Source organism: Solanum dulcamara, chromosome 9 (genome assembly GCF_947179165.1).
Source record: "Solanum dulcamara chromosome 9, daSolDulc1.2, whole genome shotgun sequence".
Taxonomy (NCBI): Eukaryota; Viridiplantae; Streptophyta; class Magnoliopsida; order Solanales; family Solanaceae; genus Solanum; species Solanum dulcamara.
Genome location: NC_077245.1, coordinates 3,389,681 through 3,452,997, shown reverse-complemented (window position 1 = coordinate 3,452,997; position 63,317 = coordinate 3,389,681). Strand labels below are relative to the sequence as shown.

The window sequence follows — 63,317 nt, the reverse complement described above, 5'->3', positions numbered from 1 at the left end:
GTTAGAAATAATCAAAATGGTAATAGTTGAAAATAATATTTAATTTATGTTTTAACATATTTTTTTTGAAGAAATTTGTCCTTAAATAATCAAAACGATGATATATATATTTTTTTGTTTTAATTGTTAATATATTTTTTGTTTTAATTTTTTCCCTGTATTTTTTTAAATAATAATTAGAAATTAGGTAAACAATACTACAAATTATAATATTTAACAATTTAAAATATTTAAATGACATATAAAAAATTCGTTTGACTCTCGAAATTCTAATGCCACATAAATTGAGAAAGAAGAATTAACATATATTATTTGAAGTGACATAAAAAGTATTATAAATACACAGTTTCAAAAGTCAGAAAAAATAACACTTATTATGGCCTGGAATACGTTATCTTTGTATATATTGTTTTGTGTTGTTTCTGTTCAAACTACAACAGTAGTCTGAGGTGAATGTATTCACATGAATTAAAATGAAGAGAAACAAAATGAGTGTTCAAAGTTATATTACAATTTTGCTCTTATATTTAACGGAAAAGGGCCAAATATACCTATTATTGAAAATAGTTTAAACCCTTGTTATACTTTTGAGTTAAATATACTCCTCCTATTATACCGTGGCTCAAATTTACCTTTATACACGTTAAGCATTACCTGTACCAGACGGGTTATATTATTGGGGCAGGGCGAATTATATTTGAATTAGGTCTATTTTAAATTAGAATGGTTCTTTTAATTATAGGGGTAAATTTGAGTCAAAGTATAGTGAGAGGGGTATATTTAGTTCGAAAATATAATGAAGGGTATATTTAAACTATTTTCAATAGTACATGAGTAAATTTGGCCCTTTTCCGTATATTTAATTATGTAAAACAAAATAAATAAAACACCCAATCTAATTAAATAATAGTAATATTTAAATTTCATGAAGACAATTATGTATTTTCAACCTTGCATTGAATCAAATTCTAATTAAATAGTTAATATTTAAATTTACATAAAGATTTGTGAATATGCAGATATTCAAACGTCCAACTTAAATGTAGCCCTTTATAATTTACCCCATTAATCAAGTTTAAATGAATACATTGCTAAATAGTTAGGAGAATCGGAAGAGTTGCATTGAGCAATTAAGTGTAGATTAATTAACTAGGAGAAATAAATACATGAAAGGAAAGGTTCAAGGAATGCAAATTAAAAGAGAGCTATAAATAGGCAAGAAAAGATTAATCTTGATTTCTTACTCACCATTTTTATGGGCTCTTGCATCAGTTTAATCTATCAATTTCATCTTCTTTTTTTATTTTTGAAAGAGAAACCAACAATTTGAGAGGATGGGAAGTACCTAGAGCTATTGACGTCTAGAATTCGATTAGCCAGGAATATCCTCTTTTTATTAGATTTTAATAACAAAGTTCAACACATTTATTTTAATGCACAATTTTTATATATCATTGTATAGGAAAGTTTAGACACATATATTATTATCCCAAACATGAAATATTTTAGTTTTAGCATCAAATATTCTTGTTATACTTTTAGTAGTTGTTTCTACTTTATATATAAAGAGAGAATTGGTATGTGTTTTAACTTCTTTATATTAGTAGCATTCTAAGTATAAGCTTGCATTTTTTTAAAACCAATATATTTTACTATTATATACTCCTTCCATCTCAATAAAAAAGTTTGAACTAATTAACATGTAATACACCTTCCAAAGCACGAATTCAGATACTAATTTTTTAAATTGATATGATAAAGATTTCAGAACATTATATTTGTGAGATAATTTTATTTATTTATTGTCATTGCTCTTACACATTTTATCATTTTTCTTTGAAATTGATAAACAAAAATCAATGCAAACGTTAGTTAAGGGTGAAAAAGACTAGTAAATAGAGATCAATGATGAATTGGATGATAATTCATTTTAAAAATTATCTCAACTATTATATATCCCACCTGGAAGCCAATTGGACCAACGAAATATAGAAAACAACTTGATGACTATAATAATAAAAAAACCAAACTAACATGAGTAGGATTGTTCATGATTATGGTTAAAAAATCAAATTGAATAGCAATCTAAACCAAATTGACTAAAAAATTAATAATTGGTTTGATTTGGTTTTAAATTTTGAAAATTGATATTATTTTGATTTGGTTTTGATTTTACTAAGAAAATTGCAAAAATAACCAAACCGAATCGAGAATTATATATATAAATTTTATAATTATTTATATATTATTCACAAATAAAATATAAATATTTTATTAAATTTAAATTAGCTGAAGTCTTTTAACTTTACTATTTTTCAATCCCAATATTTAAATTTTGGTAAATAATTTTCTTGCCCCTCCCCGAATAGATCCTCAATTGTTGAGTTTGGAATTATTTTTTTGCTATAAAGATTTGACCTTTTAATCTTTGGTGTGTAATGACTTTAGCATTGCTTAAGTAAATTACTTTCTTAGTGTAATAATAATTTTAGTATTACTTAATTGAATCCACGAGAGTTATGCCCTCAACAAATTTATTATTTTTAAATTAAAAAAACCAAGAAAACCGAACCAAATTGATAATAACCAAACCAACAATTATTTTTTTGATTTGATTTAAGAAATTTAAAAATCAACTGAATTGATTTAATTTTAATTTTAACCGATAACCGGTTCAACCCCAACAACAAGAAGGATAGTTGACAACTCCCAAGTCAACCCTCCTTCTTCTTCTTTGCAAGTAAATATGGATCTTCGGAAGTCAATCACCAATCAGACTGACATGTCTTTCATGCTTGCTAAGCACATTTTCTCGAAAGAGGTTAAAGACGATACCAACCTGGTGCTCTCTCCTCTCTCAATTCAAATAGCACTTGGCCTCATTGTTGCAGGCTCTAAGGGACCAACTCAGGATCAGCTGCTCTCTTTCCTCAATTCAAAATCAATTAATGAACTCAACACTTTTTATTCTTATCTTGTCAATGTTGTCTTTGTTGATGGCACCCCCAACGGAAGTCCGTGTTTGTCCGTTGCTAATGGTGTTTGGATCGACCAATCACTTCCTTTCAAGCATTCTTTCAAACAGGTTGTGGATAATGTTTACCAGGCAGTTTCCAAGTCTGTTGATTTTCGGAACAAGGTATGCCTTTATTCATATTTTGTTTTACTGAAAGTCCTTTTGTCTTTAAGGGAGAAAATATTTGTATATAATTTAGACAATGCATGTGGGGTGGAGGGGATGGAGTGGAGGTGTGTTGGAAGGCGAGCGGGGTATTTCCACCCCACAAATGTCCTGTTTCCTGAGGGTACATATCAGGTGAAGCCTGATACCGTGTCAAATTAGGCTTTGGACCTAACTCACGTCCCAAAAACAGGAACTAGGATTGTAAGCCTTATATAGAGTTCAGTATTTCGTTCATTTACCAATGTGGGACATTTCATTCATCAGAAATCATTTTTCTCATTCTTAAGGAAATTGTTTTCCAAATCAACAGAACATGGGAAAATTTTTGGAGAACATTTTCCAAATTAAAGTTTTCCTCCATACCAAACACACCCTATAGCCTCCAAATATTATCATATGAAATAGACATGAATGAACAATGTTACCAACCACTAATTCATTTGAGATTGAGATGCAGTTGATTGATTGAAGGATCAATCTAACTTTGAAAGAGTGAAAGGAGCAAAATTAGAACACAGCTTATATTGCTTAGCATCAAGTAGTATAATCTTCCTTTGTTGGCTTAAATCAGCAAAAGTATCACATACTCCTGGCTAATTACTAGTACTGTCATTTTTTTTAGAACCATAATCTTCGTTTGTTAGCTTTATTGAAAAGGAAATTGTAGGGTAAAACATATACTATGTGCTGATTCTATCATTCTGTGTTTGTCTTACTAATTGGTTAGCCTGCTGAGGTTGCCAATCAAGTCAATCAGTGGGCTAAAATGAAGACAAATGATCTCATAAAAGAGATTCTTCCTCCAGACGCAGTTAACGACATGACGAGGCTCATCTTTGCCAATGCACAATATTTTAAAGGAGCATGGGATGAGAAGTTCTATGCTTTCGAAACGAAAGACCATGAATTCCATCTTCTCAATGAAGGATCTGTTCGAGCACCCTTCATGACTAGCCAGAAGAAGCAGTACATAACAGCCTTTGATGGCTTTAAAGTGTTGAGGCTTCCTATAAACAGGGCATGGACACTCGTAGCTTCTGCATGTATATCATTCTGCCTGATGCCCGTGATGGATTACCTGCTTTACTGGACAAAATCAGTTCAGAACCTGGATTTTTAAATCGACATGTTCCATATGAAAAAGTTAAAGCACACAAATTTCTCATCCCTAAATTCAAAATAACTTTCAGGTTTGAAGCTACTAAAGTTCTATGGGGGCTTGGCCTCAAGTTGCCTTTCTCTCCGGGTGGTCTCACTGAGATGGTTGATTCCCATATATCTAAGAAACTGTTTGTTTCAGATTTTTATCACAAGTCCTTCATTGAGGTAAATGAGAAAGGAACTGAAGCTGCAGCTGTTACCGCTGTCATATTGATGCAACAATGCATGAGCATTGACAAGGAAATAGACTTTGCCGCGGACCCTCTCGCTGGTTAGCCCATGTGGAAAGTAACAAAAAATGAGTAATTGGAAGGAATGAGAATTGTTGAACTCGCTATATTATATGGATAAGCTTTTGATTATGTAACATTGATGATTAGGACAAAACTGAGTGGTGTTATATTTCTGAATAACAAGTTTTCTAATATATGTTTGTAACTGTGTTGATGCACTTTAATGATGAGACCTTGTTACCTTTTATCTCTGGCATCTTACATAATTGACTCTGGTTTATGCTTAAGTACTGCATGGACGGACAAAGTGTTTACACCAAATCAATGTTTGTACATACACTTATCTTACTTAATCATGGTTAATTAATGAATATTTACCCTCATTAACTCACTTAACCATCGTAAGTTGAATTGATTTGGTATAAATACCCTGTGCGGGTATGTATTTACCTAGCTATAATGAGCCAAAACGGCTTTTATAAGGAAAACAGAAAATAACTGACGACTTTGATTCATCTGTTTCACCAAACTCTGAGGTACTTCAGTTTTAGTTAAAACGTTTCTGTCTAATACAGTAATGCTTCAGCTTAATGTATCTTTTTATATGAATACTGCGGTCAACTTTTGATATTTATTGTTAAAAAATTATCAAGCTAATCTTAATTCTTGGATATTCCAGTGGACCTCCAAGAGTTTATGCCTTTGGTAGATGCCAAAGCCGGCGATATACTGTTAACTATCAACAAAAAAATTTAAAATTATTTTTATCTTTTTTTTTTTTTTTTTTTTTTTTACATTTGTGTGCTCAAATCTAGTGTGTAAATAATCGTCAAATAGGAGTTTTTTTTTAGTATAGAGTTGCTTCTATGTATCTCTAGCATAATAATGTTAGTCTTTGTCCTAAAGTGAGTGTCAAAATGCTAAGTTACAATTCAGCATCAGAGCCCAGTGACATAATAATTTGCTTACACTGAATTTAATTCCTTTTTAAATCAATAATAATAAGGGATTATCACCTGCACATGCTCATTTCAACCAACAAAGTCAGAGTATAACACATCGTTTCTAGGAGTTAGAATTTGAAGTTTATGAGCTTTGAACTTGCCACCGAATCAATAGTTGTTTTTTAATTACTGAATTCACAATTTAAAATATTTATACATATTTAATAAATTTCTTGACATAAATACATGATCTCACCAAAAGCTATTAAGTCGTCCAGATCCATACTTAATATTGTAGCTCCGCCCCCGAATTTAATTGTAAGGAACAAAAAGACCCTCCCCCACTCATAAATTTTCAAATATGAAGATGCAGTTTGATACCTTTTATCTTTACTTGTCCCTATGTGAAAGATTATATCTTTTCATTATACTATATAAACAAAGGGTTATGATTCTAATATACTCAAGCATTTATAGAAAGTTTTCTAACTAGCAATATCCATATTTAACATTTTGGTGTTTGAAGAAAAACTCCAACATCAAAATGGTAAGCTCTCCTAGAGAAAATGTCCAAAAGAAATATCTTTCAATGACTCAAAATCAAGCATGGAATTTATGGCTAATTAGGTTCTTTGTGTTTACTTATATGCAGGGAATGTGCAGAGATATCAAGACTAAACCCAAACAACCAACAAGGCTAGGGGGAAATAGAGCAGCTTTATTTGCATATGGTCAGAATAAAGACATAAACTTAATGTAATATGAACAACTGGCTTTCAGAGTGTTAATAATATATGGTAATCTTTAACCATGCAGCTATGGCGGGAATCGATGTTATGGCTTTCATGGCAACTGGTGTAAGCTTGGTGACTTACTTTCTTGGATTTATGAACTTCAGCATAACAAAATCAGTTACTGCTGTTACAAACTTCATGGGAACAGCATTCTTGCTATCATTATTTGGTGCTTTCCTTTCAGACACTTACTTGTCCAGATTAAAGACTTGTGTTCTGTTTGGTTGCTTTGAAGTCCTTGTAAGTTAATCCTCCCCTCCCCCCACCCCCTTGTTTATCATCAGTTTCAACACTTCTATCCAAGTACGTAACTATTTATTTATTGAATCAACTTGAAAAGTCAAACGGACTCTTATGTGGATGTTTCACTCTCAGGGGTATGCACTTCTAGCAGTGCAAGCACATTTCAGGCAACTAAGACCATTTCCTTGTAAGGATGTACCCTTGAGCCAAATGAACCAATGTGAGTCTGCAAATAAAGGTCAATTGGCAATCTTATACGCGGGACTTTATCTAGTTGCAATTGGGACTAGTGGAGTCAAAGCAGCAGCGCCGCCTTTAGGAGCTGATCAGTATGATGAGAAGGATCCTAAAGAGGCTGCTAAACTATCAAGCTACTTCAATTGGCTTATGTTTTTTCTCACCACTGGTGCCTTGTTTGGTGTCACATTTGTAGTTTGGATAAGTGAGAATCAAGGATGGGATTGGTCTTTTGCTGTCTGCAGTATTGTAGTAGGATTGGCAATTCTGTTCCTAACATTGGGAAAATCATTGTACAGAAACAATGTCACGAATGGAAGCCCCCTTACGCGCATTATGCAGGTGTTTGTTGCAGCGCTTAGAAACAGAAATCTCCCTTTGCCAGAGAATGAACACGAGTTACACGAGATTCAGGATAAGGAAGCTAAATATGAAACTGAGATTCTTCGAAAAACTGAACAATTCAAGTAAGTTAAACACATTTTACAATCTCTCAGTTTACGTTCTAGTTGATATTTGATAAAGCATAAATGATAAATCCCTGAAATCTTTGCAGGTTTTTGGACCGGGCAGCAATAAACAGGACTGATCAGGAGGCATCCACATCAAATGCACATGGACCATGGAAACTTTGTACTGTCACACAAGTTGAAGAGACAAAAATTGTAGTCAGAATGTTGCCAATTATATTAAGTACTGTCTTCATGAACACATGTTTGGCTCAGCTCCAAACTTTCACAATCCAACAAAGCATAACAATGGACAGAAAAATCCACAAATTTGAAGTTCCAGGGGCTTCAATTCCTGCAATTCCCCTGCTTTTTATGATCATCCTAATCCCTATCTATGAACGCGTTTTCATTCCAATAGCAAGGAAATTCACAGGGATTCCAACCGGGATTCGACAGCTGCAACGTATAGGTGTTGGTCTAGTACTTTCATCTGTGTCAATGGCAGTAGCTGCGATTGTAGAAAAACACCGAAAATCAATTGCTATTAAACACAACATGGTTGAATCCGCCACTCCATTGCCAATGAGTGTCTTCTGGCTAGGCTACCAATACGCGATCTTTGGTCTAGCAGATATGTTCACATTAGTGGGGTTACTTGATTTCTTCTATTCAGAGAGCTCATCCAGCATGAAAGCGCTAAGTACCGCGATTTCTTGGTCTTCACTGGCAATTGGATTCTACACAAGTTCAATAGTAGTGAGTATAGTCAACAAAGTAAGTGGTGGCTGGTTGGCTAACAACAACTTGAACAAAGACAAGCTTGATTACTTTTATTGGTTGCTAGCAGGATTAAGTGTGCTCAACTTTGGCTTTTATTTACTCTGTGCTTCTTGGTATAAATACAAGAAGGTAGATGTGAATACAGAAGATAATGTCCCTAGTAATAACGAGGCCAAGGGAAAGATTGACATGAGCATAGTTTAGGAATTTTACAAAATTTGTGAAGAGTAAAAGTGTTTTCCTATGCGTAACTGGTTGTAAAGGTATTATATCATTTTCAACTTCATCATAAATATTATTTTTTCCGATGGTATCCATAATTTCTTCTATGCTTTGGAACTCTGAATATGTATCATTTTCACTTGAGTAATCTAATAGGCTATTGACATCCATTTTATTATAATAACGAGATTATTAATCATGATCTCAAATTTATGAATGTCGTTTCACAAGAGGGTTCATTTAAATTCTTGAGGTTTTTTAAAATTAACTTTCACTGAATCTAACAAACACTTTTTAAATTAATAAATGTTAATTTATTAATTAAATAATACCTCAACAAAATAATAACAATATTTCATGGTCTCAACAATAATAATTTAAATTTCTTTTGAAAAATCACTAAATCCATAAAACTTAAATCATGAATTCCTCCTGTGTTTGATCATACTCTTCTTCAAAGACGATAAGACACAAAAGGAAAAAAGAAAACAAAGAAGTGAAAGGTATTGTTAACCAAAAATCAATTGAGAAGTCATAAATGATACTCATTTTTTATTTTTTATGTATATATTGTAGATGATAAATCTTTGTTAGATTCATGTATCGTGTTAGGTTCTTCATGCGTTCATTTCTTTTATTAAAAATCATGGCTCTATTCTGGTCAAACTTCCAATAGGTTGTGACATCAACTATGAACAATCATTATTTGACCCATTGCTAAGGACAATAATATTTAAATCTTTCTTAATGGTTCTGAGTTAATTAGTGTCCTTTTTAATATCAAAATTGCGTCGCAATTAAGCACACTTTGTGCCCTAAAACAAGGATTAGGAGGGTAAAAAATAAGTCACATCATTGTCCACTAATTGCCACAATAACATAGATATAAAATCATTACTATTACATTCAATAAACTTTCTAAGTAAATAGTGATCATTTGATTTGAAGATAAGTTATGTTATAATTAGTAATATTAGAATTGATTATTTTGAGACTATTATTTATTAACTATTTGATTTTGTTGTATTAAAAATAACATACGTATATAATTTCTAAATGAAGTAGTTTGTTTACAAAATACTTTCAACTTATCCTAGTAGAAAAAAGGTTAAAGGAACCTACTGAATGTTTTTGTCATTTTTATTATTTTATTCCGGAATAACTAAATACTGTTACTCTATCACTATAAGAATTACTATTTTCTCATTGAAATTTTTCATTGAAAAAATATTTAGTAACTATTCCCACATATATTTTGATTGAATCGGTGAGAGAAGAAAAAAAGTGGTGTTTTCACATGAAAAAATTAGAAAACTTCCACTATTTCAGCGATAATTTGTTTCCCATCATGCATATTCCTAATGAGCTGGTTCAGTAGAAAATAGATGGAAAAATTATATTTTATAATATAAATTTTTCATTGCTCTGGAATACAGTAGCGCATGCTCTGACAAAGATAACTTATCTTGATACATTAGTAACTTGACAAGGATTTAAAATCTTGTTTCAGAACTGCCTGTCCAGCGTACCAAAACACCCCGTATCATTTAGATTAGAAAACTGATTAATTTTAAATTTTTATCTTTTTGTGTTTTGCATTTCTTTATTCGTTTCTTCCACGTCTTTTTTTTTATTACTACTTTTTTTTTGTTGAGTACGTGGAATTGATTCGTAAAAGTTACATAACAATGATTTTTGCACGGAATATTAATATCTACTAGTACTTCTTAATTATAAAGTTGTTTTGAGTGATAGCACCACAAAAACAACTCACAAATAATTAATATAATTTTCTGACATGGGGAGGACACAACGGTGATATTATGAAAGACCAACCTCGGTTGTGGTGAAGTGGTGGGATTATTTTACTCTTAATCAAAGGTTTCAAGTTCGAACCTTAAATATGAAGAAAAATTATGTTGAGATTCGGGATGCAGTGCGCGATCCGAATTTAGGTGGAGCTCCAATGTGGGCTCCGAACACCGGGTGAGAACCCCAAAAAAGTAACATTATGAAAATTTTAAGAACTTTATTAAGTATTTTCCGATGTACCAAAATAAATTTAACATTATTAGTAGTCTATTTATTACAGACAGAAGCTAAAACAAACTATTTGGCTTAGCAAAAGAGAAGCTACAATCTAAATGGTAAGTTGCCTTTGAAATTGTGTTTTTAGCGTATGAATATAAGAATGGTACTTTCCAAAACTAAGAAATGTTTTAAATGGTAGTTTTATTTTGATAATTGTTGCAGGGAATTTGCAAAAATGTCAAGACTGAAGAAAACCAACTTCAAAGGAAGGGTGGCACTAGAGCAGCTATTTTTGTCTATGGTAAGAACATTTCAAGTATCTAATTGTTTAACTCTCTTGACACGGAACGGAATTCAATTGAAGCCCCTTCATCGAAAAATAATATTATGCATATATATGTAATAGTGGTTAGGAGTTATATCACAAAATTCTCTTGACACAGGGGAAACATTTATTCTAGTGGTCAAGGTAGCTCAAATTTTGCTTTGAGTTGTAGGTTTTGATATTCTGATTATGCAGTTGTGGCGGGGATCGATACCATGGCTTTTATTTCAAAGGGTGTGAGCCTGGTGACTTACTTCTATGGGTATATGAACTTCAGCTTGACAAAATCTGCTAATACTGTGACAAACTTCATGGGAACAGCATTCTTGCTCTCATTATTTGGAGCCTTTCTCTCAGATACTTACTTCTCCAGATTCAAGACTTGTGTTCTCTTTGGCATCATTCAAGTTTTGGTAATGGTTTATTTTTACATCTTGGCTATGCAAGAAAACCAAAATACAGATATTTCATATGTCCATGCAGGATCAAGAATTGACTTTGATCATTCTTTCATTCTTAGGGATACGCACTTCTAGCAGTTCAAGCACATTTCAGTCAACTGAGACCATTTCCGTGCAAGAACGTACCTTTAAGCCAAAACAATCTATGTGAATCTGCAGATGGAGGTCAATTGGCAATCTTGTATGGAGGTGTTTATCTGATAGCACTTGGAAACAGTGGAGTTAAAGCGGCTTTGCCATCTTTGGGTGCTGATCAATTTGATGAAAAGGATCCCAAAGGGGCTGCTAAGCTATCAAGTTACTTCAATTGGCTACTGTTCTACATCACCATTGGAGCCATGCTTGGAGTTACATTGTTAGTTTGGATAAGTGACAATCAGGGATGGGATTGGTCATTTGGTGTCTCTTCTGCAGCAGTTGGTTTGGCAATACTGCTCTTGACCATGGGAAAACAGTTTTACAGATACAATGTTCCTAAAGGAAGCCCTCTGACGCGCATTTCACAGGTTCTTGTTGCAGCTTGTAGAAACAGAAATCTCCCGCTACCACAGAACAAAGAAGATTTACATCAGATGAGAGAGCCTGAAAATGGAATAGAGATTCTTCAAAGGACTGATCAATTCAAGTACTTAATAACACCTTTTTAGTTTCAATTTTTTTGTTACTATATTGCTTCACTTAACCAAATTCCCATAAAATATGTACAGATTTTTGGACAGGGCAGCCATACCGAGGACCAACCAAGAAGCATCCACATCAAGTGCTCTTGGGCCATGGAACCTCTGTACTATCTCACAAGTTGAAGAAACAAAGATTGTAGTCAGAATGCTCCCTATCATACTGAGCACTGTCTTCATGAACACTTGTATGGCTCAACTCCAGACCTTCACGATCCAACAAAGCATGACAATGAACAGAAAAATAAAAAACTTTGAAATCCCAGGGCCTTCCATGCCTGTAATTCCTCAATTATTCCAACTCGTCCTGATCCCAGTCTATGATCGTATCTTTGTTCCAATAGCAAGAAAATTCACGGGGATCCCTTCTGGGATTCGACAACTGCAACGTATAGGTATTGGACTAGTAATTTCAGCAGTTTCTATGGCAGTGGCTGCAGTTGTAGAAAGACACCGGAAATCAGTTGCCATTGAGCATAACATGGTTGACTCAGCCAGTCCATTACCTATGAGTGTGTTCTGGCTTGGATACCAATTTGTGATATTTGCAATAGCTGAAATACTTACATTGATAGGGTTGATGGATTTCTTCTATGCAGAGAGCACATCAGGCATGAAATCACTGAGTATGGCCATTACTTGGTCTTCACTGGCATTTGGGTACTTCACAAGTTCAGTAGTGGTGAGTGTAATTAACAAGGTGAGTGGTGGTTGGTTAGCTAATAACAACTTGAACAGAGACAAGCTCGACTACTTCTATTGGTTGCTAGCAGGAGTCAGTGTGCTCAACTTTGGCTTCTACTTACTATGCGCTTCTTGGTACAAGTATAAGAAGCCAGAACTGAACCAACAAGATCCTATCACTGATGAGAAGGCCAAGGGAAAATCTGAAATGTGTGTTGTTTAGAATATACCCATCCTCATGATATTTGACCCTAATTATCTCATATAATATTATTGTATTGTGAACATACTACATAGGGTCCAAATAATCCTGCATCACTGGTTTTAGTTGATCAAATATTCAAAGGTGCAAATATCTTAGCATCTAAATTCTACTGTACCCAAACCATATCTAAGAGAATGGAAGTTTGAGACTTGAATTGTTAATCGATCTAAGTACCCTGTTACAACAGAATGTAAAATCTCACTATCAATGCTAGAATAGAACACATAAGGCATCGACTCATGGCGAATCACATTGAAGCAACAAGAAGAGATCAAAGCACGAATCTATATCCATTTCAAGAGAATAATCTAAATGATTAAAGAATATTTCAAACATCAACATCCAAACAGGCCATGTCAACCATGTCCAGGCACAGAGAAAACATTTTCTCTGTGATACAACATGATAATATTCATATACACGAATAAACATAATGACTAGAAGATCATTCATGGAGAACACACGCTAGTTTGTCACTACACAGTCAATACATTGAACAAATATATATACGGCATGCATTCACAAAATTGGATGTTCTCTCTCAGTGAAAGAATCGAAGTTCTAGAAAAGCTGCATCTAAAGAAGTTCCGTGTATATGCAGCAGCTCTATTTTGGACTAAACTATATCAGTCTATAACAACTTCTGCCAATATAATTGAAGCTTTCTTTCTAGAGATCTGATAAGTCAACTGAAACATCAAGTGAGTTAGCACTCCATAAATATGCTGAACCTAAGTAGTACTGCGAAGTTTTGGCCTGTAATACCTTGATACACAAAGATTCTTGAAAACTAAATGGTGGATTTGATTTAGCAAATGCAGATAATAAGCCTAGTGGACTAGTGTCATGGGTGAAGATTTCCTTACTTCACCAGGCACTCCAACATAAGGATCAACAACTAAATATTACATCATTAACCGAGTTCTACAGTTCAATTACAACACAATCAAAATTTTGCAACCAATCTGAGGTGGATCTACGATTTCAAGTCAGCGACTGTTAAGTACCACTACTCCTTTGTAACAGTGGGTGCAAGTTCACATTTTTATACTATACATATAGCACTACAGCTGAACTGGGTGCTACGCGTTACTCCTTTGTGACGAAGGATGAAGCCTTGGTATGTGTACACATTTAAACAACAAGAACAACCCCAGTAAAATCCCACTACGTAGGATTTTGAGAGGATATAGTGTACGCAGACCTTATCACTACCTCGAGGAGATAGAGAGGTTGCTAACTACTTCTCTTTGTAACAACTAATGCTGTCTTTGTTTGGATAGACCAAACACTTCTTTTCAAGCATTCTTTCAAAAAGGTTGTGGAGAATGTAGTACAATATATGTTTCCAATCGACTCTGCAGTTTTTCTATAAAAAAAAAATTCAAAAAATTTATCTAACCAAATATCGAAAATAAGATAATATTTTAGATATAATACATAAATGTGCTTTTAGTGATTTCTGAGTTTGTTAATGTCCTTTTTCATATCAAAATTATGTCGCAAATTGCACCATTTGGGCCCTAAAGACAAGGATGAGGGCAGAGAAAAAAGTAAGTCACATCATCATCCACTAATTGCGACAATAATATAGTTATAAAATCATTGTTATTACATGGTGGTTTCTAAAGCCTTTTTAGGGACGAATCACGGAATGGAGCGTATTAAATACGTTCTAAGGTGCAAATAAAAAATGTAGATTCTAGGGCGTAAATTTTGAGCGTAAAAGTGTAAGTCTCTCACGCGTTAAATTTAAATTTTAGTATTTTAAAATTGTTTTTACTATAAATCATATTTTATTATTATTAGTGCAACAATATTTGTACTTTCTACTATCATATTTTTATGTTGTAGTAATGTTTTCTAAAAAAAAAAAAATCTTACAAAAAATGGCATTGTCATAAATAATTTTTTAGATAATCATGTTTGAAATTGATAGAATAGAAATTTCATAACACTGTGTTCTGAGATAACCTTATCCATTTTTTGACACGGCTTACCTTTTATCCTTTTCCTTTGAAATAGATAAATCATAATCAATGCAACTATTAGTTGGGGGTGGAAAGGACTAGTAGATGTTGAGATTGATGATGAAAGGAATGATGATTTTATTTTAAATATTAACTCGGTTATTATCATTTTTTGTGTTGTTATCTTTCTTAAATAATAATTATAATGTTTTTTCTATATTATTGGTGATTTATTTGTAGAATCATTAAAAATTTTACTTTTGCTTATATTCTTAGTAATAAAATTATAAAATTAAAAATACATGAAATATACACCCCGTAGACCTATAGGACTTATGCTCCATGTTTCGGGGCTTACGCCTCACCCCTTGATGCATAAAATATCTCGTCTCGCGCTTCCAACTTTTAAAACACTACTATTACATTTACTAAACTTTCTGAGAATTACTATTTGGGGTCGTTTGGTTCGAAGACAAGCTATTTTGGGATTAATTATTTTGAAATTATTTTGTGTTGGTTATATGATTTGTTGTATTAAAAATAATATGCATAGTATAATTTCTAATAACAAATTGTTTGTATACAAAAATAATCTCTGATGCGCATTTCACAGGTTGTTGTTGCAACTTTTAGAAACAGAAATCTCCCACTACCACAGAACAAAAAAGATTTACATCAGATCAGAAGTGGAGAACCTGAAAATGGAAATGAGATTCTTCAAAGGACTGATCAATTCAAGTATTTAATAACTCTTTTTTAGTTTCAGTTTCTTGTTGACATATTGTTTTACTTGACCAAATTCCCATAATATGTGCAGATATTTGGACAGGGCAGCCATACTGAGGAACAACCAAGAAGCATCCAAACAAATGCTCTTGGGCCATGGAGCCTCTGTACTATCTCACAAGTTGAAGAAACAAAGATTGTAGTCAGAATGCTCCCAATTATACTGAACACTGTCTTCATGAACACTTGTATGGCTCAATTCCAGACCTTCACTATCCAACAAAACATGACAATGAACAGGAAAATCCAAAACTTTGAAATCCCAGGGCCTTCCATACCTGTAATTCCTAAAGTGTTCAAACTCTTCCTGATCCCAGTCTATGACCGTATCTTTGTTCCAATAGCAAGAAAATTCACAGGGATCCCTTCTGGGATTCGACAACTGCAACGAATAGGTGTTGGACAAGTACTTTCAGCAGTTTCAATGGCAGTGGATGCAGTTGTAGAAAGTCACAGGAAATCAGTTTCCATTAAGCATAACATGTTTGACTCATCCAGTCCATTACCTATGAGTGTGTTCTGGCTTGGATACCAATTTGTAATATCTGCAATGGCTCAAATATTTACATTGGTGGGATTGATGGATTTCTTCTATGCAGAGAGCACATCAGGCTTAAAGTCACTGAGTATGGCCATTTCTTGGTCTTCACTGGCATTTGGGTACTTCACAAGCTCAGTAGTGGTGAGTGTAATTAAAAAGGCGAGTGGTGGCTGGTTAGCTAATAACAACAAGGTGAGTGGTGGCTGGTTAGCTAATAACAACTTGAACAGAGACAAGCTCAACTACTTCTATTGGTTGCTAGCAGGAGTCAGTGTACTGAACTTTGGTTTCTATTTACTATGCGCTTCTTGGAACAAGTATAAGAAGCCAGAACAGAACCAAGAAGATGCTATCTCTTATAAGAAGGCCAAGGGAAAAAGTTGAAATGTGTGTTGTTTAGGGAATATGCATCCTCATGATGTTTGACCCAAATTATGTCATATAATAATATTGTGGTTGTGAACATATTACATAGAGTCCAAGTAATCCTGCATCAGTGGTTTTAGTTGATCAAATATTCCAAGGTGCAAACCATATCTAGGAGAAGAAATCCTGGCATGAAAGTTTGAGGCTTCAATTGCTTATTTCTCCATTGCTAAAACCACTCCTTGCTATATTTAGTTTTGAATGTCTTATTATTTAGTTGTCATTGGCACTGACAGAGCTTGGTCTTGCAATGCATTTCTTCCTTCTTTTGTTTCCCCTTTCTTAAATACCAGAGCTAGGACAAAGTAGCTAAGATAAACTTTTAAGTTATTAACGGGTCGTAAAAGAATATATACTGTGACAAAGTGGATTGTAACAAAGCAAATGTGTTAGAAACCAAGGGTACTTGGACAATTAACATCCTGGAATTGCATACTTTAAAATCTGGGTTTTCTACTAAGAGAAATTAAGCTCTCGCACATAAATGAGCAGCATCTTTTCTTCATCCGCTAGTAACCCAGGATGAATGGAGCAAGCACAAGACCATGATGCAAGACCCTGTTAACTGGCCCACAAGCCAATTGCAGACTCTCAAAGACGTGTCGACTCTATCCTAAGGAACAATCTCTCCCTCTTAACATTACCCTCAAAAGATAGGTTAGAGAGCACAATTTAGAAAGGCTAGTAGAGAAAGAATCATCTAATGTGAACTTGGGCATAGGTAAAGAGGAGATCTACCATTTTAGAGATTCCTTTAGCTAGTTCATGTAATTAGGGAAATTCACATGAACCTCTTAAACCAAGCTTTCACTTAGAGCATCTGGAGAGCAAGTGATAAACTTCCATAAAGCAGGGTAACTCATCTTCAATCTCGAAAAATTAGCTTCTTCAGATTTATAAAACAGTGCAACTCATTCCTTTTCAACCACTGTTTTTCTATAATTCCTTTCCAATGACTTTCAATATACAAAGGATATGATGTACAAATCAGGCAACCATTTTCAATTTTTACAGTAAGGAAGATAAGAATCTAAATTACAGCATGCCAGGACTGGATATAAATTTCCCTACAATCTAACATCCAATGTTAAGGGCTCTGGTGGGACTAGAAAAGAAGAAATTTTGGTAAAGGACATATTTGACATCAAATTACTCCACGAAGATGAATCTACTTCAATAAAAGGTCTGACCTTCTTAATCAAATGTGGCTTCAAGACCTCTGCCTCAAACCTTGCTGTTACTTCAAACCATGAATGTTCAACTGCTGGCCTTGTTCTCCACTCCCCCATAGTAGTCCAATATGTGTCGTTGTTTTGGATACCTCTTTCAAGCTCTAGCTGGAAGCGGAAAAGGGTCAAGTCTTCAACTTTCACTTTTAAGAGATTGAAACGTGCAATTTGACTGGTTTTTCCACCAAGAAACCTCCTTAGAAATTTTTCCAGTAATGTTATCTTCTGGCTCAGAAAATCATTGTACAAGTTCCACTTTCTGTAGATATGCCTTGTATAACATTTTTCAGAAAGCAACTTGATAGATATTCTGGATACAAATGCAGTTTCAATTCTTAAGTAGGGGTTTCTGGTTATATAGGCAAGTACTGAAGCAGGTCCCCTTACATGTATGGGAAGTAATGGTATGCAGGAAGATCGCGACATATATCTAAATTTACCGTTTCCTGACTTGGTCAAAATACTTCCATTTACTAATTTAAGCAAATCGGAGATGTTGAACACTGATATTTCATCAGCACCTTTAACTTCTACAGTGATTCCCTCACCAATAAGGATCTTTTTCAATCCCGTATAGGAAGAGTTCAGCTGTTAAAAAGGTAAATAACAAAATGTTGTTAGCCCACCATGAAAACACATAACGATCTGTAAAATCTCACTTTCAGTGCTCGAATAGAACACATAAGGCATCAACTCATGACGAATCACATTAAAGCAACTAGCTGCAAATTAGCAAGAAGAGATCAAAGCACAATCTATATCCATTTCAAGAGAATATGTCAAACATCACATCCAAACAGGCTAGATATGTCAACATGTCCAGGCACAGAGAAAAGATTTTCTCCGTGATACAACATGATAATATTCATATACACGAATAAACATAATAAATAGAAGATCATTCATGGAGAACATACGCTAGTTTGACATTTTCTCCCTACTGCACGGTCAATACATTGAACAAGTATACAATGCAAACACAAATTTGATGTTCTCTCCTGTGAAAGAGTTAAGTTCTAGAAAAGCTGCATCTAAAGAAGTTCTGTGCATATGCAGCAGCTCTATTCGGACTAAACTAGATCAGTCTATAAGAACTTCTGCTGATATAATATGCTGGACCTAAATACTTCTGAAGTTTTGGCCGGTAATACCTTGATACGCAAAGAATCTTGAAAACTACATGGTGGATTTGATTTTTAAAATGCAGAAAATAAGCCCGGTGGACTAGTGTCATGGGAGAAGATTTGCTTCATCTAACTGTCTACTTCACCAGGCACTCCAACATAAGGATCAACAACCAAATATTACATCTTTAAGATAGTCCACAGTTCAATTACAACACAATCAAAATTTTTGCAACCAATCTGAAGTGGATCTACGATTTCAAGTCAGCAAGTGTTAAGTACCACTACTCCTTTGTAACAGTGGGTGCAAGTTCACATTTTTATACTATACATATAGAATTACAGCTGAACTGGGTGCTACCCACTACTCCATTGTGACGACGGGGTGAAGCCTTGGTGTGTGTATACACTTAAAAATTCAACCATATAGATAAAGCTGCTACCCACTACTCTTTGTCACAGTGGATGCTGCCTTATTGTGCCTACGTATTTAAAAATTTTCAATTATATGCATAAAAATCGAGCTGAAGTGGGTGCAACAGCACCTCCTTCTACGTGTATGCAGCCAATTATATCCAAATACAAGACTTAAATGAAGCTCAGGAAACAACATTAGATAGGAAGCAAACGATCATCTACAGAAAAGCCATCTAGTGTAACTTGCAAAATGTAGTGCTACAAACAAAGGCAATATTAAAGGATTTGGGGAACATACGGGTAAGGTCAAGGAGAGGTAATCATCTCCAGTAGCGTACAATTCGAATGGCCCTTGGATTTTTAGGACATCAAGAGTGGCCTTAGAACCAATCTCTTTAACCAAAGACTCGAAGTCGGACTCATTCTTGTTAGGAAAGTGAAAGCTTTTCCACTGAGATATTTCATCTGCCATCATGAATACGAATTCCGTCTTCCCAATTCGGACCCGAAATTCATACTTCCTTAAAGTCCCAAACTTCGATTTCTTCACATCCAATTTGGAAACTCTCAAGTCCTGCAAATCCCATTTCTCTCGCTCAGCAATCCCCTTTAACACGTCCTGAATAGCATATACAAATAGAACCATAAAACCCATTAGAGAATCAGAACAAACAACAGTAATTAGGCAAACCCCATTAGAGAAACAGAACAAAAAACAGTAATTAGGCAAAACCCATTAGAGAAACAGAATAATAACAGTAATTAGACAAAACCCAGTTGGGTAATTGAACAAAACCTCGAGAAATGAAGGAGGGTTGGGTGAAGATTGAGGATATTCCTCGTAGCTGATTCTTGGATAAAGGAAGTGAGAAATGTTGAAGGGTATGGGGGATGAAGTGGCAATTGAAATTGGAAATGGGGATAGAGAGGAAAGGACCAAAAAGAGTATGAGAAAAGTGGTAGAAGAAGAAGAAGGGATATGGATCATCGTCGGTCTTTGAGTTTGCTCTGCAATGGCCATGGGATTAACAATCTTTGCTTTCTGTAGAGAACAATTAGATCTGCATAGCGACAAGCAAAATGACTATTTGGGAAAACGCAGTACGGTATTGTACATCATGAATTATGTGTAGTGCCAACTGCCAAGTCTATTAAGTTTGCGATACTATAAAATGTACTATTCCACCGAATATTAGATGTGCCTCATAATTTTTTTACATATTATTTGATTTTATTAAATTAGGATAGAATTAATTAAAAAAAATATTTTATTCTATTATTAATATATTTTTTTAAAATATAAAGAATTCCAATGCTAGCTATTCTTATATTTTATGTAAAAAAAAATTAACTTATTTTTATATGCATTAATATAAATAAAAAGCAAAATAAAAAAATTAATTAATCTATTAATAATTTCAATCACCATATAAAACAGAAATTGTTTTATTTAATACGAGACGAAGAAATTAGTATATGATTTCTTTATATGACTGATGTGGCTTCATTTAAGGTCATTTTAATAGTAGTACTTATTACTGCATAAAACAAATTTCAAATGGCTTTACGATTTTTAAATTTTTTTAGTGTTATAATCTATTATGAAATATCTTCATTTTTACATCTAAACGACTTTTAAAATGCTATTTCTTAATAAAGCAATTCATTATATAACCAAACGTTGGTTGTATCCTATTTTTCATTAATCCATTACACATTCTATCAAATATAGTCATTTTAAATTTGGGAAAAAAACATCAAATGCATCTTGAACTTATCTCAAAAAATCGATTATACACTCGAACTATTAAGGAAGCATTGGAGCACCACAATAGTTTGAGTGTATAATCAACTTTTCGTCACAAGTGCAGGATGCATTTGAGGTCTACACAACCATTTTAGCATTCATATACTTGTTTGAATTTTTGCATGACATTCTTTCACATATAAGTTAATACATTACTGGCTTACAATAATTTTATAGAACTTTTCTTTCACTCAATTGCACACCAAAATTTACCATATAAGTTATTATAACATTACTGCCTTACACTAATTTTATAGAACTTTTCTTTCACTCAATCACACCCCAAAAATTACCGCATGTCGATATTAAACAAAACACATAACTCATCGAGAAAGACTTCTCCAGTTTAGCCATCCTATTTCCATTTATATGTAACCTCTTGATTAGTGTATCTCATTCCTCCATATCATCAAGCCTAGATAGACTATCTAAACAAATTTATGATTTGAAGTAAGACTAGCTTTTCAAATTAAAATTTTAACTACTTGTTTTGAAAAAAGTTCAACCAAATTTTGTAGTATACGGAGCAAACTAATGTTCTGAACTGCTTGATATCACATAAAATGGATCAAATGAGGTACACTTTTGATAATGCCTCACTGTGAAGTTCAATGTGTGTCAGCTTTAGTAACAGAGTTTTCTGAATAGAGATGGAGCAGCTTCCCTTAAAATTTCATTTCACCTAAGCAAGCATACTGCATCAATTTCAACAGAAACTGCAGATATATTCACACCATAAAAAACATAAGCAATTAAGCATTACACGGTTTCTTTTCAGCAGTAGCATTACACAGTTGAAGGTTGATGTAATGATAGTAACTCTTAATTTTCTCAACACACAAGATGTAAGATATCAGAAATATTACTATATTATAGTTCATAGATATTGGAATAGCCAAAAAGATACAAGGGTAGCGCTAAGAAGCCAAGAAAAACTCATCTCAAAAGATGGCCAATCTTGAGGCTAATTGCCCTCCCAATTCAAACCAATATATGCCACAATCTTACGGCTGTGCACTTGTAAGTTCATAAACACTCGACAACACAGCAGAGAATTGTTACATGGAGACCATACTTCAAAATTCACTACATTCAGCGGGAATACAAGCAAATATTAAACAGGTTGAGCCTCAAAATATTGTGTCACGATTTACAGCTGAAACTTTGATGGGTCGATATAGACACCAACGTGTCTGCCCTAGTCTGGAAAGGGAAAACGTTCCAGTTCTTCAGATCACGACAACTGAGTCGCTAATTCCAATGATCAGCTTGATCTCTGAGACTTTCCACTACATAAAATTGCAGAAACACCCAATATAGGGCCCTTGACAAAAACAATCACACAGGCTGATTAAGATAACACATCCTCAAAGTAGTTCAAAGTGTGCATCGAACAACAGCTAGTGGGATGGGAAAGATTATACAGCTGATTCAATGAGCCAAAAGGCAGAAAATGATCAGTAAAGAATAAAGAGATGAAAGAAGTCAGTAGAACACCTCCATTTTAGAAAGGGTCAAGAAACTGCAACTACTCTCTTCTCCATTACTGAACCATGCAGGGTGTCCGACACCCTGGATGGGGGCCAATATCTGAATACTGACCTACCAACAATGTTTTCAATGGAAAGTGGACCCCTGAAAAATTAGACAGTACAGATGAGATCAAAATTTTGCATAGAGATAAACAAATAAAAACACCAAATGCTTTAAAGGGTTCTTTTTTGCTATTCCAACTATGAAGGGTTCACATGGAGAACCTGATACACCACTGCTTCTTGATTCTAAGTGTTTCAACTTCCTAACCCACAATGGACAAGCGACCCCTATGGGACTATCACACTCACAAACAAGGGAATTTTTATATGTATTTAATGGAATGCTTGGTTTTAGGGGAGGGGAGGGACAGAAGACAAGGTTGAACATTACTACAGCAGCTATTTCTCGGAAGTGAATTGTTGCTTCTCTATTTACAGAATAAATTAAATCGTTCAATGCTCACCAGTTATGAGAATCAAAGCTATTATTGCGATTGTCCCCCAACACGAACACATAGCCTTCAGGAACAAGCTGTAAAATGACCAGTTAGTGTGTTAGATCTTTGAAGAAATTACATCATATAGACACCATTGAATATAGACAAAATATATGCATTACCACTGGTTCCATTTCATAGGCAAGGGGCTCTAAAATGAAATCTTCATCTTGAGCAACACCATTCAAAAACAGTTTACCCTCACGCACCTGCATAAAGTGTTATTCTTGTATAAGACAGCAGACTTAACAAAGCTACTTGTAAAACATGGTAAGAGCAGAAGAACTTACTTCAACATAATCTCCAGCTAACGCGACAACTCTTTTAATGAAGACGTCTCCAGCACTACAACCAAAAAAATGCTGCAAGATACAGAAAACTGCCAGTTGATGAATGCATGTGCAGAGTAAAAATCTCACACTACAAGCAATCCAGACAACTCTGGCGTACCTGAAGGATTGGTGGCGCCTTAAATATCACTATGTCTGAAACTTCAGGGTTCCGAAAAATATATGAAACCTGAAATGCAACAGGAAGCATAATCAGTGAGGAGTGTAAACAATCAGGACATAAAAATCTTTATTTGCATAGAATCCCAACATGTCAAAGTTTCACTAACGATTGCAGTAGACAAATCTGTTGTATGAAAAGGAGTCTAAGATATAAAGTTTGAACTAATCATAAGCATAATGAGCAGTTTTCCAATCAGGACGATTGGTTGCTTGGCACTACTAGAACAACCCTCAACAAAGTTGGATGCGAGGCAGACTTTTTAATAAAAGAAAGCAGCTCAATGAAAGATTGAATTTGTCACAACATAATGGGCATTCATTCAACATTTCTGAAGTCTAGACAAAATCATTGATAACATAAATGGAGAAGGCAGACATCAACCGTCTTAACACAATTATTTTTATTTTTTTATTATAATTTTTTTTTATGACAAGGGAAAATCCACAGCCGCTGGGACCGCTACCCTTTGGGTGTGCAAACCGCTTCTAGGCAATAGCTCGCAAGCCACATAACCCACACACCATCTAACACAGTTATTATGGTGCAAGGAAACTAAACCAGGCTTTTGCAAAACATTGAAAGACCAAATAAACTAGTAGACATTAGGCAATAAGGATCGTGGTTAGCCAATATATTCAATCAATCAATTGGCTATGCCTGATATATCAGTTGAAAAGTACCATCAGATCAAATAATTCTAGTGAGACTGCAAAAACTGCACAGGAAAATACTAGATTTTCCAGGCACGGAGTATCATGATAACCACAAATCACATATTCAGGCCAGCTTTTTGCCAATGAAAAAGAATCAAACAGTAATAAACTCAAGCTATTTGCCAAAAATGCACATAACACGGTACTTTGAAGTATCTCTACGTCTTCAACCTATATCAACAAATTCAGCAAGAAGAAAGAATTAATTGTACCTTTTCAGCCATTATACGGTCACCCTTATCCAGAGTAGGGGACATGGAAGCAGATGGAATTGATCTTGGCTCAGCCAAAGATGACTTAAACATTATGCTAACGCTCAAAGCTGTAAAAGCAGCCTTTGCATCATCAGAACAGATGTTCAACAACTTTGACACCCAACGGGTCTTGGAAACCTTCAATTCAGTGGACAAAGGCTCCGATCGAACAAACCTTTCACCACATTTAGTGTCAGTCCCACCTTTATCAACCTCGATATTCGCAGAGGACCCAATACCGGACTCATTGCAAGGAAGCCATTTCGAGCCCTGCAGAAACGGAAGAAACGAAGACGCTTTCAAAGGCGAAATCCCCAAAACATTCATCGTAGAACACCCAGAAGAAGACCTCATCAGCGAAATCAATCCAACAACCAAAGGTGATTTCGAACTTTCGCCAAGAAGCTCAGCAGCAAACGACGAACACACTGAACTAGACGAAAACGACCGGGAAGAGTGAGTGTTACTCACCGGCCGGGGTTTCGCTTTGGCCCGGCGGAAATCGGAGCAATTGGATTCGGATTTTTGAGCTGGTGGATGGAAAATTCGAGATCGGACAGTACATTCGTGAAAGAACCTGCAACCCACCACTTTCGAAGAAGCCGAAGAAGCTAGGTTTTGGGCTAGGTAGCCGGAATAGGTGACGGTGAACCGGATCGCCATAACTACAAATTGTAATAAACCAAGCAAGATGTAGAGAATTGTGGCTTCGGAAACTAACGGAGAAAGTTGTAAAAACCTTACAAGGAGCGAAGAAATGCCATCGGAATTGATGAAATCAGTGAATTGGAGAAGAAATCGCTGAATTGAAAAGTTAGGTCAACGATATTAGTATAAGAATTGAACGGGGATCTGAAAGAATCGGATCAAAATTAGGGTTTTCCAAAAGGGTATGAAGTGAACGGAAAAGGGAAAGGATTTTGCTCTCGACGACGGCCGGCGACAGATCGCCGGAGAAAAAGGAGAGAATTTTCAGATGTCAGAAAAGTGAGAAGTCGAAAATTTTGTGAAGGGTTTTGGGTCTAATAGTGGGCGGCTATTTGTTATGTGGAATTCTGCCATTATTTGTTACAATAACTACGACAATACCACTCCCTCACCTGCGGGATTCTTATCCATTCCTGTTTGGTTTTATCCGGCTTTCTGCTACCAGAATTTGGTTTTGAAAATACAGGTAAAAATTATTTATTAACTATTCGAAATAGAATATATATATTTTTAAATTATATTTTGATTTAAAAATATTTTTCACATCATATTATTGGTTCAAAAATATCTGTTATGTCATACTATTGGCTTATTTCTACCCTTTTATTTGACGGAATAAAATGATGCATCTCATATATATTAATTTACGCTAATCTTCACATAAGCACATCTTTTAAAAGATCCAAACTCATCCTTAACTACAGTAGTTATGATTTTCTTGACTCTCATAGTTATGGATGTCACAATTAATTTACAGCAGTTTTTAAAAAATTTAAAAGAAAAAGAAAAATAAAGAAATTTAAAAGAAAAAGAAAATCATCGGTTAAACTCCAATCATGTACGTGTTTTCATTATTGTTTTTCCTTTTGTTGATCATCTTTTTCTTTCTTGTCCATTCCCTAATCCCTAATCTCTCTTCAACGTATCTTTACTTTTTCTCTCTATTCCAACCTTTTACTTCCTCAGATGGAATATAAATTTTAATTTTAAGTTATTTGTATACACTTAAAATTAAAAAAAGAGAAAATATTAAAATTGTTAAATACCTTTGTAAAATTCAGGTAAATATAAGAATTCCTTCGCCATATTTTTTACTTTGCAAAAAAAATTAAAACGCTATATCAAGCGATTTTTATTGCAACACCAATAATCCATATACAATATACACAAAAAAAAAACAAAAAAAATGACTTGAAAGTAAACATTGTAGATGAGCTATAAAGTACTATTGAATCAATTTTAAGGTTGCAAAACTTTTCCGCCAACTTGTGTAACATTTTATATTTACTCTAATTTCAACACATAGTATGAAAAGAATTTAAAAACCATTAAAATTTAGTTGGAATTCAATCACAGATCACATATATATAGTTAGATGAAAATTGGGTGGGCAAGTAAAGTATTGAAAAGAAACAAAAACAAGGAATAAATTATATATAATTTAACACTCATAATGGTATAATTATTTCTAATAACGGTTTGGAAAAATAATATAAAGAGCTTTTATTGAATTTGTGAAGAAAAATAAAAGTGAGAATATTCATCAAAACAGTTGTTTATGATTTAAAATGATAATGCTCCCTTACAACTTTATTTTATACATTGTTTCTTTAAGTCATTAAAATTGTTTTATTTATTCAATTAAATTGAATCTATCTTCCTCTCCCTTATTAATTAAATAAGGTTGTAAGATTATACTAATAAAAGATAGGAATCTCAAGAGATTTGAAATATTATTATGTAGTTTTTAGTGTTATTAAAAGTTTTTAATGAAAAATTTCCAGTTAAAAATTCATGGTGAATTTGCATTAAGATATTTTTAAGAAGGAAAGTGTCAAAAAAGATAATTATTTTTCTTGATCATAGAAAGGTGTTAAATCATTTTGACTATGCTTAGATTTTTATTATATGTAGGTATAGATTAATAATAAAGAAAAAAAATACTAAGAATATTAAAATATATTATAAATTTTATAATTTATAATTGAAAGAAGGTAAAAAGGGAGAAAAAAATAAATTTATTAAGAGTAAAAATTAGAGAGGTATGAGTAATGGATAGTTGCTCTATGTAAATTGGCATGTGAAGAGTTTTTATTGTAAATGTTCCTCCATTAATTTTATTTGTAATAAATTCGGTAATTCCCTTTTACAATAAAATAATTAAGTTAAATAAAAAAAAATATGAATGAAGATCATAAAGAGGTGTCACATCACCTTATTTGTATTTCTCCTTTATATTATATATAGATTATTGTTATTGTAAAAGTCGCTCATTAATTCAAATGTCAATCTAGAATTTAAAATACGGAGTAATAACAGAAAAATAGACAATTGACTATATTTTTCTTATTCGATATTCATACTCGCTTTGAATCCAATTAACCCGAATTCTCACTGAAATTTTCACTTTAAAATAAATCCTCCTGTCAAAAGTTATTGTTATTCAAGCCATTTGAAGAGAATTGCAACCTTAAATTAGTGAAAAAATTACAAGTCACAAAAGGCGATTAAAGACAGATAAATGGCATATTGGCAAATATGTTTCAAAAAGTGGGGCAATTTCTTAATGAAATAGCAATCATTTTTTACTTTGATTTAGTTAGTAACCTTTATTCTGCAGGTGGCAGGTAGCTGCGGTGTAGGAGTTTCTTGTAAGTTTCTCCTCTTATATTTAATTGTATACACCATAACTTTGGAATATGCAGATTTTGGGAAGAAAAAATTAGCCATTTGCTATTTATTAGATACTACTTTGTTTTTGTGGTTTTATTAATTTTGGTGCTTATAAATGACATTATTTATTAAGATTGTGAGTATAATTTTGTGTATTTTTTATTTTTTTAATTATTTTTTTTGATTTGAAAGTTGTTAGTAGTATATTCTCAAATGTAGAATAACTTGGACAATTGGACTTCCGTCCAGTGAATCTTTCGTAAAGAAGCATTAATTTGAGATGTGTTTGATTTCTAAAAACTTTAATGATACATTGATATTTTGAGTTGATCTTGAAGAATGACATTTCTTGATCACTTTGAAGAATGACCTTTTTTGATCACTTTCTCTTCAAAAAAGACAATATTTAATATTTTGATCGTTTTATAAGAATTTAAGAGTTGAATATTCGAGATAAATTAGCGAACTTCTCTTGCAAATAAAAAATGGTAGAAAAATAAAAATGTTTCAATTTGTATGATTCTACATTTATTTGTGAAATGAGAATAAAATTCTAATTTGAACTTTAAACCTTTTTTATTTTTAAGGTATATATATATATATATATATATGCATTTCCAATGAAATTTTCAAAAGTTCCAATTTCAACTCACGGAAAAATTAAAATTATCCAAATATAACACTTCAATGAATATTTTTAGGAGATAAAAATGTTTCCTTATACATGTGTCTTTATCTAAAGAGACACGAATTCAAGACCTTAATTAAAAATAAAAAAATATTTAATAGGTGTAATGAATTTGTACTCCCTCTCTGAGTTATCTCTGAGTTATTAATTGTCTAACTTTCTTGATTCACTTTACTACTAGAGCAAAAAAAAAAAAAATCTTATTCTTGTTCGGAAATACAATTTCAGAAAAAAATAATCTTAGAACTCTTCAAAGTCAACTTTATCTCCACTTTTGAATACTTTTTTAGGCAATTAAAATAAGTATAGTTTCTGTTTTTGACAAATATGAATGATATTGCCAGTATTGTATCGATGCTTGAGTTGGCAGACACCAAATTATTTATTTCCTTTTGGTGAGTAGTTGATAAATTTATTTCTTTTGTTAACATATGTTTGACTTATTAAAAGTACTTACAAAAAAAATATGAATATCTCTAGTTTTTACCAACTATAGATGGTCAACTCCTTTTCATTGACTTCATTACACGTGGTACTAACTTCTTCATTTTAGAAAATTTAAGATAAAAAAAATATTACTGATTCACGTAAATAAAAATTCTAGGAACCTAAACAAAAATAATGCTAATAAAGCGAAAATAAATAAAGAAGATATACAAGAAAAACAACTTTAGATGATCTATACCAACCTAAGAGATAACCACTTATTAATCTTCTATCGGAATTTGAATGATCTATTTTATAATTTAGTCAATCTTTAAAATGTTTTTTTTTAAAATAAATAAAATAAATAATATTATACTATATTTTTTAAAGTTAATGTAGAATTGAAAAAGATTCTAATAGTTGGTGGATTGGATTTGAATTGTTATGTCATTAGACAAATCAATTATCAAAAGTTAATTTATATAAATCAAAATATATTCTTCAACATTTCATTTTATGTGAATTTATTCGATTGCATATAGAAAATAAATAAAAGTTAAAATTTATAATTTGAAATATATTATGATATTTATATTTCATTTTAGAATAAAAATATAAAGAAGAATTAGTTTTATATAAAATGGATAAGATAAAATAGTATTTTGCTGTGAGTAGTATGAGTGCTTAATAATGAAGGAAGTAGTGATGGAAGCGCACACATCAGCCAGTGATTTTATAATGAATAAAGCCAAAATATTCTCAGAGTCAAACATTATTTTTGACTTTTTATTGTCTTATTATTGGGCTATCAACGTTATTTCCTCCGCTTTTAAATTATTTATCATGATTCTCAATATATATTTAAAAGGATTTTTTGATTATTTTGTTTTTATTGATGTCCTAAGATATAAATTTCTTATTATTCATTTTATTTATATGTCATTTATTCATAAATAAGATATTTATAATTATTATTATTATTAATTGATCATTTTCGAGTAATTCCATTTGGTGGACAAATACAATGTATCTGTCAATTAATTGAAGAGGGCCCTTTCGTTTGCTTTGCTTGTTTTCTGGTGACATGTTGGTGGTCAATGCAGCTTCCATGCTGGAGTAGCAAGTTAACTTTGTTGTTATACTCACAGCATTTCATATTAACTTAATTTTGAAGATAATTTTTATTGTTTAAAATAATTTAATCCTTTAAAGTTTAAGATAAATGTTTGAATTTTTTTCATATTTAACCTTTCATTTATTGAAGTTTTATATTTCCTATTAGATGAATCACACTACTTTCAAAGTTATATTTATGATTTTACAAAGGGCAATAATGAAAAATATGATTCAAACTATGTCCTTGAATGTTTTTCTTAATATGTGTGCATTGCCTCACAAATTCACTTAATATGAAATAGAGGGAGTATTATTTTATTTTATTTCGTGTTATGATGGTTATAAGTTTATCATCACTTGCTTTTTACGAGCTAATTTGATTTATTTGATCAGAAAAAATTGACAAATAACTATTGTTGATTGATGTCGAAATTAATTTTATAATTAAGTAATTGAATAAAGTTGAAAATAATGTATTTTTGACAAATAGAAATAGTCATAAGGATTTCTTTTAAAAGGCGTGGACTACTCTTAAGTATAAGAAAGTTTAGATAAATTAATCTTTAATGGGAGGATGAAGAAAAGAAATAACATGAAAATTGTGTTAGGGGTTTTGTCTCAAAGAGGGTATTTTTGTTGATTTAATAAAAGATATTAAGGATTACAAAATACCTTAAAACCTTTTCTGACTTAAACTTATTATGTATTAAAGATTTCTGATTTTTAGTAAGAGTGTGTTTGGGCTAGCTGACTAAAGCAATGTGAAGATAAACATTTGGATGAAAATATTGAAAGATAATTATAATTTAGCACTTGACATATTTTTAATCGACTATGTCAAATATCATATCACATGTCTTTTCTTTAAATAACCAGTTATCACAAATTAGAGCCAGTAAATATATATTTTTGTATATTAATGCAAGATATACCTAGAATATAATTTTTTGATGCGAAATAATATATATTTAAAATAACGAATGTAATTATTTTTACGCAAGTTAATAGATTTTTGAGCGAATACAAATATTTGTAGGGAAAATGACACGGACTAACAAACATATATTAGTTAATTAATATATATAGCTATAATTTAAGTTAATTCCTATTCTCCATTAACTTTTTTGAGTAATTAATATATATAACTATAGTTATCCAAAATTTGTATAACTAACCTCTTAATTGTCTAAATTCAGAATTTGTTTGTATAAATTCAGAATTTCCTAATTGAATAAATTTTGAATTTGTATATGCTTGCCCTAGCATGTATATAATTATAATATTGATACATTTGATTTGTATTAGTTCTAAAAAAATTCTTAAAATGTATAAATATAGAATTTGTATATACTTACCATGTTTGTATATTGCAAGAGAATTATACAAACGGATTTGTATATTTACAGAAAATTATACAAACGGGTATGCGAATTATACAAACAACTGTTATAGCTACAGTTACAAAATATAATTATCTAAACTGTAGCTATTCGGCTTATTAAATTTTAGGACTAAGATATTTATGAAAATTCCACATATTAGTATCCGTTTCATCTAGTAGAAGCCCATCCTTATACGTGGGCCGAGCTTTATCCTCCTCTCTTCTGTTTAGCCCAACGGGTAGGGCTTTTCTTTGTTGTGACTATTAGTGGCTTACCCTTTCATGGATGGAGCAAGTCAAGGATTCAAGATACTGTGACTTGTCCAAACATTCAAAAGGTTTTCATTTAATTTGTGTCTGCTTATTTTATTTTTCCTTTCTATGTATCCACTTTGAGACAACTTCAGAAATTTTCTATGACTCAATTATTTTGCGTGACTTCAATCATTTATGTCCGAAGTGTATGCACATATAATTGCAGTTCAAACAAAAAATAGCCGAAGTCAGACAAAAATAATTAACTGTCAATCATATATGGCTGAAGTTCAAGCAAAAATGACTGAAACATAACCATTTTTGCTTACATCCAGACATAAATTCATGAATTTAACTCATATGTTACTTTATACATGTTATCAAAAGTTTGATTTTATCAAGCCTAACTTTAAACATGGCAGGTCTAAAGTGGATATACATATAGTATTAGAGCCCGTTTGGATGGGCTTATAAGTTGGTCAAACCAACTTATAAGCCATTTTTAGCTTATTATGATATTTGCATAATGCTAATTTTAAACCATAAAATTTTTAAAGTCAGCCAAAAATGAAAAGTTAGGATTCCTAATTTTTTTTCTAAGTGCTTAAAGCCATTTTCTTTGACCATGAAAATTACTTTTATATCCCTTATATTTTAACTAAATTCCCAAACTACCCTTTTTATTCTTTTAACCCTAAAATTCACATTATTTTCCTTATTTTTTTGGCATAAGCATTTTTATCCAAACACTCAACTGCTTATTTATAAAAATAACTTTCAGCTAGGGGTGTACATGGACCGGGTTGGTTCGAATTTTTTACAAACCAAACCAAACCATTTGTGTCGGGTTATTAAATTTATAAACCAAACCAAACCAATAAAAGTCGGATTTTTCGATATCAATTTTTTTCGGGTTTTTCGGGTTTTTTCGGGTTTTTTGGATTTCTCGAATTTTTTTGGGTTTTTTGGATTTTTTTGGGTTTCTCGGATTTTTCATAGTATCTAATAAAAAGCACAGAGCAGTGCTTCTTAAAAAGAGTTCCAGTACAAAATATCAACATAAAAGATAGAGGCAGAATATTGTTTGAAGTTTTAACTTTATAATATAACTTTATAAGATGGTTTTTTTTTTGTATATTATTTAGATGGGCTTCTCAACTCCAAATCTAAATGTAAGAAAGAAAACAAAAATTATGAAAAAAATTTAAAAAATATTTATAAATTACATTTTAATAAATATTATTATGTGTAACATAATTTAAAAGTAGTATATCTATAATCGGGTCGATTTGGGTTCGGTTTGACTTTTTTTAGTTAAAACCAAACCAACCCTATAATGGTGAGGTTTTTTTTCCAAACACCAAACCAAGTCAAACCAAACCACTAGTCGGGTTTTTTTTTCGATTTGGTTCGGTTTGTCGGTTTGATACGGTTTATCGGTTTGCCCTGTACAATCCTACTTTCAGTACTTCAAAGTTCTAAAAACACTTCATACATAAAAGTTATGTTTTTTAAGCTCATCCAAACGGGCTGTTAGTCTTCTCAACTTGGTTGTTAACTTATTAAATATTTTTTTTTTAAAAAAAAAAAACATAGTAGTCTTTCCAAAATGCAAGCTTGTCCCAAAAATCTAGTCATATCATTTGATATGATAGCTATTTGTCTGCTCTATTTTTACAGCATTTGAAAATCGAAACCTTCTAAAGTAGTAACTTTTATTGAAGGAACTTTCATAGTGGGGTTACGTTGCAGCATAAATCATAATTCAAAATTCATTATGTAGAGTTCACTTTTATGTTTCATGGCGTGAGAGAAATGAGGGCTCCATAGATATCACTTTATCTCAATTTTACCTTTATTTCAAGTGTATGATAGAAATATAATCCAATGTTTGAATTGCATTAGCCGTACGAGAGGAAATCAAATCCCATCCAGTCTTGTCTCAAACTATTTCCTCACAATTACTTGCTTATGGACTCTTCTAAATCCTAGAGATGTGACAACTTCTAATCTTTATATATATATATATATATATATATATATATATATATATATATATATATATATATATATATTGCGAAAATAACTCACTAAGTCACATGCTATATGTAGTGATCAAAATCAAGAGTACATAGTCGTGGAAATATTCGTACTTCTTGAGGTGTTGTTTTTACTTGTACTCTGTTAACGTGGATGTTTTGTGTATCGAACTGTACATTTGACCTGTCACAAACTTAAATATACTTTCTTAAAATGGATTAATTACTTTAGAATGCCTTTTAATTGAATACTCGATCTTGAACTATACCCATAGCTAGCGTTACGCTTGGGAAGTTAGACACATGGCCTCCCGGGACATGAGCTATGGTCTCTCCCATATGACCTTGTCCATGACACACATCTTGATTGAATCCAAAAGTAGCCTAATTGTCACGATCTAATTCACTGGGTCGTGCAGACATATGCTCTAACACCTAGGTAGGACAACCTCAATCTCCTAAACGGAAATAACATGCGAAAGTGTAATAAAATATAAATAATAGGCTAAAAGAGTTATGAAATCACTTTATATTAACTTAAAAACTACAAGGTTTATTACAAGGAACATTCTAACACCTCCAAGGATACTAGTTTAAACAGATACAAAAGCTTCTAAAGATATAGAGTATAAATAAAGTAATGACACAGCTCCAACCATAAGAAAAAAAAGTAGAAGTTGTTAAACATCACTGACTCTGCAATCAGACTATGACAGGCGGCATAGCAAGAGTTGAATTTTTATAAGAGATTAATTTGTTGGTATCTCTGGGATTTTTCACAATAATTATATAGTGGCAGAGTATTTTTTTTAATTATTATTAAAGAAAGTGAAAAGAACATAAGAAACAATGAGATCAAATGTAGATTCACACTGTTGCCAGTGTTGTCGGGACCATTTTTTTTGGGTAACAATTAATTAAGACACACAAAATCATTGTGAGTCCACTAACGAACGTATTCTGTAATTTGGGTCATTTGCACTTTTGCCCAATTTTGTACAAATCTTTATCTCTCATAATAAAATAAAATTTTCTTATTGCAATTTAATGGTTAAAAAACAAAAATTAAATTAACTCATTTAGAGAGCAAAACGTATAATTATATAGTGTAATTTTTCTAGGCAAAGTAATCTTCTTATGACATGACATAAGATGATATTTCTTGATAGTCACAATATTACTTAATTTTGGTAGGCAAATTAATTTTGTAATGACATAATATATGATGACATTTCTTGAAAGTCACTGTATATCATATTGGACCTAGGGAATTGGAGCTAATACCTAAAAGATTATGCAATATTTTAAAGATGTATATATTTATTTATTTATTTATTAGTATTTTAAATGGATGAATAACGCATCTTAACAACAATGAGTGTTATCCTAGTCTTCAGACTTCAAGAAACTTGTAGGTTGTAATACTGCAATTTGAATTGTGTTATTTTGACCAAATGTTCATTAATAAGATTAATTATAAATTTTAATTTTTTTTATTTCTGAAAATATATTTGTCACGATTCAAAATTGGGTTATGATGACGCCTACTACAACCCACCAAGCAGACAAGCCTAAACCCAAGAACACAAATTCGTGGAAGACAACAATTTAAGTATAATGATAATAATAAATGATGCCAAGAATAATATATAAGAAACGGGTCATATCATAAATTTGTAGTTCGACACAAAATATACAAAAGAGGCTCGAAGTGACCAGAAAGACAAACTAATACAAGACCAAATCCCCAGTCCTGATGTCACCTATACAGAAGCTACTAAGTATAGAAAGGTTATATATATAGGAGAACTGATAAAGAAAAATACAAAACACAAGTCAGTACAAAAGAGGGAAAACAGCAAGTCTCTGGATGCCAAAAGCTTACCACGATCCAAGTCGGTGACAACCAAGGAAGATCCAATGCTCACGGAGGGTGGCTCGTACTGGGAGCTGCATCAGAAAAAACGCAGAAATGTAGTATAAGTATCAAAAACACGGGGTACTAGTAGGTATCATAGGTCGACCGAGCTCAAAAAGATTATATATATAAATAAGCAGCATGATGTAAATAACAAAGTCTAATTAAAGCTAAAGGCAACCCAAACTAACAACAAACATAATCAAGAACACAAGCTACCACAACAACTATCACTCAATCCATAACTCACACAAACACAGGAGCAACACATATATGACCAATGAAGAATGAATGAAAAAAGTTTTGGAGTTGTCTCACCGATTTTCCCGTGGAACCTCTAAGACAACTGTGGAATCCTGCCTCAGCTTATCAGCAAAGTAAAACTCGAAATTTAGTCTACGGGCCGTCGGATCTTATCAACATATGCATTATCAAGTTAAAAATTGGTGCATTTCCTCCGAAACCAAGTTTCCATTGGTAAAATCAGTCAACAATCAATGTCCCGCTCCCCTCGAGCTCAAATCCATAGAAAAATATAGTATAGCCCAAAATAGCTAAAGAATCTCTTTACTTTCAGAAATTAGATGCAAATATGCCATAAACATGCTTATACAGCAATGCAATTGAATCAATATCTCAAAATAATCCAACTCATGCAAATAACCGTGTAAAACACTCATCACAGCCCAAGGGTACTAACCTAGAACTCCGCTAGTCCAAGCTCACGACCTTAGGCCCAACAGTTCAATCAAAATAGAGAAGTAAACTTAGACACAACAAAAAAGTGGCACACAACTCTACTGAGCAAACAAAACGTACACAAGCTAAGTTTCACACCACCTAAGGGCGGTCTAAGGATCTAAGCAACAATCAAGTCAAGAATCAACCTAAACTAAGGTTTAGAGATAAAACGTTAAGTTGAATAACCCGAAATGGCCAATGAATCTCACTAAGGATTGAGCATACCTATCACCAAGTTCTAACACCAACCTAGCTATCAAACTACTCAAATATATAGACGATCAAACTAAGCCAAGTCTAAAAAAGGGAAATCATAACCTAACTCAGGGCCAAAATCGCACTCGAACCTTTAATCGAGTGTTTTTCCTTTTCAAAGAGCTTCGAATTGTTGCCAAGCTATCAAGAATGGAACGAGCAAGTCAAAGCGAATCTAACGATACCCATATTATAATTATAAAATTTGAATCGAACACAGGTCAAAAATTGATCCCGCAAATCGATTTTATAGAATTACGAAATAAAATCGTCATAATGTGCTCCTTGAGGTAAGGATCACATGCTTAAAAGTTGGGCGGAAATGGAATTCAATTCAGACCTCAAATGGTCCAAATACCATTCTTTGAACAGTAGAATTTGAGGAATTTAAGGTCAAGCATGGAAATAAAACATGAAATTGAAGCTAGGATCAAGTTAAGAAAAGGAAATGGGAGAGAATTACCTTTGACCCACTTAAATTGGTTAAGAAATGAGGGGAAAAGCCTTGGTCAGAGTTCTCATAGTGTGGGTCTTTGTCTTTGAAGAATAAAGAAAGAACAGGGATTAAATCCATGTGTGGGTGTCGTTAAAACGACATCCAGACAGCAAAAGCGAACCCCATCAGCAATAGCCTAATCGCAAAAGTGTCCATCGCTTAAGAAACCAAGGGTCGCAAAACGACTGCACCAGTGGCCTGCAACTTCAGTTTTGACTCTTAGGCTCAAGACTTCAAACAGAACCTCGAAAACATTTGGAGGCCAAATTACGCAAATTAAAAGTGCAAACCATTTGTAAAAGACATTCCGGACTCAATGGAATCATCGAACCACCCAACGAAAGTCGTCTTGTCCTAATGTTGATCAAAGTCAACACTAATCCAAGAAAACACATAAAACACACAAACGATCAAAAACTCATTTCGAAGGCCTTGAAAACCGAACCAAAGGTGTTTTTAGACCAAACATGGTGTTTTGGAGCTAACTGTATTGTCAGAATTTCAATCCGAGACGTTTTCCAAAAATATTGACCGAAGTCAAAGTTTGGCCAAAACTCTAAATTTAAAACGCCTAATAGCACAAACTCGAAACGAAAGCCCTAAAACCTATACCAACACTCATTGTAAACCAAAATAACCCTTTCGGAGCTGATGGAACCGATATAATCATCATCCGACATTAGAATCTCCTAATGTTGACTAAAGTCAACTCTTTCAAGCCTTAAGCCTCAAAAAATGGCCAAAACACATCTAAACTCAATCGAACACCTTGGGAGCGTGCCACCCATTCCAACACCGCACAAATGCTACAAGAAAGCTATGGGAAGGGGTAAAAATGGTAAAACACGCAAAAACGCAGAAATGATCCCGAGGGTCATTACAACATTCTCAATAAGTATTTCTCATAAATATCTTCATGTAAACCTGAGAAATAATCTTTTGATGTGAACCCAAAAATACGCATAAGGAAAAATTAAACAATTACACACCGAATGATTATACCAACTTAATAAATATATTACAATGTCTTCACAAAAAAATTATCACAAAATTATATTTTTTAATAGAGAACAATTTATCCTCCAAAGTAAAATTTTATGATAGAAATCCGAATTAATTAGATTCTAAAACGGATATCAAATGTTAAATTTAAAAAATAAAATAAAAAATATCCACACGCATGCAATTCCGTCTCTGAATGCTACATAGTTTAATCTCCGGTAATTATTTTTTCATTTTAAATAGTTTTACAGATTAAAGTGGACGACGTAATTTTTACATTATTGGAGTCAAACTTGAGAAAATCTGTTCTTGTCACACCAATAATATCTATATTCAAAGTTCCGAAAGGTTTAAAGAATTGATAAGAAAGTACTATAACGGTAAACATATAGTAGTAAAATTTTGCATATGATTGATAGTATTATTATATTTCTCAAGTTTTAATAATATTGAAAATAATCTTTTTTATTTTTACAAAATAGAAATAAAATCTGAATATAGGTTTCTTTCATATTTCCTTGTGAAATTGCTGAATTTATTGTTATTTGCATTCACTTTTAGCATTGGATTGATCTGTCTAACCATTTGACCAAATTCAACAGTTACTACCATGCTAGCAATTATTTCATTTCATCATTGTTACTCCATCTCTTGAGAGCAGGAGTGGAGCCACATGATGTCTAGGGGTTCATCTAAATCTCATTCGACGAAAAATTATATTATTTATACATGGTTAAAATAATTTTTTATATATAAATAATGAATGTCGAATCCCCTTCGATAAGTTCGTATATCTATTTTTTCTGATTTTGAACCCCTTATTAAAAATTCTGGATCCGCACTTGAAAGATATTTAACTCACACTTCCACTTCCACTTCTACATGTATAATATATACTATAATATAAAGTTGTAATAAAAAATTGAATTATGAAAACCTGAGTCTATTACAGCTTTAAATATTTGTTAAGTATTTGTTCAGTCTCACTCCCAAAACTCACTCACCCCCCCCCCCCCCCCCTTTCTCTGTTCTCAAACTGTCACCAAAAATCAAATCTTTATTTATTCACATCATCACCACCCCCAAACAACCATCCCTGAGTAGCCAAGCTCCTCGAGATTGCTTCTCCATCAACGGCCAAGATTCAAACTTCACCTTGACTGTTTGCACAACCCCACACACATTGCATGTGCAGCTCAGTCTCATTCTATATATTCTTGAAACACCTTTTTTCTTGCTTCCTTACTCTGACAAGAAGAGGCGAAAACCGGAGCCCCCAATAGCTAAAAACACAAACTAAACAACAAAAAGTAAAGGTCCCATAACCCCCCATTAGTCCATTTTCATTTTTCCCCAACAAAAAATAATTTGCCATTGATGGAGGAAAGACCAGAGACAGAGCTTATTTCAATACCAGCAACACCGCGTGCATCGACACCTGAGATTCTAACGCCATCAGGTCAAAGGTCACCAAGGGGTGGTGGAGGACATACATCTACTGGTGCATCTAAAGATGCTAAGTCATGGACACCAACTTCATTTATTTCACCTAGGTTCTTGAGCCCTATTGGGACTCCTATGAAAAGGGTGTTGGTTAATATGAAGGGTTACTTGGAAGAAGTTGGACATTTGACTAAGCTTAATCCTCAAGATGCTTGGCTTCCAATTACTGAATCTCGTAATGGCAATGCTCATTATGCTGCTTTTCATAATCTCAATGCTGGTATTGGGTTTCAAGCTTTGGTCTTGCCTGTTGCCTTCTCTTTTCTTGGATGGTATTATTACTAAACCTTTCTTTTTCTTTCTTGGTATTGTTAATGAATGCTTATATGAATTGCCCCTTTACTCTGTACCATTTACTTGGGTGCTTGTTATTGCTATTCTTGATGTTGTTATGGTTAAAGATTGTATCTTTTTTACATTTTCTTGTGGAATTTATTGTAGCGTAATCGATATGTAAGAGTTATATTCAAATTTGCTTGCAAAGCTGCTTGGTTTTGACTGTTTTTTCAAAAATAATTTTTGGGTTTATTCTGATTTGTTTATAAAGTTTCTGCTTTGTTGGTTTGAAGAGCTATCTCTGGTTCATCTGCTTGGTGCTTGTTTTTGCTATTGTTGATTGTGTTATGGTTAAAGATTGAATCTTTTTTTACATTTCTTTGTGGAATTTATTGTTGTATGATCTATGTGTAAGAGTTATATTCAAATTTGATTGCAAAGCTGCCTGCTTTTGACTGCTTTTTCAGAACAGTTTTTGGGCTTATTCTGGTGTGTCTATAAAGATTCTGCTTTGTTGGTTTAAAGTTTTGATCTTTTTTACTTTTCTTTGTGAAATTTATTGTTTTATGATCAATATGTAAGAATTCCATTAGAATTTGCTTGCAAAGCTGCCTTGCTTTCAGCAAATTTTGGGCTTATTCTGGTTTGTCTATGAATCTTTGTTTATCTTGGTTTGAAGAACTCTCTTTGCTAATTGGGGATTTACTTTAGTTGGGAAAACCATTATTGCTTCATAAACTTTCTCAAAGCCAACCGTCAGTCTCGAAAGTCTTGATCTTTCAGCTCTCTTTTGACTTCTAAGTACGGCTTTTTTAAAAATGCACATCAGTTGTATTTGAAAATGGGGACTTTGATTGACTATACTGCACTCATCTAAACGGACCCCTCCATCTATTGATATATTATTTAAGAAAATTATCGCGCTTTGTGGACCAACAAGAAATCTTCTAAATCTGTCTCGGTGGACTTACTTTTCTTGCTTTTCTCATCTTTCATCATTGATTTCAAATGAAATCAGTAAAGATAGTTGCACTAATTGTTGGCATTCATACTACTTTGCCTTTTCATAAAAATACATCTCCAGTTGGGTCCTCTCTCATTTTTTTGTCATCATATTTTGAGAAATAAGACTGCTATAGTATGCTGAAGGTACTCATTTGGTTTGTGGCTTTTACCTTTTGGTCCATCTTCCTTTTGCATTTCCACATCATTTAAGAAAGATGGTCCCATGGTACATCAAAGGATTTAAGTTCTGTACATTTACCTAAAGATATTTTTACCTTAAAAATCAACAACAGTACATGTCTGAATAAATCTTGAAGTGATAATGTATGAAAGGAATTAATGTAGTTTCGAGGTTATTTTGTATGACAACAACAATATACTCAGCGTAATTTTACAAGTGAATCTGGGGAGGTAGTGTGTGCACAAATCTTACCATTAACTTGGGAGTTAGAGACACTGTTTTTGATAGAGCCTCAACACACCATTGATATTTTTGAAAGGCAATGTCATTCATTCCATAAAATATAAGGATTATAAGGATTTTCCTCATCTATTTGGTGGAGATATCTATTTTTTGTTCTCTGTTGGCTATCTGAATTTACTTTTGGTATGGCCCCAGTATGATTGCTTTGGATGATTATGAGATACCACTTTGACTTTAAGATCTAATATCTCTAAATGCTTCTGGAACTTCCAAGTTTCAAGTGGACTAATGTGCCCCTACGACAGTATGTTCCATCTTAAGTTAATAGGAGAGAAATATTTTACTGTTGAAACTTACACCAAATCCGATCACTGTTCTATGTCCTTAAGTTTCCATTTTATTAATCTTTTGCCAGCATTTACCAGATACTCTTTTATTTTAGTCTTCTGAAAGGTACGTAGAGCATTTAAATGTCCTTTTGAATGCAGGAGCTGGGGAATAATTTCCTTAACTATAGCTTATTTCTGGCAACTCTATACTTTATGGATCCTTGTTCAGCTGCATGAAGCAGTTCCTGGGAAGAGATACAATAGATATGTGGAACTCGCACAAGCAGCATTTGGTAAAAAATTCAGGACTACTTTATTTTCTGTTCCCCATAACCTGCTCAAAAGCTTACTTATCTGATATGTATGATCCCCTTTTTCAATTTATATGACACACCTTCCATTTCAAGACGTTATTGAATGTGTCACACCATTCTATTTTCTGCTAAATTTTAAGTTGATGTTATGTTTGTTCTATCAACCTAACTTTAACCATTATTTTACTATTAAGTACTCTCCGTTCGTTTCACTTTGTTCGTCTTACTTTATTTTTTAGTCTGTTTTAGAAAGAATTCTAACTTTCCACATGGGTTTAAAACCACACGATTAAAGGACATTTTGTTACATTCTACGTATCTTTAGTTTAAGATCACAAAATTCAAACGTTTCTTTACTTTGTTAAATTCCGTGCCAAGTCAAAATCTGACAAACAAATTGTAACGGAGAGAGTATTTATTCCACTACCACTAATATACTACTTAAGTCACAATGAACATCTTAAACTTCGTGTTCGGTCAACCACCGTCATATAAATTTAAACAGAGGGAGTGCTTGATTATTGATAATGAGTAAGATCCATGTAAAGCTGATAGAGTTGTATAACTGCTATTTTTCATTGAAGGAAAAGGAAATGAACATAGTTCTCCTTGCTTGCTATAACATTATTGTATTCATTTACATTTTCAGGTGAAAGATTGGGTGTCTGGCTTGCTCTCTTCCCTACTGTTTACCTATCTGCAGGAACCGCAACAGCATTGATTCTTGTAGGCGGAGAAACCATGAAGCTGTTCTTTCAGATTGTTTGTGGTCCACTCTGTTCATCAAATCCTTTAACAACTGTTGAGTGGTATTTGGTTTTCACTTCCCTCTGCATTGTTCTATCCCAGCTCCCAAACCTGAACTCCATCGCTGGACTCTCCCTTGTTGGAGCAGTGACAGCCATCACATACGCCACTATGGCATGGGTTCTCTCTGTAAGCCAACCAAGACCACCTTCGATTTCATATGAACCCATTACACTGCCTTCCTACTCAGCTTCTCTCTTTTCGGTCTTGAACGCCATGGGCATTATAGCATTTACCTTTAGAGGACACAATTTAGTCCTTGAAATTCAGGTAATATTTTTCTTACCCTTTTTTCTGGCATGTGCAAACACAAACTGTTTCTGTGACTGGTCTCAAGAAACATTTCAATTTTGCGATTGTAAAGACATCAACTAATATCTTCTCTGTCATTTTGCAGGCAACAATGCCGTCAACCTTCAAGCACCCAGCTCATGTGCCAATGTGGAAGGGAGCAAAAGTTGCTTATTTCTTCATAGCCATGTGCCTGTTCCCTATTGCCATTGGAGGCTTCTGGGCATATGGAAGCCTTGTAAGTATAGCTATCTTTCTGTTATTTCCGCCAATCCAATTGGAATTGGTCGTCATATTTGATACTACTTGCCCTCGCACTTCATATATCTAAATGTCATGAGCTCATAGCATTTGCATTATGCCTTTTGAGTATTTGTACTGTACCATACGGCCATTCTTATCTTCACTTGAAACTCATAAATTTCACTTGGTATATGTGTCACGCGTCTTTAAATGAGGATCACTTGTTAGTCTGACCGGACCATTCAAGTTCTTGGGGATATGCTAGGGGCATGTGTGATTGACTTTGGAGGTCATTGCGATAATTATTTAGCAGTCTAACATTATTTTGATAGTATAAAATATTTTTCATTTTTGCCTTTGAGAAAGCTTTGCCAAATTATGATACGTGTATTGGTAGTACTCTTGCTACTTTACTATCCACACAGACTCTTTTCTTGTTGTATTTGTTTCCATGGGCCATATATACTTGTAGATCGGTGTACTCCTCTGCACGGACTATAGTTTTCCTTATTATTTCTGATTTAATCACTTACTTGATTCCTTACAGATGCCATCGGGAGGAATGCTAAGTGCACTATACGCCTTCCACATTCACGATATTCCAAGAGGACTTCTTGCCATGACATTTCTCTTAGTCGTGTTCAACTGCTTGAGTAGTTTCCAAATATACTCAATGCCAGCATTTGACAGTTTTGAAGCTGGATACACTAGTCGTACCAACAAACCATGCTCAATTTGGGTCCGTTCCGGTTTCAGAATATTTTTCGGATTCGTTTCATTCTTTATTGGAGTGGCACTTCCGTTCCTGTCAAGTCTTGCAGGGTTGTTAGGAGGACTCACACTTCCGGTAACGTTTGCTTATCCTTGCTTCATGTGGGTCCTTATAAAGAAACCTACAAAGTACAGCTTTAACTGGTATTTCAACTGGATCCTTGGATGGTTAGGAGTTGCTTTTAGCTTGGCTTTTTCGATCGGAGGAATTTGGAGTATGGTCAATAATGGACTTAAACTCAGGTTCTTTAAGCCCAGCTAAAAGATGAATAATAAAGCGCGCTTGATATGGAAACTTGTATTTGCTAGTAGTAGTTTGTAATGTGTGTTGCTATTCTAGGTTTGAGAAAAAGGTGAAGTGGAGAAACAACGCGTGCGTGTGTGTTGGTTGGTTCGGGGGAAGAGGAAGGAAAGGAATATGTATAAAGCCATAGGTACAAACATGTTCTTGTTTTCTACCTTTGGAATTTGGTGTTGTGTCAACTTGTTTCACAGCTCCAATTTGAAGAATATATAGAACCAATTGGCTTATAATTGAAATCCATTCGAGTTATACGCTTTGTGAAATCGCTCAAAAGCCACATTTTACAGCTACTAAAATGTTTGCAATATGAATAAGTTTTCATCAATTGCTGCTTTGCATACATGCAGCTACGTATATATGGTGCCTAGAGGATTTTATTCAAAATTTTGAATTCTTCATTTTCATGGAATAAAGACACCATCGGAGCACATGACTGAATATAATGTTGGGATTCAAATAGTCGTGAATTATATTTATATGTAGACTATCAAAGAATTTTCAAATTGTAGTAAATCAAACGACAAAAAGAAAAATGTATATTATACGTAGGCTAACAAAGCAGGAGGTAGAATTTGAAGTGTTGTCAGTTTTTCTTATTCGAAAAAGGCAGTTTATTGAATAATTTATTTATACATAATAAATGAATTTTTTTAATACAGAAATTTGGACTAATGTATTGGGTTGTGTTAAATTGGAAGCCAAAATTTTATGGGCGAATCATAGGTTCTAGCTACTGTTTCGACAGAATTCAATAGTTCTAGTCAAAATTTTATACTTATATTCAAAAATCACGAATTTTGGTTAGAACTATTGAATCTGCGTCATGCAAAATTCATCAATTCAAAATTTTGAATGCGTCTCTTAATTAGTTGGAGATTTGTTTAAGTCTTTAATTTCTAAAATTCAGAACTCTTAGCTCAAAAATTTAATTTGCTTCTCAGTAATCAATTAGTTTCGTGGTTTTGTTCAATGTGAGTTGATGGAGAGGTTATGAACATGGACAAACTCATGCATGCATAAAGTTTGGACGCAAATCAATATGGATTGAGGTGAAATGATTAAAATTCGTATCTCTTTTAATTAGAAATCTTGAAATTGAAGTCATCAATCTAAATTTAATGAAGCTACTCATGTTACTCATGTTGGTTGGTCGAATCAAACTACAAAGTCGAGTATTATAGTGGAAATTAGAAAGAAGAAAGGATGGAAAAGTTTAGATGCAAGAGGTATAAATTCGTTTGGGATTGGGAATCATATTCCATAATATCGGCTAGGGTCGGTGGTGCATATCAACCTCGCGCTGACACTTCATTTAAAGCTAATACGCCGTCCCTTGCGCCTTTAACAGGATATTTACTTTTTATCACCAAATAATTTTATGTTATCAAAGATTTGAACAAAATTCTACCAAGTCTCCGCTCAAACATTTAATACTCTTATCAAATAGATAATGTCATGTAATCAGGGGCTTTAAAAGTTCGCTTTAGACAATTACGTGACAGGCGTCGAAGGAAAGGGAAAGGGGTCCCCTTTAAAACTGGGAAAAAGAGAGGCTTTTTGAAATTCCAGGACCCCTTTCTCCCTAACAAAACTACAAATATTTTATAGATTAATAGGAACATTTTTTTTTTGGTAAACTGGAGGACCCCCCCATCAAAGCTAACGGAAGAAGAAAGAAAAACTAAAATCCCCAAAAGTACCGCACCTTTTGCAACATAATAGACCATGGAGGAAGGCAAAGGAAACAACAAAACAATATGGACAATAATAACACTCATGTCAAACAACAAGTACACTCAACGCATACTTGTTGCCGACTATATAAATTTCAAGTAATTTGAGTAATTAAGTTAAATCGACTGATCACGCTACTCTATTTAATCGCAGTGTAGAACCATATACTGTACAAACAAAATTCATGAAAACAACAAAGAAAATGTATTGTTCATTTCATGAAATTAGTTGGGACCTATTTCTGTCAAAAAGAAAAAGGAAGACCCCCAAATACATTTACAAACAACAACAAAAAAGTCTAAAAAAAAAAAAAAAAACACTTGCCCACCAAGCAAAAATAGCTTTGCCTACAGCCAAACCAATCCATGCACCCCAAAAACTTGCAAAAAGACAGACCATTTTTAATAAAGAGAAAAAAAAACATAAAAAACAAACACCTTTTTTTCGATTTCTTCCATGAAACTATTAAAGTATATAATATAGTAATTATTTCTACTTCATTTAAGACTTGTCCCTGGTGCTGAAATAGCAAGATCAGGCCACCCAAAACAATCACCATCACCACCACCTACGCCGCCGCCGCCGCCGCCGCCGTTTTCAATCTCACCGCCACTCAGCTGCCACTTGTAATTTTCACCGCCATCGCCGCCATTTCCTCCGCCGCTGACTTGCTCCATGGGCCAATCAAGATTCCCAAGCCCAAACCCGCCTAGCCCAAGCCCAAATCCACCTAAGGGCACAAACCCACCCACCCCCACTGGAGCTGTCAACAACGAAGTAAAAGACGACGTTCCATTTCCACCTTCCTGCACTGATTCATTCAAGTTCACCTCACAACCCATCAACGACATCGAACCCGAACCGGATATATGACCGGACCCGGAACCCGAACCCATCATTGAGGAAATCGAGTTGGCCTGTACGTGCTGTTGTTCTTGAACGGCGCCAGTACCGGAGTTGATGCGGGGGCGTTTATGGGAGGAGTTCTTCCTTGTACCGCCGCCTACGGGGACGTTCCGTAAGGTGCCTCCACGTGTCCAATACCGGCGACAAGACTTACAGAAATGACGAGGCTGAGAAAGATTATAGTTGTTGTAGTAACAGAACTTTGTGTTTGTAGAATCACAACGTGGACACGGCAAGTTCTCTGGTTCCGACGGCCGTGTTCCGTTTACCGACGCCGGCAGTCTTGCCGGACGTCTGTCGCCGATTTCTGAAGACATATTTTTGTTTTTGAGCTTGTTTTGTTCAGGTGAATAAAGGGGGTGTTATTTTAAGGAAGACAGTACGTTGAAAGAGGACAAAGATTTGATTTTTTAAGAGAGAGAGAACTAAAAGAGTAAAGAGAGAAGAGAAATCTTTGTTTTGGCGTGAAATAGTGGGATTTTCCTATATATATATGGATAGTGAAGCTTTTGAAATTACAAAATGGGTGTTTTTCCATTTTGTCTTTTCTGTTGTTACCATAAACATTTGTAGTATCTAGTCATAATTAACAAGCACTTGGACTTTATTTTTGGGTAAACATAATCAACTCGAGTAGACAATTTACTGATAAGGAAATCACCTTTAAATTTTTATGAGTTTCAAATTTTATATATTATCGGTATAAATATTTAACTGTTCTAATATATAAAAATAATCAATTACAGGATATTCAGTATAATTTTATAAATAGAATCAAAAAAGTGATTTGTATAAAATTTTACTACTATCTCTTATTGAAATATAAAAGTTATTTCAAAACTCTCAATTCAAATAAAACATATCAATTTAGACATAAAAAAAATATACAAAAAAATAGTAACAAGGATAAATAATACAATAAGTCGAAGCAAAAGAAAATAACAAGTCATATCCTTAATAAGCTACTAGGCATAAGGTAAAGATGGTCGAATGATGTAAAACTTATGCATATTATATAAACTCAAACTTAATATAGGAAAATTTGCCAGTAGATAATTTAGTGATCAAGACGTCCTCAATTAAAACTACAAAAGTATTTACATCGAAACTTTCATCACTCTATATGTGCGCAGAAGAAATTTATCTAAAATTAAAATTATTCACAAATTACAAGCACGTTCTAGTTTACCATCTTAAGTACTCCCTCCCCCTCTCTTTTACTTGTCAATTTTTGACTTGATATATCTATTAAGAAATTAATTATTGATATGATGAGTTTACCATTTTTACTTTTATAATCACTAAAGTCATAATTCAAATTTCAAAACATTTTGATATCAAAAATATTAACTCTCACAACAAATTGAGGATATAATAGTTAAAAAAAATTAAACTTTCTTGATTTATCAAATTTGACAAGTAAAATGAAAAATTAAATTAAAAATTTTTTAACGAGTAAAAAGGAACAGAAGAAATACTAAAAGACAAGGAAAACATGAGTCATGTTAAATCAATTTCATGCAAGTATTATATGCACGTACTTATTATTCTTAATATTCATACCCTTAGTGTACGTACACACATATATACACGCCTACAATTTAATGTGAAAGTCGGCCGGTGAACTTTATTTTTAATGGACTTATTTGCCATTAACTAAGTCAATAAATTTGAAATACTGGACGATTAATAAGTATGAAGAAATTACATTAAGTCTAATTTTTTTTTCATTCTAATGTTTCGTTTCCCTTTTAACAGTACTTGGTTGGCTTTGCTGGTCATTATGGGGTCACACAAAGAATGGAAAATTATGGCATGAGCCACGAGCTACTGTTATTTAGCCATCTATCAGTTGTAAAGATGTTTCGAAATCATAACAAAGATTATCATTAGAACTTTTAGAACATGCTGAAATTAGTTGACTGATTTCCAAAATCACCGGTGCGAAGCCTACTTATTTCACTTCTACTCATACTTCATCCTTTATCATAAATCTCAAATTTACACTATAAATATAAAAATAATCATGTTGGAGAGCGTTTTTCACTTAAAATAAGCCTTTACACGATGCCTATAAATCTTAATTAATCGAATTCTTAATATGAATACTAAACAGTAAACCAACAAAAAATAATAAACCCAATCACAATCTAGTAGGAGCAAAGCTAGGGGCGTAAGTTAATTATATTCATCCGAATTTCTTTCATGGAAAATTATTTTATAGATATATAAAGTTAAAATTATTTTTATGTATATGAAGGGAAGCTTGGTGTGCTAAGTTTTCGCGATACTCGGGGTTCAAAAAAGGACCACACCGTACGTAGTCTTATCCTATATTCTTTTAAGAGGTCATTTTACAGATTAAAATTGTGATCTGATCATATGACAACAACTTTACCAATTACGTCAAAACTTTCATTCAGTATATATTATAATTCTTAGAAGCGCTTATTAGAGTATATGTTTCGAATTTTTTTAAGTTAAAATTCTACCTCCGTCACTAGCAATCTAGTATTTAAACTTTTGAGTCTGTATGATGACTTGATGCATGAGTACTATATATAGTGGTAAAAGCTTTTCATGATAGTTGTAAATATAGTAAATAGTGGTGCGTATATTTTGTATAGCGCGCATCATTGGTTAATGCTCTCATGACTTGTGATTGTTTTGATGTTAGCGGCGCATTTTTTATGCACATATCTTCCACCATTTAATCCCACATGCAACTTTTCACAAGGTTTACTTGACAAACTCTTGGGTTCTCCTTATCTTGTTTGGACAAAATTACTTGCAAAGAGAATAAAAACGTGTGGTTTTATATATGGCATCTACAAAGAATTTAATTATATGTGCAAATAATGTAAATATGTACAATATAATATTCTAGCTATAGCATGTTTTTGTTTAATGTTCTAAATTATCATATCAGACTTATTATGGAGAGTTGCATATTATTGTACAGTAAATTTTAGCTTATGATGCATATATCTTTTACAAGCAAAATAGTGGTATTAATTTTAAAGTCAATTTGGTTTAGTTTATCAAAACAGTTCGATTATTTAGAAAAATAATTATTAGAGCATTAATAAACAGTTTGGATTTACTGAATGCACACCTCTGTACTAGTCACTTCCTTGCTCGTGGTTTAGTACGAGCAAGGAACCGATCACCTGGAACCTATTTGACAAGATGATCATGACTTCATTTTGAACAGTTAACAAACAATCAATTTTGAAAATAAGTGTATTAAAACGAGTTTATATTTAGCCCCCTAAAAGTCTATAAATTTACAAAGTCAACATTGGCCCTTACATTTCTAAATAAATTTCATTTAGATATTTAAATTACTATTTGTTCAGATTACATATTTTAATATATGATAAAATATTTTTATTAGAAATATTTATTCAAAAATTTCATTTTTTTAGTGTGTAATTATACTCATTACACAAATAAACTAATTACCACTAAAAACATATCGTTTCCTTCATTTATAACTCAATAAGACAATCAATTGCAAAATCTTGTACTTATTCTTTTTAAGATATATATATATATATATATGATATGAACAAAAATTAATGATTTATTCGAACATAGCTACACTCACCCTCCTAGGTAAAAAATCAAATCAATTCAATCAATTAAATTAATATTTAATTTAGTTTTTATTAAAATTCAATCTAAATTCAAATCAAATAATGAACCACCTAAAATTACAGGTTAATGGATAAACAAAAATATTAATTTGTTTATAGTGTGGTAAAATAAAATAGCGGTAAAGGGAAAAGGAGAAGGTAGAGAGAGTCCTTCGCACCAAGAAAGGACGTGCAATAGTAGATGAGGCTACTTTTTCTTTTAACTAAAAATTTTGAATTTGAAAGATTTTTTTTTTTTTTTTTAATGAAGCCTTATACGATATAAATTTAAAATAATAAAATGTTAATACGAATATTCAACGGAACAAAGGGAAAAAAAAACAAAACGCATGGGGAGAAGTGGGAATAATGGAAGTTTTATGTTTTAGGGATTTGAGAAGCCGACAGAATAATTGAGGTTGTCGGGTTAGCGTGGGAAGCAATTAGTGGGTCCCTCCTTTCACCTCCACTCATCCTTTTTTTTTTTTTATCAAATCGGTGCTCACTACAATTGAGCAAAATATATTCCAAACATGAAAAATAACACAATTTCTAATACCGGAATTATAAACTGTTAATCCAACTCTATATTTAATGTATCAAATTTTATACGTAATAATTAATATACTCACTACAGAAAGAAATATGTGATAATTATTGTTATACCCAAAAGGAAAAATTATTTATTAGTGGATACTCTATTACTTTCGAGCTCGAAAAGAAATTTGCGCATCTTCTTGGTACCATCAGAGTATATAGTATTATGAAAAAAAAATACTGTTTAATTATTTCTTAATACTATCATAGTATATATATATATATATATATAATTGTCCTTGATACCTTTAGAGTATATATATATTGTGCTGTTATCAAGGAGCAAAAAATAATTAATCACTGAATAAACTGTCCAATTACTTCTTGATACTATCAGAGTATATATGAGTGTATATATATATTCTGATAGTATCACGAAGAGAAAATACTGCAATAAAAATATTGATCAATTATTTGAGTGTATATATACTCTGATAATATTATGAAGGTCACGCGAAAACAAACGTAAGCCTGGTCATGCGAAGAAAGGGCTATAATTACTTTTTGGTCTAACCATGATAAATAAGTTGGGATAGGTCCCATTCAAAGTAAATAATTACTCCCTTAATTTATTTTGTGTAATTTTTCCAAAAAATATATTGAAAATCGAGAATCAAAATTGATGATTGGTCTCATATTTTTTGTCTAAACTGAACAAATTTGACTATGTCGAAAAATGATGGATTGATTTTAGGAAACTAATGGATTGCCTCGTTTAAGGTCGAGGGAGGTCTTCTAATTTTCTCAAATTAGAAATCGCTATAACTAATTTTTTTATTTTTAAAAACAGAAATTCCGTCAGATTTTTATAAATATGATAATTTGATATCAAACTCAAATATTTGTAATGACACTAGTTATATAAATTGAATGATTAATATATTTAATAAATTTTAAATGTTATCAATGGATTTTTAACAACTTTTTGATAGTGAACAGTGAACACTATCAAACACATTAATTTTAATACATAATAATTCACTTTCCTAACCGTAACCAAACAACCCGTTAGAACTTAAAAACCCTGCACCATTGACCTTTGTGTGAAAAGCCTAGTGGAGTTGCAGGAGAAAAAGAAACATTTCACAACTCTACGTTAGTCCTATGTTTAATGAATGAGCAAACAGTAGTTCAATTTTTTCTGTTTAGTTTGTTTCAGAATTACAGATAGTTGCAAAACAAAACCTCTGCTTTAATCCCAGAAATACTGATGTGATATCCATCTATTTTCTGACTTCTGATTTCTTACTTTTACTAATACTACGCCTAGTCACTTTCACCTGTTTATATTAGACACAGATTACTGCTTCAACCTCTTTTTCTTCCCTTATTTGCGTAAAAATCTGATGTTTATCTTTAATGAAAAATCTCACATACATATATTGGTTAGCCTGTACTTGAGAAAAAATTCAAAAAATTAAATTTAAATTTCTTTAAATTACTCTAAATACTAATATTTTATGTAGGATTTTCATTACCAAGGGTGTTTTGGTAATTGGACTTGAATTATAAAGGGGTGTATTTAAAATTTTAACGTACTATATGAAAATCTAACAATAAAATAAAGTAGTTTTACTAGCAATAATTGATCTATATATAAAACTTAACTATGCTCCTCTAAAATTAGGGTCATTTGCACTTTTGCCCCTATTTTGGGTTGAACTTTAATTTTTTCTCTCAAGGCAAATTACTTTCATGTGAGACGTAAATTTATATTTTTACATCATAATATTTCATAAATTATGTCATAGGACTTAAAGAACTTATGTCTTGTACAATATAAATTCGATTGCAAAGGGCAAAAATTAAAGATCAATCCGTTTGAAGGACAAATCGTGCAATTAAATGCTAAAATTATCATCATAATAATAGTGAATTTACTTGGACTAAGTTCGAACTAGATAAGTTAAAGAAAGATGTCCAGATTCATAACTTATACTTAAGTAACAAAATAGCTAGTTCTGCTAATACAGAGTAGAAAGTTCAAATTTTGGGCAGCCCGATGCACTAAAAAAACAGGATCACAAGAGTTTATTACATGCAACCTTACCTAACAATTTTGCATGAGGCTATTTTCACTTTCTGAACACGTGACCAGGTCACGTGACAACTTTACCTATTACGCAAGGCTTCCCTTCAATTTCTTGGCTTGATATGAGCTAGCATTGGGTGGAGTTTATGAGTAGTAAGACCCATTGTTGCAACATTTTCTTCTTCTCCCTCTTTTAGTCTCCATTCAAATTCTTGTATCAATCTAGCAATAGCTGTGCAACTAATTGTCATTGCTTGCTGAGCACCAGCACATACCCTTTTTCCAGCCCCAAACGCCATTGTCTTCTGCAACTCCATTGGATCATACTTTCCGTTAAGAAATCGTTCAGGCTTCCACTCTTCAGGACTCTCCCACACGTTCTTGTCCCTATTGCAACCGTATATATTTATTGCAATCTGCGCATACAATGAATATAGACAACTAATTCAGTTACCTGATAAGAAATAACAAGAAGAAGCTAATTTCGTACATGTGTGCCTAGGTGGGCACATCCCAACGATATCTGTATCATGACAATTATCATGAATTGTAAAGTTTTACGTTGGCTGCCAACCAGCCACAACCCTTCTCGGGCTTGGGACTGACAATGTAAGCAAAGCTCACAGAGGCGGAGTTTACCTCACTTGATAAGAAAAGAAAATTTCAAATTTACAACAAGCAGAGAAGAAGGGTTAATTACCTCAGTTCCTTTAGGAATACGGTACCCTCCTATCTGCGTGTCTTCGTGAACATATCTTAGAGGAACAATAGGTGCAGGACTATACTTTCTCAATGTTTCATGAAAAACAGCACATAGGTATGGAAGTTGGCAAAGTTTATCTTCTGTAATCTTATTAGATCCACAAACATTTTGAATTTCCAAAAAGAGTTGTTCCTACGCGATTAACAGTCGTGAGATACAACCAAACTTTGGAGAAATAGATGAGCAAAAACAAGAGACGGGCATGATTATGATATTACCTGTCGTTTGGGATCTTTGGCCAATTCATACATAGCCCATTCTGTGCTCACTAGTGTGGTGTCTGATGTTTCAATAATTGCCTCCCAAAGCAACATCAGAATTTGGTTTTCTGTTAATGTATTGGCTTCAGATAACAAGTAGTCGATATAACTGTTCAGTTCCTGTATATAGATTCCGCCACCTTAGAAAATTAGCCAAGGTACTAAAATGATTACGTAGTGGAATAAGTATCTGCTTGAAAGGAAGAGCAAGACCACCTCTCCTGAATCAATGCGTTTTCTTTGCTCTGTCATTAGGGCCTTCATCACGGCTTCCCTGCGCAGATGTTTACGCTGAATTCTGTGCTCAAAGCTTTTATTAGGAACCCATTTTAGAAAGGGGAAGAAATCTCTCCAGTCCACATCAATTGCACCCTCCATTATATCAAGCACTAAGATATTGAGTAATTCCTCTCTTGGAAAAGTGGCGTCGAGTTCCTCAACATAAATAGCCTCGATATCCTTTCCCAAAGCCTGCAAATAAAGTTAAACTTATAAAATGATCGCACAGTTTAAAGGAATTTCCAAAATAACAACATACTGATGAAACTGAATTTTGAAAAACTCACCTGTTTCAATGCTAAACCAAAAAGTTCTGACTGAAATGACTTCCTGAGATTAACTGCTTCGCTAGGATCATCCCTAACCAAATCATGTAGTTGCTTAGACACATTTTCTACCAAGGTGTCCCTGTGGATACGGTAGTGTTTCTGCATATTAAGCAGCACTTCCCGTTAGATATGGAGTCTATGAAACAAATGAAGAGAATCAAAATATAATGCAAAATATGGAGGCCAATTTCTAAATGACAAACCTGAGCAGTTGGTCCTAGAACACTGGTCAGTACGTGGCGCTTCGCTGTCTTGTGGAACTTATTGTAATCACTTACCGCAACAATACTCTTATCACAAGTAAGGATTCTCAATGCGTTTGTTAGCTTTCTGGTTGAGATGGACGAAAATCTAGTCACCATAGCCTAAAAAGACAACAAGCACAATAGCAAAAATTCTTTTTTTTTTATCTGTATCAAATATTGTGAGTACAGATATGACAAGCGACACAAATGACACAACAATGATTTAAAAAACAAGCATCAAACATGCCTTTATATATTAGCTTATACCTCAACCTATTGGTGATACACCACTGTAGTGTTGATATTACACGTGAGTTGTTACTTTGGTATTGACTGTTGATGCTTATTCTACGTGACAAAGAACTACAATACCTTGAATATTGAAATACTCTTGTGTCTTATCTCAAGCTCTCCTCTTGCAAGGAAACTGGTGCTAAATACTTTAAGCTCTGTAGGAAACTGGTGCTAAATACTTTAAGCTCTGTGCAACAATGTGCAATTAGTCGTCCAACCTCAACATCATTTTATAAGATCTTCATATTCTTTGTATTTTCTCTGATATTATAGAACTTATAAAACCTCAACCAGTTGAATAGTGAAAACGAAATTTTGCTGGTACACCGCCAATTTATGCCACTACTGAGGTAGTATATTACACTATTTTATCATAGCTAGTACGGTGACTAAGAACCACAACAACAGAAGCTTTCCCAATAGACTAGTTGAAATCTTTCCAGAGAGCAACCAACATATAATCCAGGGATATATTGAAACCAAATATGGAAATAGCAGTTGTCTAAATCACCAACTGCTTCACCTTCGCATTATGTCCTAGTCTTTACAAAGAGGAACTAGGGAATACAATCCGTTTAGTGATTATTGAGAGGCAGGGAATTACTTTAAGTTCGATCTATAGGTAAGTGGAGATAGAGCTATATAGTATTGGAAATTTTGGGGCTCATATGCAACATTAGTCATATATAAGTTTCATCACCAGGTCCAGTCAGACTAATGTAAAATATTTCTGACTCTCACTACATATTACTAAAAAAACATATCCAATTCCTACTAAATGGTGTGGTTCTGAAGGACCACGTATTTCTATCTATATTTTTCCGTCAGCCACTCTCCTCTTTCTGCTTACCATTTTAATGAAAGTTTTACTACGCGTGTCTATCTCATATATTCGTATCTATCTAGCTAGAAAAACTTGAAATACCAGATTGAATCATTTCATGACTTAAAAGCGGCGATTACTAGGACATAAAACCGTGTGACATCATACAAAATTAAGAAAGAAGCTATATAACAACTAAGAAATGGATAATGACCAAACAAAGTTGCTTTAGCTACAAACTTAGAGCTCCAATGCTTGAATCCTAACTTAGCATAGAAAAGAGGCTTGACAGTGATTATTTTGATTACCTCCTTTGCAAGTTCACTAGAACTGAGTACAACAATTGTGTTTGCGCCAGTTTTGATGGAATAGATAGGTCCATAAGTTTCAGCCCAATTTGTAAATGTCTTGTGGGGTTTTTTCTCAGTCATCTGCAGTAAATTGCCAATCACTGGTAACCCTGGAATCTCTGCATCAAATCCACACATACTTCTCATCAGCATTTACCTATCTATATGCTATATATGCAAAGGTGGTCGGAGCTCACGTCGACACAGAACATAGATATATATGTAAGAAATTACTAAAATTTCAACATTTTTACATAGTTTTACAAGATTCAAATGTAAAATCTTGAAGGTTGAACCATCAAATAGTTTTGCAAGATTCAAGTGTAAAATCTTGAAGGTTGAACGATCAAATTAAATTATAAATCCTCCCTGCAGGGGAGGAGCTAGTGTACCAATCGTCGAAATATTGCATTATATATACACAGTCAAAGTTATTTATTCTGTATACATAATAGACGTTGAACCCTCTCTTGGCCTCATAGTGAAAATCCTGATGCTGTCACTGGTTCTCTGGCTATATTTTATAGACTTACAACAAACTCGGTTGTATTGGAGGCACGGGTCCACCTGGCTTATATGAGTTCACGTGAACCCAATAATTTTTTTCGAATCCTAAATGTTATAAGAAATCTACTAAATATCTATAGATGTTTGTTTATGAACGCAGTTATTATTATATATTAACTTGAGGTTGCTATAACAAACCTATAAACTTCAAACCCGGACTCTGCATGTGTTTGGGGCCATTAAATTCAATCCAAATAGATGGATTGAATACTTCTTTTTTCTTCTAAAATTGGGGTAGTGGAAGGGGAAATGGGGGGCAACTGGCAAGGATTATAAGGTGTGGAATTGAACCTCATTGACATATTCGGATAATTAGCAACTGAGCTACCAAGATTTCGCAGAATTGAATACAAAACACTCAAAAGTAATGGATTTTTACCTGGGACAGGTGGGAGAAAATTTGATGATTTCCTTTTTTGATCATTAACATATTCTTTAAGGAACCATAGTGAAATCCCACCAAGAGCAACAACTGGACCACCCACTGTAAGAGCAGTTCCTAATGGTACTGATTGAAGATTCAAAATTGCATCCATTTACACCACTTCTGTTCTCAAGAACCAAAATAACATAAAATTATAACTTGAAATCAAAAACAAAAGTTGGTGACTATATGTATAGGAGTGGAGCAAAAAAGATTCTACCTTTGATACCCACAGAGAACCTGATGAAGAAGAAGACAGTCTTATTGTCGTTTTGTTAACTAGAGATATGGATTGAATATACCAAACTTATTAATTATCAGAAAGTAGCAATCTTTGGAGGTTTCTTTAGAGGCAGAACACTCAAAATAAAGGTGAAAACATAGCAGGTGGTGGGTGTTTGGACTGGCTAGACACTTTCTGTCCCTTTAGCTTGTTACCATGCATCAATTTGGTGGTGGAGTTTGACCATAGATATTAGATAGTTTTTAAAAAATTTCCTTAAATATCTATTTAATTATAGATTTTGATAATTTTTTGAAATATATTAGATCATAAATTTTGGATAGTTTTTAAAAGTTTATCCTTAAACATTTGTTTAATTATATATTTTGGATAGTTATTAAAAAAATTTGTTTAAAGAACTATTTCATTGTAAAATCTGGTCAAATTTTATTTTTTAAATATTTTCAAGTTATTAAGGTGTCATTTGGCCCCAAATAGCTTTTGAAAAAAAACTTAGGAACTAGTGTTTGGCCATATATTGTCATTACTTACGAGTATAAAATAATATATTTTAAAATAATCAAATATTTTTGAAAAAATTTATGGTCAAACACATGGTGAAACTTCTCAAAACTCACCCAAAAATAACTTGCCAAGAATATTTAGAAATTTGAGGCCAAATGATAGCTAAAATTTGGCTAGGACTAGTTTTTGAATTTTTGAGATTCTCACTCACCAAATTTCAATTTTTTAATTTTCAAATAAAATGCGTTTTTAAACGTAACTTCAAATTTCAAATCATAAACTTTAAAATCTATAGCCAGACATGATTCTTTTTCTAATTGTTCATTCGTTGCAGTATCCTGTGTTGGTGTGTATACATTATCTTGTCGTTTATTTTATACAATGGTGTTTGCCTTTGGTGTTAGAGTTGGTATTTTGAGTTTATGTTAATATTATTGAGTTGTGTCACATTCATAAATAAATAATTAACGCTCCCTCTCTCTGTTTGGCTCTATACACAAGATTTGGACAAACATGAAAAAATACTTTAATAAATTAGCATTGTCGTGAGTTGATTTCATAGACAATCACTCATCATCTATTTTTTATATCAAAGTTATTCATTTATATTTCATAATATAAAAATTACTCAACTTTAATTTGCTCTGGTACACAGAAAGTCAAGTTACTAAATTATATTTAGTAATGAGAAATTATTCAAGTTTATCTAAGAATTATAAGTTTATAACAAGTCACTAAATAATTTTCCTTAACTAAAAAGTTATTCAGATTTGTTCAAGTATCATATAGAATTATCTTTTGTTTCCTCCTATATTGACTTTATGTAATATTTAAGTAAAATTATGCGACTTATAAATTATATAAAAAATATATGTTATTAATTTTATACAATAAAAAATTGAAAAAGATAATACGGTGCACTTAAGCTTCCGTTATGCGCAGGATCCGCGGAAGGATTCAACCACAAGGGTCTATTGTAATTTTATACAATAAAAAATTAGAGTGATCATTTATAAAATCAATCTATCATCACCTATGATCACAACAAATTAAGTAAACCCCAAGTCTCCACCTTCTTCCCCCAGATTTCTCAAAGACAACAATTCTCAAAACAAATTAATATATAATCTTACTCCAAGCAAATTAAACATTAATTAGTGGCCCGGTGGCTCTATTTTTACGTCTAAAAAGTTTTGTTAAATATTCAAACTTTGCACTGCGCATGCTCTTATTAGCTATTATTGCACTGTATGGGTGTGCACGTGCTTCATATATATATATATATATATATATATATCCCATGCTAATATTAATATGGAAATATTAACACTTGTCCAAACATATGGAAATATAAGAAAATTTGCAGTGCATAAGTGCTTCATATATATTGCACGTGTTACATGATTAATTATGTTGAGATAGTAATATTCAAAAGGCTATCTTCGTTGCCTAATATCTGGTAAATTTTATATGATTTGACAATTTTAGAGTATGCTATGAATGGAAGACTGTATATATTAGTATTACAAGAAAATGTTATGGTTCTCAGACCAGGCAAAGATAGATTAAAAAACAAACTAATGTTATTAAGAGAATATATATATAAAAGAAAATACATCTATTTAACTATCAAGAAGCCATTTAAAGATTTTCTCAAAAAAGCAGAAGTTATGAGAAGTACACAAGGAAGCAGCAATATATAATTTTTTAAGTGAAGTCTCGGAATAGTAATGAAACAAACCCGAATTCCTCAATAAGAGAACTGGAACACGATTACAATTTTAAAATCCTGCAATACTCAAACTATTGAATTACAATGAAAATATTAAAATAACAAGTAACTAAGGATAGATATAATAATGAAGATGAGAAACTTAGACTCTAGAATTAGAATGAGAAACACAGAAATACCTTTGCTCATAATTCCCGATATCTTTTGATAGTGGTGCCCTGTTCTCTTTAACAACAACCAACAGGTAAGATGCACGCATAGACCATTGACTTAATATCAAGCAATAGAGAAAAAGGAAACAACACAGATAGCAAAAAACATTAAAGAAAAATAAACTACATGATTATTAAATATTACTATAAAATATTGCTATAAAATTGTAATCGACCTTCACATTTCAATTACATACTAATTTTCGACCTTCACATTTTTTTATATACGATTATATAAAATATTGCTATAAAATTCAATAAATATAAATAGAATAGACTGAAGTAACTCGAATCAATTGAAAAAATGTTAAAATAATCATCAACTCCCATGACTAATCGAATGCTTTAATTTTTCTATTTTCTCAATTATGCTATTCTATTTTGTCATCCTAAATCCTAATTATCATTTGGATTATATTCTGTTTTCTAGTAAAATTAGCTCTTTTTAATTCCAAAAAGAAGTAGTAAAAATATATGGGGAAAACGATCCAATTGGTTACGTGTAAAAATGACCAACGCGCCTTGATTTCCACATTCTGTTCTACGTGTAACTCACGCTTTATCTCACGGGGTACTTCAGGAATTTCACGCACCCCAACTCACCCCAACCAGCTCGCTCGGGTCACATTGCTATGTGCAGAAATTATTAATTTTCATCTGAAACTTTAATTCTTTACGAGTGAATTAATTTCCAATTTTTTCTCGATTTTCAACATTTGCTTTCTGAATTTTGATTGCGGTGTGTTTGATTATTTGCTTAAATTCACACCCCAGATTCTAAGAAAATGGGGTTGAAGGAATTTTTTGGGGTTCTTTAGGGTTTAAGCTTCAAAATTTAGGTGAAAAGGAGAGTAAACAGAGATGTTGGATGCAAGAAGGCCTCATTTTCTTGTGGGTTTTAACCCTTCTATGAATTCTGAAAAATTGGTAAGCATTGCTGTATTGCTCTTAGCTTCACAACTTGTTGGTACATTCTTGTTTGTTGAATTTTTCTTTTTTTATTCCTCTATATTATACTGGAATCATTCTTCATCCTGTGTTGGGTTTGTTGCTACTCTTACTGCATTTGGGCTAATTGTTGCAAATGGGCAAAATTGTTTGCGGTTGACCAAGAAAGTTGTTTTTGGATCAAAGCAACAAACTTTAGTGAAACTATAAGGACTACTCATTAACAAATGCATGATGACAGTGAATGCTGCATTGAGATTGCTTTCTTTTATTTGCTACTGTTTTAGTAGTACTTCGAGCTGCAATTACTTCAGTTAGTAAACAATTGTGTCATACAGATATGAGGATTAGATGTGCTACGTATCAATCAATGGTACATTCATCGTTTAAGCTTAACAAGTTTCATGAGTATAAGGGGAGCATTAGCTTAGGGCCCTGCATAGATGTATGGCAGGTTCTAGATGAATGAGCTAAGCTAGGCTAAAATGTGATAGTTCCTGAGGAGTTTGTGGTCAGGCATGTGATACAATTGCAACATGGTTATTTCAAGGCAGTATGACGAGTTTTGTAATAGTGATCAGTGTCCGTTTCTCTTGGAACAATTCGCCTATGCATTTTATAATGAAGTTATTTTATTTGAAAAACAGACTCTTCTGAAGAACTTTGTGTTATCAACTCTTGCAAAGTTTATTAACTGTTTTGATTTCTATATTGCAGAAAATTCCATCAAAATTCATTAAACATATGGAAGGAACGGCTTCCAGAACAACAGTTTTGGTGGGTCCTAGTGGAAATTCTTGGCCTGTGGACCTAATACAGCAAGATGATGGTTTATTCTTCCACAATGGATGGGTTTCATTTGTTAAAGATCACTGCCTTGAAACTGGGGATTCTTTGGTTTTCAGATATGATGGTGATTTGCATTTCACTGTGCAAGTATTTGACGAGAGTTCATGTGAGAAGGAGGCTTCTTATAATGCTGACTGCAGTCAAGGAGCAACTGACTTGTACAATCTTGCTCTGAAAAAAAGAGACCGAGGAAACTCCGTTTTATTAGATTGCATTGTTGAAGGTGTACCGAAGAAAATGAGAAGCACTCAGATCCCTTCTGAATGCACAAGTAGCCAGGATACCCATGGTCTTGCATCTAGCAAGGATGGGTACACTCCAGAAGATGCAGTTTGCTCATATGCGGGAAGAAATTATGCTGCTAGTTGTCTGGATGAAATGGGGAATGCTGGAGATGCATTAAACAGTAAAGTTACCATCGCTGTGCCAGCTCAAGCAAAGATAGTCTTTAGTAATCCAGGTGAATGGTTATATTGTTTATTTTTATTGTTTTCAGTTCAATTTTTCTAGTTTGAGAAGTGTTCTTTGAAGTGTTCATTTAATCAAGCCAATTTGATGTTACAGTTCATTTTAATCATGCACAGACATTTAATAAACACCAATTTTTCCCATTGAATTGTGCAACTGCCTCATCGAAAATCTACGTGCTTAGAGAGTCGAATTTATGTTCAGAACATACTTCCCTCATGTGGGGCCTCATTCTTTACAACTTTGTAATATTTCTTACTGTGCAAAGTGTTTGTATACATTTTTGCCCTGCAATTCTCTTAAGTAAATTTTTTGTTGTTTTCGTAATGGCAATGAAATTTTAGCTGTTAGAAATAACTATATAACCAAATTTTTAGTTATGATTTGGAATAGTAACTGGTATTTTGAATCTAAAGTAAAGATGAAAACAGACAGAGCTTCCTCCGAGAAAGATATGTGGTTGCCTGCACAGGAAGTGGAAAAGGTTACCCGTTTGTTTACCTCAAGTTTCCCCAGCTTTACTAAAGTTATGAAGAGGTTCAACATCAGTGGCTCATACACCCTGGTGAGTAGCTCTTCTGTTTTCTTTAAACTAACATTTCTTGAAATGTCTTGCTGCAACTACAAGATCTTACAGTAGTCTTAATTT

The 63,317-nt window shown here is 33.0% G+C and overlaps 8 protein-coding genes and 2 pseudogenes across 12 annotated transcripts in view; 6 read left to right on the top strand and 4 right to left on the bottom strand.

Annotated features, from left to right (window-relative positions):
• The first annotated feature begins 2,707 nt into the window (after positions 1–2,707).
• On the top strand, positions 2,708–4,772 carry LOC129903020 (serpin-ZX-like; annotated as a pseudogene).
• A 1,566-nt stretch (positions 4,773–6,338) lies between these two features.
• On the top strand, positions 6,339–8,266 carry LOC129903482 (protein NRT1/ PTR FAMILY 4.5-like). Its single transcript, XM_055979048.1, has 3 exons — positions 6,339–6,556; positions 6,692–7,263; positions 7,353–8,266. The coding sequence occupies exons 1-3, from the start codon at positions 6,341–6,343 to the stop codon at positions 8,230–8,232; spliced, it is 1,668 nt and encodes a 555-aa protein (XP_055835023.1). The 5' UTR covers positions 6,339–6,340; the 3' UTR covers positions 8,233–8,266.
• Positions 8,267–10,324: 2,058 nt separating this feature from the next.
• Positions 10,325–12,931, top strand: LOC129902884 (protein NRT1/ PTR FAMILY 4.5-like). Its single transcript, XM_055978318.1, has 5 exons — positions 10,325–10,397; positions 10,504–10,582; positions 10,802–11,019; positions 11,127–11,692; positions 11,775–12,931. Exons 1-5 carry the CDS (start codon positions 10,395–10,397, stop codon positions 12,649–12,651), a joined length of 1,743 nt encoding a protein of 580 aa, XP_055834293.1. The 5' UTR covers positions 10,325–10,394; the 3' UTR covers positions 12,652–12,931.
• A 2,293-nt stretch (positions 12,932–15,224) lies between these two features.
• LOC129902883 (protein NRT1/ PTR FAMILY 4.3-like) lies at positions 15,225–17,244 on the top strand (annotated as a pseudogene).
• Positions 17,245–17,285: 41 nt separating this feature from the next.
• LOC129902882 (protein TUNICAMYCIN INDUCED 1) lies at positions 17,286–20,314 on the bottom strand. Its single transcript, XM_055978317.1, has 3 exons — positions 19,983–20,314; positions 19,485–19,805; positions 17,286–18,233 (listed from the first exon to the last, which is right to left on the bottom strand). The coding sequence occupies exons 1-3, from the start codon at positions 20,205–20,207 to the stop codon at positions 17,484–17,486; spliced, it is 1,296 nt and encodes a 431-aa protein (XP_055834292.1). The 5' UTR covers positions 20,208–20,314; the 3' UTR covers positions 17,286–17,483.
• A 1,525-nt stretch (positions 20,315–21,839) lies between these two features.
• Positions 21,840–25,518, bottom strand: LOC129902537 (thylakoidal processing peptidase 1, chloroplastic-like). Of its 2 annotated transcripts, XM_055977836.1 has the most exons (7): positions 24,464–25,518; positions 23,476–23,544; positions 23,316–23,387; positions 23,148–23,234; positions 22,993–23,060; positions 22,491–22,628; positions 21,840–22,317 (listed from the first exon to the last, which is right to left on the bottom strand). In XM_055977836.1, the coding sequence occupies exons 1-6, from the start codon at positions 25,166–25,168 to the stop codon at positions 22,508–22,510; spliced, it is 1,122 nt and encodes a 373-aa protein (XP_055833811.1). In that variant the 5' UTR covers positions 25,169–25,518; the 3' UTR covers positions 21,840–22,317; positions 22,491–22,507. The 2 variants fall into 2 exon arrangements, with proteins under 2 accessions (XP_055833811.1, XP_055833810.1); XM_055977835.1 differs by having other exon boundaries at positions 21,840–22,628.
• Positions 25,519–39,222: 13,704 nt separating this feature from the next.
• LOC129904067 (lysine histidine transporter-like 8) lies at positions 39,223–44,795 on the top strand. The gene is made up of 5 exons (XM_055979597.1): positions 39,223–39,978; positions 41,900–42,033; positions 42,704–43,131; positions 43,259–43,390; positions 43,943–44,795. The coding sequence occupies exons 1-5, from the start codon at positions 39,581–39,583 to the stop codon at positions 44,426–44,428; spliced, it is 1,578 nt and encodes a 525-aa protein (XP_055835572.1). The 5' UTR covers positions 39,223–39,580; the 3' UTR covers positions 44,429–44,795.
• Positions 44,796–46,402: 1,607 nt separating this feature from the next.
• Positions 46,403–47,588, bottom strand: LOC129902983 (dof zinc finger protein DOF3.4-like). Its single transcript, XM_055978454.1, has one exon. The coding sequence runs from the start codon at positions 47,425–47,427 to the stop codon at positions 46,702–46,704; it is 726 nt and encodes a 241-aa protein (XP_055834429.1). The 5' UTR covers positions 47,428–47,588; the 3' UTR covers positions 46,403–46,701.
• Positions 47,589–53,251: 5,663 nt separating this feature from the next.
• Positions 53,252–58,123, bottom strand: LOC129904487 (ent-kaurene oxidase). Its single transcript, XM_055980054.1, has 9 exons — positions 57,932–58,123; positions 57,667–57,834; positions 56,679–56,839; positions 55,212–55,373; positions 54,967–55,107; positions 54,617–54,871; positions 54,359–54,520; positions 54,078–54,272; positions 53,252–53,793 (listed from the first exon to the last, which is right to left on the bottom strand). Exons 2-9 carry the CDS (start codon positions 57,821–57,823, stop codon positions 53,482–53,484), a joined length of 1,545 nt encoding a protein of 514 aa, XP_055836029.1. The 5' UTR covers positions 57,824–57,834; positions 57,932–58,123; the 3' UTR covers positions 53,252–53,481.
• Positions 58,124–61,023: 2,900 nt separating this feature from the next.
• LOC129903299 (B3 domain-containing protein Os01g0723500-like) overlaps positions 61,024–63,317 on the top strand; it is a 6,187-nt gene continuing 3,893 nt past the window's right edge. Inside the window, exons 1-3 of one of the 4 annotated variants that reach the window (XM_055978819.1) lie at positions 61,024–61,330; positions 62,069–62,660; positions 63,085–63,233. In XM_055978819.1, coding sequence (XP_055834794.1) covers positions 61,265–61,330; positions 62,069–62,660; positions 63,085–63,233 — 807 coding nt within the window. In that variant the 5' untranslated portion in view covers positions 61,024–61,264. The remainder of the gene's footprint in view (positions 61,331–62,068; positions 62,661–63,084; positions 63,234–63,317) is intronic. The other 3 variants (XM_055978817.1, XM_055978818.1, XM_055978816.1) reach the window with 3 other exon arrangements.

Coding starts and splice junctions, on each gene's coding strand:
- LOC129902884 (XM_055978318.1), top strand. Junction 11,020..11,126: donor TTGGCATCATTCAAGTTTTG/GTAATGGTTTAT, acceptor TTTCATTCTTAG/GGATACGCACTTCTAGCAGT. Junction 11,693..11,774: donor CAAAGGACTGATCAATTCAA/GTACTTAATAAC, acceptor AAATATGTACAG/ATTTTTGGACAGGGCAGCCA.
- LOC129904067 (XM_055979597.1), top strand. CDS start 39,581: ATGGAGGAAAGACCAGAGACAGAGCTTATTTCAATACCAGCAACACCG. Junction 39,979..41,899: donor GCCTTCTCTTTTCTTGGATG/GTATTATTACTA, acceptor TTTTGAATGCAG/GAGCTGGGGAATAATTTCCT. Junction 43,132..43,258: donor ATTTAGTCCTTGAAATTCAG/GTAATATTTTTC, acceptor GTCATTTTGCAG/GCAACAATGCCGTCAACCTT.
- LOC129904487 (XM_055980054.1), bottom strand. CDS start 57,823: ATGGATGCAATTTTGAATCTTCAATCAGTACCATTAGGAACTGCTCTT. Junction 54,872..54,966: donor TTGGTTTAGCATTGAAACAG/GTGAGTTTTTCA, acceptor CTTTATTTGCAG/GCTTTGGGAAAGGATATCGA. Junction 54,521..54,616: donor AACGCATTGATTCAGGAGAG/GTGGTCTTGCTC, acceptor ATCTATATACAG/GAACTGAACAGTTATATCGA.
- LOC129902882 (XM_055978317.1), bottom strand. CDS start 20,207: ATGGCCATTGCAGAGCAAACTCAAAGACCGACGATGATCCATATCCCT. Junction 19,806..19,982: donor ACCCTCCTTCATTTCTCGAG/GTTTTGTTCAAT, acceptor TATGCTATTCAG/GACGTGTTAAAGGGGATTGC. Junction 18,234..19,484: donor ACCTCTCCTTGACCTTACCC/GTATGTTCCCCA, acceptor CCTTTTTAACAG/CTGAACTCTTCCTATACGGG.
- LOC129902537 (XM_055977835.1), bottom strand. CDS start 25,168: ATGGCGATCCGGTTCACCGTCACCTATTCCGGCTACCTAGCCCAAAAC. Junction 23,235..23,315: donor TAGCTGGAGATTATGTTGAA/GTAAGTTCTTCT, acceptor CACTTTATGCAG/GTGCGTGAGGGTAAACTGTT. Junction 23,061..23,147: donor CCTATGAAATGGAACCAGTG/GTAATGCATATA, acceptor GTCATTTTACAG/CTTGTTCCTGAAGGCTATGT.
- LOC129903482 (XM_055979048.1), top strand. CDS start 6,341: ATGGCGGGAATCGATGTTATGGCTTTCATGGCAACTGGTGTAAGCTTG. Junction 6,557..6,691: donor TTGGTTGCTTTGAAGTCCTT/GTAAGTTAATCC, acceptor TTTCACTCTCAG/GGGTATGCACTTCTAGCAGT. Junction 7,264..7,352: donor CGAAAAACTGAACAATTCAA/GTAAGTTAAACA, acceptor AAATCTTTGCAG/GTTTTTGGACCGGGCAGCAA.
- LOC129902983 (XM_055978454.1), bottom strand. CDS start 47,427: ATGTCTTCAGAAATCGGCGACAGACGTCCGGCAAGACTGCCGGCGTCG.